Source organism: Schistocerca nitens, chromosome 2 (assembly GCF_023898315.1).
Source record: "Schistocerca nitens isolate TAMUIC-IGC-003100 chromosome 2, iqSchNite1.1, whole genome shotgun sequence".
Taxonomy (NCBI): domain Eukaryota; kingdom Metazoa; phylum Arthropoda; class Insecta; order Orthoptera; family Acrididae; genus Schistocerca; species Schistocerca nitens.
Genome location: NC_064615.1, coordinates 723,834,047 through 723,906,135, shown reverse-complemented (window position 1 = coordinate 723,906,135; position 72,089 = coordinate 723,834,047).

Genomic DNA, 72,089 nt, shown 5'->3' with positions numbered 1-72,089 from the left:
GACCACAGACACAGAGCAGGTCCCTCCCCCCTCCCCCCTTCCATTAGTCCACCACTGGCCCATGTGAAAGTTCATATTTAGTATAAGTGTGCCATATTATAGTCTTTCAGGTCAAGGTAAAGAACGGTGAAGTAAAAGCAAATAATGCTTTTACAGTACAGTTCATAGAAAACAAAGTATGTCATTAAGTACCCCTTCAGGCTTAAAAATGAGAAATATGTTCATTAAAGTGAATTAATATACACACTACATGTTATTTTATCTGTTATTGAGGGAAGGTAACTGCAGTAGACAAGCATTTTGTAGCCCTGAATTTTCACTCATATCAAAACCCAACCACAACCTTGTGATGCACAAAGTATCTGAGAAAATGGCGGTCAGAAACCTGTGGCAGACTATTAATCACACTCACAGTGTTCATGGTGATTAGAGCTGATCTCTACAGCCAAACTAAAGGCAGAAAAATATCAGTTTCAGCTATGAAAGTGAACAATAACTAATCATTTTCATCTGTTACCTGAAACTATTCACAAACTGGTTACAGGTGGCACAAACAGATTCCAAATGAAAAAAGAATGATAGGAAGAAAAAATAATAGCAAATAAATAAGTCAATATGATGACAAAAATGATGTGACAAAAAATTAAAAATAAAAAATTACAGTAAAACCAATTAACTGAAAATAATAATCTGAGTCATTTTGATACAGATTTACAAACAAAAAATGTTATATCACCTGACACAATTTGAATCCACGGCCTACTGCACCTATGGACCATAACTTGACTACTGTGGTACAGCTCCACTCTATATTATGGTGTTATATTTATTCCTCTACAGAAACTGTAGCAATGATAATGTGCTGCCTTCAAAAAGTGTGGCTTTATGCAATGTCGTATGAAGCATGTCAACTGTAGGCTGATGTCTGAGATGATGATAATTAAATACGTGATGCTAAATCGTAACTCGTGTAAAAGGATCTGGAAGTGTTTGGCTAGTGCTGTGTACGAAACTTGTGTATTTTGTACCATCGTTTTGTGTGGGTGTTGTTTTCGGGTGCGATTATCACGTCTGATAAAATCAGAAATAAAAGAGCCAGTCTCAGGTTTCAGGATTCAAACACGTCAAGAACAAATGGCAGGCAAGGAACTGGAAGTGAAATGACCTTTTCTGTGGCATTCTGGAAGTGGCGAACAGTTCGGGCATGACGTTGTGCCCTCTGATTGGAGGAACACGACTCCAATGAATGAAGTGTCATCTTTCAAGTCATTTAAATCAGACTATAAATTTTCCCTTGCTGAAGGTGTCCAGTGCCTGATTTTTTCTTGTGGCACAGGAATTCAAACAAGATTCCATAGAAACTGACAAAAGTTTTATGCGATATGCTATTTGCATTTCAGGAATTTTGTTAACTGAAGAACATCAGCAAGATTACATCAAACAACACATTTCCAGTTCTGAGCATCAAGAGATTAAGTCTCTTCAAACTAAAAATCATGACAACGTCTATTATGAAATGCATTTGAACAGTGATCTTCAAAAAACCAAAATTTGAAGGAATTCAAAATTGATTTGTGTGGAAAAGTCATAAAAGCTGGAATCCCCTCCCAGTACGGTGAACCCTCTAGCACTGAAGGGGTTCCTTCAAAAATACACAAAAATCTCAATGCCTGATGAGAGTACTTTAAAAAAGAAATACATGAAGCCTGCTTACCAAGAACCCATACAAAGATACAAGGAGAAAGTGTCTGATTGAATGAGGAAATAATTCTGGGTGAAAAGATAGACTCAATGGAATGATATTTTGAATATTTTAGTTTTTCCCTGAGTAGGGGAGAAAGTTAAACCCATGTTGTTAAAAATGTATGAGCTGCTGAAAGGCAGTGTGATTACAGTAATAGAATAAATTATGGACTTCAGTCAAAAACTGTGGCCTGGTGGCATCAAGCTTGAAAACGTTCTTCTGGTGGTTATGGACCAGGCTCCATAGAAGGTTTCAGCACTTAACCAATTGAAACCATTGTACTCTAAGTTGAAGCATGTGACAAGCTTGCTCCATGCCATTAACAGGGTTTGTGAAGACACAAGAAATGAACATAACATCAAAAATCAGTTCATCTCAGCATTGAAGAAGATTCTATTGAAAGTTCGGAGTCATGTTGTTGCCTACAAGGGAATGAGTGGCCTGCCCTTTCCTAATTCCCAGTCATTACTCAAAGGGGATCCTTCGATCTAGTGCATTGCTATATTGTGTGAGAATTTTGACAAGATTAAAGAGTTTCTACCTTCTGTGGATCCAGTCAACACAGGTGCAATTTCCAAGGTACAGCAACTTCTGCTCTTGGAGAAAGTACATAATTTGCAGACATAACTATTTTGTGTCAATAGTTACAAGCAGCTATTAAATTATTAGAAGAACAAGGTCTTGAAAAGAAAGAAAAAACAATATGATGCTTTTAGCTCTGTGAGAGAGCAGTTAGATTGCACTGCCAAAGACAAACTTAAGTGTCGTCTTTAGAAGAATATGGAATTGAGGATTTTGCCACATCTGTAGAGTTCCCATTCTGAATGAATACAAAGTTTGCCCCACTGGTTTCTGTGGGTGTTGAAAACAGCTTTAATATCTACAGAGACATTTTTGTTGTTGTGGTCTTCAGTCCAGAGACTTGTTTGACACAGCTCTCCATGCTACTCTATACTGTGCTAGCTTCTTCATCTCCAAGTACCTTCTGCAACCTACATCGTTCTGAATCTGCTTAGTGTATTCATCTCTACGATTTTTACCCTCCATGCTGCCCTCCAATACTAAATTGGTGATCCCTTGATGCCTCAGAATGCGTCCTACCAACTGATCCCTTCTTCTAGTCAAGTTGTACTAGAAATTCCTCTCCTCCCCAATTCTATTCAGTACTTCCTCATTAGTTACACGATCTACCCATCTGATCTTCAGCATTCCTCTGTAGCACCACATTTCGAAAGCTTCTATTCTCTTCTTGTCTAAACTATTTATCATCCATGTTTCACTTCCATACATGGCTACACTCCATACAAATACTTTCAGAAAAGACTTCCTGATACTTAAATCTATACTCCATGTCAACAAATTTCTCTTCTTCAGAAACACTTTCCTTGCCATTGCCAGTCTATATTTTATATCCGTTCTGCTTCGACAATCATCAGTTATTTTGGTCCCAAGACAGCAAACCTCATCTATTACTTTAAGTGTCTTATTTCCTAATCAAATTCCCACAGCATCATCTGATTTAATTCGACTACATTAGATTATCCTACTTTTGCTTTTGTTGATGTTCATCTTATATCCTCCTTTCAAGACACTGTCCATTCCATTCAACTGCTCTTCCAGGTCCTTTGCTGTCTCTGACAGAATTACAATGTCATCAGCAAACCTCAAAGTTTTTATTCCTTCTGTATGGATTTTAATTCCTACTCCAAATTTTTCTTTTGTTTCCTTTACTGCTTGCTCAATATACAGATTGAATAATGTCGGTGATAGGTTACAACCCTGTTTCACTCACTTCCCAACCACTGTTTCCCTATCAAGCCCCTCAACTCTCATAACTGCCATCTAGTTTCTGTACAAATTGCAAATAGCCTCTTACTCCTGCCACCTACAGAATTTCAAAGAGAGTATTCCAGCAAACATTGTCAGAAGCTTTCTCTAAGTCTACAAATGCTAGGTTTGCCTTTCCTTAAGCTATCTTCTAAGATAAGTCGTAGAGTCAGTATTGCCTCACATGTTCCAACATTTCTACACAATCCAAACTGATCTTCCCCAAGGTCAGCTTCTACCAGTTTTCCATTTGTCTGTAAAGATTTCATGTTGGTATTTTGCAGCCGTGACTGATTAAACTGACAGTTCCGTAATTTTCACACCTGTCGGCACCTGCTTTCTTTCGGATGGGAATTATTATATTCTTTTTGAAGTCTGAGGGTATTTCACCTGTTTCATACATCTTGCTCATCAGATGGTAGAGTTTTGTAAGGGCTGGCTCTCCCAATGCTATCAGTAGTTCTAATGGAATGTTGTCTACTCCCAGGGCCTTAGATCTTTCAGACTTCTGTCAAACTCTTCACGCAGAATCATATCTCCCATTTCATCTTCATCTACGTCTTCTTCCATTTCCATAATATTGCCCTCGTGGATATTACCCTTGTATAAACCCTTTATATACTCCTTCCACCTTTCTGCTTTCCCTTCTTTGCTTAGAACTGGGTTTCCATTTGAGCTCTATATACTCATACAAGTGGTTCTCTTTTCTCTAAACACCTCTTTAATTTTCCTGTAGGCAGTATCTATCTTATCCCTAGTGATAAATGCCTCTACATCCTTACATGTGTCCTCTAGCCATTCCTGCTTAGCCATTTTGCACTTTCTGTTGATCTCATTTTTGAGACATTTGTATTCCTTTTTGCCTCCTTCATTTACTGAATTTTTATATTTTCTCCAATTTCAATATCTCTTCTGTTACCCAAGGACTTCTACTAGCCCTTGTATTTTACCTACTTGATCCTCTGCTGCCTTCACTATTTCACCTCTCAAAGCTACCCATTCTTCATCTACTGTATTTCTTTCACCTGTTCCGTTCTCTAATTCTCTACATGAAACTCTCTACAACCCCTGGTTCTTTCAGTTTATCCATGTCCCATCTCCTTAAATTCCCACCTTTTTGCAGTTTCTTCAGTTTTAATCTACAGTTCATAACCAATAGATTGTGGTCAGAGTCCACATCTGCCCCAGGAAATGTCTTAAAATTTAAAACCTGGCACCTAAATCTCTGTCTTAGCGTTATATAATCTATCTGAAACCGTCCAGTGTCTCCAGGCCTCTTAGACAAACACAACCTTCTTTCACGATTCTTGACCCAAATGTTAGCTATGGTTAAGTTATGCTCTGTTCAAAATTCTACCAGGTAGATTCGTCTTTCATTTCTTACCCTCATTCCATATCCACCTACTACTTTTCCTTCTCTTCCTTTTCCTATAATCAAATTCCAGTCCCCGATGACTATTAAATTTTCGTCACTCTTCATTATCTGAATAATTTCTTTTATCTCATACATTTCTTCAATCTCTTCGTCATCTGCGGAGCTAGTTGGCATATAAACTTGTACTACCATGATAGGCGTCGGATTCATGTCTATCTTTGGTACAATAATGCATTCATTATGCTGTTCATAGTAGCTTATTCATTATTAAACCTACTCCTGGATTACCCCTATCTGATTTTGTATTTATAAACCTGTGTTCACCTGACTAGAAGTCTTGCTCCTCTTTCTACTGAACTTCACTAATTCCCACTATATCTAACTTTAACCTAACCATTTCCCTTTTTAAATTTTCTAACCTACCTGGCTGATTAAGGGAGCTGACATTCCATGCTCCAATCTGTAGAACACCAGTTTTATTTCTGCTGATAACGACATCCTCCTGAGTATTCCTCACCCAAAGATCCAACTGGGGGACTATTTTACCTCAGGAACATTTTATCCGAGAGGATGCCATCATTATTTAACCATGCCCTGGGGAAAAATTACGGCTGTTGTTTTCCCTTGCTTTCAGCCGTTCACAGTATCATCACAGCACGGCCGTTTTGGTTAATGTTACAAGGCCAGATCAGTCAATCATTCAGACTGTTGCCCCTGCAACTACTGAAAACGCTGCTGCCCCCTCTTCATGAATTGCATGTTTGTCTGGCTTCTCAACAGATACCCCTCTGTTGTGGTTGCACCTACGGTATGCCTATCTGTATTGCAGAGGCACGCAAGCCTCCCCACCAATGGCAAGGTCCATGGTTCATGGACATTATATCTCCTACAAGCAACAGACTTACTTTTAAAAATATAGAGATGTCTAATGCCTGGAAGCAGAACATCTTCATTTTATTTCCTTCTTCTGATGAGTATGATGTGATGAACTTGTATGCAACTCAATAAACTGGAATAGTGTGATGGAATCACTTGTAACTCAATAAACTAAAATAGTAGAAGCGAATTTGTTGAGTAAATCATCACCTTGTTGTCCTTTTGTATCTTATTTTAGTATCTTTTCCCTTCTTTTTTCATCTGAAATTTTCACCTAAAATTCCTAATCCTGATAATATGATACAAAAAATGTTCATACTGATTTGACTGAGCAGGAAAATTTGCTTGCGAATGATAAGTCTGAATCTCCAATACAGTTTCCATTCCCTTAAATTAGAATTTTGTGTAGTTATCAATAAGGTTTGTCCATATAGAAAAATGAGATGTATTAATTCGTTCAGGCTCCAGTTGAATGTGCCAAAGATACATTAACTCATCTTACACCACATTAAAATAATCTGAGAGGGCAGTGGAAAAATTAAAAATGTTATAGCTTAAAACTTTTTTCAACAGAATCTTTTTTGTTTTAATGCTTGTAATAGCATTCACAAGAGCTTTCCCTCTACAACAACACATGAAAAAAAAAAGAAAGAAAAAAAAACCTGGATAACTGAAAGTATCAGGAGCTCTAATATTAGAATGAGAAAACTGCACATGTAAGTAAAGAATGACTGTGATGCAGAGTTTGTCAAGTATGTAAACAAATACAAAAGAATATTTGGCAGAGTAGCTATACAGGAATAACAAATGGCAAACACTAAATACATATTAAATGCCTAAAAGAAATCAAAGGCTGTTTGGTAAATCGTCAAGATTGAAATGGGTGTTGGGAAAAAAAAAAAAAAAAAAAAAAAAGCTTTACAACATAATAAGAAATTGGTGGGGAAATCATTACAAACTGCAGTCATGTATGTGAAGAATTGAACAGGTATTTTATAACTTCAAACAAAACTGATGGTCTCCATCCTCCACATATAAATCCCAATATAATGCAACACAGATCAGGAGAATTCAGATATACTCATGTATCCTGCTATGAAGAGGCTCAATTATAAAACCCCTACAAAATCTTAAATTCATGGGCTGGGATGAAATTCCAAATAAAATAATAAAGGCAGGATGTGATATATTGCATCACAACTCTGTCACATAATAAGTCAATCATTTGATGAGGGCTGCTTTCCAGACATACTGAAATATGTAGAAGCTCGATCTATCCACAAAAAGGGCAGACAAGAGGAGACAGGAAATTTTTGCCCAGTATCAATACTACCATTTTTTTCAGAAACATTTGAGCGAACAGTGTACAACAAATTAGAAAAATATAACAAAAACTTAACATTATTCTTAAAAATCAATATACATTTAGGAAGAAGCAAAGCTCTATGCAAATTATTAATGAACTAATTACTAAAATAATCAAATGCCTCAATAACAAGGAGTGCATATCCATTATCTTCTGTGACTTCACTAAAGCACTTGACATGGTAAATCCTAAGTGGCTGCTCCTCAAATTAGCTTCTTATGGCTTCCATGAAAAATCTTTAAGTTATTTCTCATCCTATCCCAAAAATAGAAAACAGAAGGTAATTATACAACATAAGGGTGAGAAAGCCTGCTTTAGCTGGATGGAAATACAAGCAGGCGTACTCCAGGGGTCCATATTAGTCTCTTTCCTGTTTCTGTATTATATAAATGACATGTCAGGTAAGGTAACTTCGGATACAATTCTGTACGCAGACAACTCAACAGCAGTAGTCTACTGTAAAACCACTGAAGAGTTAGCACAGGAAACAAAACGAACTCTTCACACACTAGAAAACTATATAAATAATACTGCTATGAAACTAAACATAACAAAATCACAAATTGTATACTTCAGCACCAAACAAACTGTTGGATATATAACACAGCTAAGTTATGAAGGCAGAGAACTGATCACTGCAGAATCTGTTAACTTTCTTGGACAGATTATAAACAAAAACTTGTCATAGACTGATCATATGGATTGCTTACTGAAGTGGTTATACAGTTTTGTTTATGCAATAAAGGCTCTATATGAAGTAATTTACTTAGCTGTTAAGAAAATTATATACCATGCATATTTTATATCAGTTGTAAGGTATGACATAATTTTTTGGTGTGTTGAAAAAGCAAAATTCCTCAGGATATTTAAGTTACAGAAAAAACTTATCAGAGCTAAGTCTGAAACAAACAATAGACAATCATGAAAACCTTTATTTGCAAGCCTTGACTTATTGACAATTCCTTCTATGTTTGTATATGAAACACTTAGCTTTAAGCTAAGAAACTCACATCTTTTGGAAGGAAATTCGTTTTCATATGCTTATGAAACAAGGCATAAACAAGATTACATGTTATCTTGCCACTGACTAACGTTATTTGAAAATGCTCCCTATTACATGGTTTCAAGCTTATCAGTAAGGTCAAAATACAAGGAACCCAAAGGAGCAAATACAGAAAAATATTTTAAAAGGGAACATTACCACAGTGTGGATGATTTTACAGATGAGGTAGATAAGTAGGAGATATTAAATTTGGTTTGTTTCTCCCAAATTATGTTCTATGTGTATGCATGTGTTCCCTTTTTATGAAGGTACATGTTCTTTCTATGTCGATAATTATAAACAGAAACACACATGAAAAATACTTAAAAAGAAAAGAGTTTAAACCACTGTCAAAAATTTTAAGAAACAGGAAAAAATGTGACATGTTATCTTTTTATATTGTAATGTTCTTCTGGGTGCATGCATATGCTTTCTTTTAGTGTACCTTTTTTTTAAATGTATACCTACAGAGGCATGAAATTATTCGGAAATGAGTCACGAATGTTTCAATGTAATGATTGTATATTGCATGTCATGTGACAAAGATTCTACCCTATTCTAGTCTATAGCTTTTCTGTTCTTGTCCACCATGGTGTATGGAATATCTTGTTCTAAATGTATCTAACAAATAAAAAGTGGATAACCCATGGAAGAAAAATATTTTATTTCTATGAACTTCAAGCACACCTGTTCCCCTCTATTTTCATCATGAACCATTATGTCAAATCTTCAGATGCATGGGAATAATCTTCAAGAAGATTAATGCCATTTTGTCATCAGCATTGTTGTACTACGAGAGGGAAGAGGTAATTATCATTAATAGGAAGAGAACTTTCAAGACCAATCATTTCAAGTTAATACTACCATCATACACTATTGGCCATTACAATTGCTACACCAAGAAGAAATGCAGTTGATAAAACGGGTATTATTTGGACAAATATATTATACTAGAACTGACATGTGATTACATTTTCACGCAATTAGGGTGCATCGATCCTGAGAAATCAGTACCTAGAACAACCACTTCTGGCTGTAATAATGGCCTTGTTACGCCTGGGCATTGAGTGAAACAGAGCTTGGATGGCGTGTACAGGTACAGCTGCCCATCCAGCTTCAACACAATACCACAGTTCATCAAGAGTAGTGGCTGGCGTATTGTGACGAGCCAGTTGCTCGGCCACCACTGACCAGACGTTTTCAATTGGTGAGAGATCTGGAGAATGTGCTGGCCAGGGCAGCAGTCGAACATTTTCTGTATCCAGAAAGGATAGGACCTGCAACATGCGGTAGTGCATTATCCAGCTGAAATGTAGGGTTTTGCAGGGATCAAATGAAGGGTAGAGCCACGGGTCATAACACATCTGAAATGTAATGTCCACTGTTCAAGGTGCCGTCAATGCAAATAAGAGGTGACCGAGACATGTAACCAATGGCACCACATACCATCACGCCGGGTGATACTCCAGTATGGCGATGATGAATACACGCTTCCAATGTGCGTTCACTGCGATGTCGCCAAACACAGATGGGACCATCATGATGCTGTAAACAGAACCTGGATTCATCCAAAAAAATGACGTTTTGCCATTCGTGCACCCAGGTTCATCGTTGAGTAAACCATTGCAGGCACTCCTGTCTGTGATGCAGCATCACAGCTTCCAATAGTAGTCATAGTACCTTTTGCAACTTATGTCCCAATCTGAAGGATTCTTTTCAAAAAGGTAGATATTTATGTTAATAAATTATTTTTGATGTCGAGAAATGTGTGCGTCCAGTTAGGTCACGCTAACAAGAGTTGTATTACATGTCCAGTGATGCACTAAAGATTAAGTTGTGAAGTGATATCATCACAATTATGAAAAGGATGTTTTATACCACTATATTCAGTTGTTTAATTGTTTTGCTGCAAGTAGTAAAAATGAGTACATCAGGTAGGTCTATTGCTGGTAGTCCATATGTAGACGCAAGATGTCACCGACACAGACATAACAGCAAATGACAGCAAAGTTGAAAATGTCAGTTTCTGTGAGAACGGCCAACTGTACCCTTTAAACGCTACGCACACAGATAACAGTAATGTTGAAATCCATGATGCTACCATGATTACAGCAGACGAATTGGGTTCTCAGTTTTCACTGGGAAGCATTTTCTCTCATGGTGAGAATGAAAGGTGCAATAGTGCAGGTTTGTTAAAATATATGTTTCCTGCGACACAGACACCTGGTGGGAATATAACTGAATGAAACATAATGGGCACACCAGTACACTGAACACGTCACAATTAATGCAAGAGATAATGAGGTACTTTGATGTGAAATTCAGTATACAAGCACAACAACTGAATGATTTAAAGAATGATTTTACAAAGGGACAGAAGCAAACATCTGCCAGTCTTAAAGTTCATTTAAAAGAGCAATTTTATAACATTAGCCAGTATTTACATACTGACATGTCCAATGAATTAATGTGTAAACTCATAAATATTGGAAAGGAGTTAAAAGCAGTGTTGCTCGTTGACTTATCCAAGGATATAAATAATGTGAATCAAAGACCATTATACAAGGAACAAGAACAACTGGCAGGTGAGTTAAGAGCTTCAAGTGATGTACAAACTACAATGCATTTGGCACAATCACAAATATGTAAGAATTTGTACACCCCAATTGGTGCTGTAAATGAGTTGTAGTCAGTATGTAAAGATTTACCAGAAGAAGTACATAAACTGTCATTGCCACTAAATAATTTGAACACTCGGTTTGTGCAAAAAGAGCAGGAAAGAATTCACAAAGATGTAAAAGAATTAAAGGATAGGGCTGAAGCAGGTATGCTAGACCAAGGTTGTACACTGGCGCAAAGGTAATTCAGGAACACATAATTTACGTGGAAGTAGCCAAGGAGTTAATGAAGGAAAAAGAGAATGCGCTATTGGCTATGATAGATCAGGCATCAACTGGAGGAAAAGTTACTGAGTAACTTAATCAATGTTGCAAAAGTAATAAAAGAAAATCTTATGCCAAGCAGTCAAAGAGCCATTAGACCAACCAGGTAATCCTAGTACCTATCTGCAGTTTGTTACAAGCCCGTCAGATGAAGTAGTTAGGAGTTACAAGATGCAGCAGGTGCTGCCAACTACTGTACCTGTCATGCAGCTGTACTCAGGATATAATCGCATGTAACAAAACAATGCCACACCATCAACAGACAGTGTTGCATGTCTTTCCACATTATTAGCTGACAAAGGTTTATTACAGCATTGACACTGCCCTATTTTTTCATTGGAAGGCAAACTCAATGGTGTTTATAAGGTGCTTTCATAATGTATTCCATAGAAATTGGAAAAAGACACAGGAGATCCATTTTCTTGTAGGATACGTGCAAGACAACATCTTGCTATGGACCACAGATATGGCAGAAAGATGCCACCCTTGTGAACAGTTTGAGAGTATTTTTGGATAAACTTTGGTTTGCTGCAGTACAGGAGAATTTGTGCTATGAAGTTTTTAATCCATCACCATTCAATAGCAAACATTGGGGGCTAAGAAAATACTCTGACAAGTATTTGACTAAAACTTGATACTGGATGAACCTGATATTCCATGTAGATGTGTTAAAGATTTTGAAAAGCCATCTGCCAGCAAACATCTGTGAAAAATTAATTGGTATTCCAGAACTTGACGTAAGAGTATTTTTTTTTTATCATTACTTGATTCCACTGACCTTATTTATGAGGAAGGACCAGTGGAAACACAAAATGTCAATGCACAGGTTAATCCCCAAACATTTAGCAAACAGTTGGCAACCATACCCACCTCACAACAAGTGCCAAAGTGGTTATAGGAATCACTTTGGCAATTGGAAAGGCCAAAAATATAAACAAAGTAACAAGAACAGTAAAGGACAAAATTTTAAGCAAACAAACTATAATGATCAGAGAGGGTACAGCCAACAGGTGCACAGTGCACTGCTGACGTGGCAGTAACCGGTGTGGCAGATGGCAAGGACAAAACATAAACAGGCAATCAAGCATTCTGCCAACAGCTGATTATAGTCAACATAACAACAATTATGTTTCAAATAGTGGGCAAGGCCACTGACATTTCGAATCAAGAGCTGCACAAGACATCATTTGGAGGAACCAAACCCAGATCATACACTTAGTTGACATCACCTCAAATGAAGATGTCAATACCCCAGTCAGATAAGGAAACTTAAACAGGTCTTGACAGGCCCACATTCAATGGACTATGAAGGGGGTGTTTTATTAGATATAATCAGAGCAGAGGTATCAAAAATTATTTGTTCTAGGAAAATACCACTAACCATGACAGGGAAGGTGAGGAAATAGTTCGGGCAATAGTTAACACTCAAATATTCAACTTAACTGTACATGTGGTACTAAATACTGGCACCATGACTAACATGATATCTCAGGGACTGTTTGATGAATTGCAAAAGTGAGGCTGCATACCAACATTTCCATTTCAGAACAGCAAAATACAGACACAAATAGAAAGTACGTCTAAGGGAGTTAAACTGCAAGCATTAATCCCTGTTAACATTGATGGTTTTTCTTTACAGTGTATTTTCCTAGTGGTTGAGAAGTTGATAGTGAGTTGCCTTACTGGCATGGACACTTTTAGAACATATTAGGGACAAACTGATACAGTAAAAGGGAAATAGCATTTTGCAATAAGTGACCAACAATTCTCAATAGATTTGGTTAAAACAACCACCAATGAAAACAAACAATAGCGCACCTTAAATTCTACATACAATTATTTTATCCAGGTGTCATTCTTTTAAAATATACAAGGCATTGAACAGCTACCAGAATATGATATGCAACAAGCTAAGTGAGTCTGAGTATTTGTCTGAAGACCGAAAAGGGGAGCTTCAGGAACTAGTCAGATATGCACGTGATTTTTGGGAGACTCCCTGGAGCAATTTAAATAACCGAGACATAGTGCATATATACACAAGACGACCCAGTTCATTTGAACCTGTATATCAAAATTTTATGCTTAGTATTAAGGAAAGATTTTCAAATAATTATTTCATGTTTGTTAATTGAATAGAACATAAGTTTTGGTTATTTAAGATTTTGATTAAGTGTCCATGAGCCACATAAAGCTCTGGAAACACTTCCATTGCTGAGCACAAGACTTATTTTAATAATCCGTGCACTCTCTAAATGCACTGCGAGTACTATACCTGAGACACAGAACACATGATGTAGCGAAGACATGGAGACACTACGCACATGCACTTGGGCTCGCCTACAAGTCAACAGCTGCTCCACAAGTGCATAGCAAAGCACAGTCTGACACACTGCATAGGCGGAAGACTGATGCAGCTCAGGAAAAGAATGCCAACCGAACCATATTTCATAAACTTTACAATATAAGTTAACTACTACAGAAATAAAGAATCTACTCTACAAAGCTGAAACTAAAAGGGAGAGAAGAATTAATGCAAGGAATATTTACAGCAGACAAAATAAAAAAGTAATTATGAAAAAATATCTACACGCAATACTATTATGTATAGTATACATACATCTACAAGTGATTGTATACAAGCTAAACTAAACACTATAGGAGGCTATTTATGTACAATGAAGGAAGGAATAGATGTAAAGCTTTGAATGAGCTATGAAAAATAATGAGACTGTGTCCTGTCTACAACAACACTTTTACTTTCAGGTCCAAAAGATAAATCAAAACAACAGCAGCACTATAAACATTTGTGCTCTTGTAACACAAGATGATTGATGAATACAGCTGCATACCAATGGAAAATGAATATGTATATATTGGAAAAGTGATGTTAGTACCCATCGAGCAACTAAGTGCCTACTTGTAAGTTAATATCAAGTTCCCTTTTGGGGAATGTTGCACAAACACATCCTGTGATAAATAAGGTACACAACGGTTAGTGTTATGCATCAAAGGAAAAGAGCTGCACTGTAATATTAATAATTATAAGTATAAAAATTTGGATGTGAATGTGATAGTGGGAATGTGCGTGTATGAAGAGTGTAAGTATGTCAGACATTATAAAAGTTAAACTGAGGTCTCATACTACCAAACCATAAGGGGTCAGACCAGATATTATAAGTTGCTGATAACAGCACCAATCATTTATGTTCATGGTGCATTTAGACATGATCATGAGCCATCCAAACACTGTTTTACAGCTAAACACTGACACAGTCTTTGTAGCAACATATTTATACACATCATAATACACAAGAGCGATGTCCTGTAGTAAAAAAGGTATAAGTCACAAACACTGAAGGGCAATCATTACAGGTAGTTTCAAACAGTTGATGTTGATGACACGTATAACATATTGTTGTACAGTCAGAATTTACCAGTTGGTAGGAAACATTAAATAAGTGAGTTAAAATACAAATGAGTAAACATACAAAAAATGTACTCAATGGTTCTCTTATGTGTAAAGAAAGGACTGTAGTAACAGAGTAAAATGAATGCTTATTGCTTTCAGTATAACCATTCCTGCAGAGCAGTAAGCACTTTCTAGCAGACTTGCAAGAAGCATAGCTAAGTCTAGCTATGATGGCTTATCGTGATTTACATGCCATGAAGTTTTCTTCTCTTCAGCATCTGGAATGTCAGATGTTCACATCATAAAGGATGTATGGACAAATGTTTATGCACATCACATGGAACTTATGTACACATGTTGTCCTGTCAATATTGAAAGATGAAACTTAATTTGGGTTGACTAATGTCTTACATAAGGCAAAACGTAATGCTGAAAATATCAATGGGACAAAGAGGCTATGAAAAAATGTATATAGTAGTAATAGTTTTGAGTGGTGCTCATGTGGCAAAAAATGTAACTGCCACCTAAAAATATATGTATTTACCAAATAAGTAGTGAGTAAACCTCGCATGTCAGTGGTCCTAAAAATATAAATCCTTAGATACCCAGTTTAAGGTAATAATCATCATCATTATCAGTGTTCTGCCAAAAAGGCATGTTTTCACATGGTAGCTCTCCAGGCTGTCCAGTCTTCTGCCATCCTCTTCAGGTCTGCATAATTTTCTCTTTCCTTTATGTCATCTATCATCTTGTATCTCCTTCTTCCTCTCAGTCTCCTCCCACAAACCAATCCTTCCAAAGCATCTGCTAGCAAGCACTCCCTTCTCAGTGAATGTCCCAACTAGTTCTTTTTCCTTTCTCTTACAACCTTCAGCAAACATCTTCTCTCACCAACCCTTTCCAATACTCTTTCATTATTCACTTTTTCCATCCATCTTACTGTCTGCATTCTCCTCCACATCCATATCTCAAATTCTTCTAACCTTTTTTCATCCTCTCGTCTCAGCGTCCTTGTTTCTGCCCCATATAGTGCCACACTCCAGACAAAACATTTGCCAAGATTTTTCCTTAGACCTTTATCTAATTTTCCATGTAAGAGTCTCCTCTTTCTGTTGAATGCCTCCTTCACTATGGTAATTCGAGTTTTCACCTCCTTGTGACATCTCAAGTCTTCAGTTATTGTGCTTCCAAGATATTTAAATGCACTTACTTGCCTAATGGTAGACTGTCCTACTTTAATATTGGACAGTCTGCGTCTTGTACTGATGACCATACTCTTTGTTTTTGCTGTGTTTATTTGCATCCCATATTCCACACAAGCTTCATTCAGATCTTTCAGCAAGTTATTCACTGTCCGCTCACTTACTGCCACTAATACCATGTCATCAGCAAATTTTATACATTCTATTCCAATGCTGCTTCCTTCTGACGTTCCATTTCCAGTCCTTATCCTTACTTTCTGGTGTAAGTATAGATTCTGTATCAGTCATCTCTCTTTCCAATCTACTCCTTTCCTATTCAAAAGTCATGACTGTGAAGTCATACCAACACTTAACAAATCCAGAAAACTACTGTACCCATGTGTCAAAGAGCTTACCAAAAGAAAAATATTTCAGCCCTCAACAGAGTCGTGGGATGACATACATTTTACAAAAGTGAGGGTTTGGAATAAATTAAAAAACATTGTGAACTTACATTGACCTCAGTCAAGTGTAGATGTGGTGCTGAATGCGTGAGTTTGGTCTGATCACTGAAATATGTGAATTATGGCAGGGAACCACTGCCCTGGGGCATAAGTGATGAGCCTACACATCTCAGCATTGATAACCCAAGTATGCACACATGACACCACACAACCCTGAAGCAATATGACGAACACTTTCACTGCAAACATCGGGATAAAAAATGAAACAGTACTCCAAACTCAGACAGTCTATCTGTAGCTGCAATACCAATGAACTCATAAAATGCACATGCAGCATACACCACATGAGGTACATGTGCTTAACTATGCCAGTAGCAGGCAACGATTATACTTCAATTAGAGGAGCAAATGCACTTATTATGAACTGTTTGTAAACATAAATGTACATATTATAATGCTGACAAGTTCTGGGCAAAGAACAAATTAAAAATTTGGCTACCAATAAAGGTCTTTTGTACTCATACAGGCCAAAAAAATCACATTTTAAAATGTTTAAAAGATACAAAATTGAAGATATTAGATTGCATCACTACTGTGTACTGCTGTCCGATTATGTGAAACATGTCATTATAGTGTAGGAGGGTAGTTGCGTAGGTAATTATAAGGTTTATCTGCATAGGAAATGAGACATACTACCTTGTTTTATATGTGCCTAACAAATAAGAAATGGATAGCTGGAAGAAAAGTATTTTATTTCTACGACCTTCAAGTACACCTATTTTCCTCTATGTGAATCATGAAACATTATGTCAAATCTTCAGATGCACGGTAAAAATCTTCAAGAAGATGACTGCCACATTGTCATCGTCATTATTGTACTATGAGGGAGAAGAGGTAGTTATCATTAATAGCAGGAGAACTTCCAGAGTTAATTATTCCATGATGCTTGTGTGAAAGAAAAAACTTTATCAATCTTCTGGTACTGTTGATTACGGTGTTATCGTCTTACCTCACTCTCCAACCAAACTAATTATTTTTATACAATTTATGCTACTGAATTCATGATAACATAACTATTGTATAATAAAAATATGAATCATTTTATTTCAGGCATGGGAGTAAATGTATAATTACGCTAATGTGTGCTGGTAATTCTTTTCTCTTGTCCAATTTCCTGAGAAAGAATAGAATCAGTGACACCATAGGGAGTGGCTACAAATGGACTCACCAAGTGCACATTCATAGAGTGTGAATAAAAATTGCCTGTGAAAGTTGTTAACCAAATATTCAGATTTTATGTATTAAAGGAAACGTATTACACACTATGTATAGCTTAAATTTTATAGTCTGATGTACAATTATGTTATTGGATTTTTTGAAAGTATGTATTTATTGTTGTATTTTTCAACGACTTAGGCAGGTTCAAGAATATATTTATGTATACTACTACAAATGTAAATGTTTAATCACAATTCCGCTGGCAGTGGATTATGCAATCTGATATTTCTCAGGTCTGTCTGTATAACTCAATTGCTGGATGGGTGAGGGGGGAGCTGATCTAATAAAGCAAAGTGGTAAACTGGTACCATCCCAACTGCTATAATTGAATTCCTTTTAATATTTGAATTTTTTCATTCCATTTCTTACCCACCTTTTACACAGTCATCTATGTAATATATATTGGTGAAATATACATAAATATTTCAAATCAGTAATTAGTATGAGAGTCACTTAAATTCATAGTTTAAATTATTTTTTTGGTTATGTTGATTCCATTAGGTACATGGCTTTCAAGAGAATATTATTAATTAAAGGGGCTGGATAGCTGATGCTACAGTAACAACACATAGTGGGAAAATATTGTGAGGTATTTGACAGAATCTGAAGTGTTGACACCATTCATTTGAAAGTAATCACTCCACTCCCTCTGAGAAAACACAAAACTAATCAACTTAAGAGATAACTGGCGCTGAAAGACTATGCCACCATAATTGCTACTTTCAGTTTCGTCTCTGTGGTTGGTAGATTCTGAGCTTTAACACTGCATTTTGTTGCCATTATTTTTATGAACAAGGGGAGATACTGTGTTAATTGATTAAGCCACTAATTAAGATTTTACCTATTTATCACAATGTAAAATAAGTTTCAAGACAGCTATTACACTCGTAAGTATGGTTTTCCCTTTGTTGATGCACAAAATGTAGCTATGCATTTTTAAAATTTATTAATCTTCTGCGTATTTTACACACCACATTATCATCTTGGTATAAAATCCACTCTGAATTGAATAATCATACCTAGTAATTTTTCTAAACATTACATAGATTCCAAAATCAGCAAATATCTTTACGATAGTCTTTATATGACTGACCCCACCTCAAAATAGACAATCAGCACTCGAATGTTAATATGGTAACAGCTATGTAGATCCTGCATCTCCATAACACCTTGATAACAACTAAGTCAGTTCATATGTAATTATTCCGGGCTCAGATACAGCAATGGTTAAATCTATGTACAACTAGCCCATAAAAAGCCTCAGACAAAACAGAGTAACATCTTGTATTAGACTCCCAGGTGTGCTAGTAAACATGCAATATCTAAATGTAACTGTTCCATGAAACTATACTTACCGGATATTTTAATTATGTTGTCACTTCCTGCATGACAAAATAATGTGCACTGTTCCTTTTATTATCTTACCACTGTGTCACACCATTGTTATGTTCATCAAATATTTTGTCACTTCAATGAGGCAGTGTAATCAAGGGAATGTTTGTATGAAGAAGTTTGAGGTACCTAGCTGTGCACAACATACAAATGCGAAACTGGACCTGGTCACTGCATAATTTACAGTAGTAATAAATGTGGAAAGAGCCACATAACTGTAAGAACTGTCCTGTATATGTATTTTGCACAATCCTGGAAAACCCATTCCACATATTCCAATGAGACACTGAACTGCATGACAGTCTGAGGACAGTACAGATATGTGCCATCACACCCTCATTTGTTATTTTACTTACACCTAGTGCTTCTAGCTTGTTTAATAGTGTTTCCTGGTCAACAGTGTCAAAAGTCACAGCCAAGTCTAAGAACATGCCTGTAAAATAGTCATCCTTGTCAAGAGCTTCAAGTACCACTTTCACGAGCTCTGCAATATTCAACATTGTACTTCTTCCACTTCGAAAACCAAAGAGTGCTGCATTAAAAAAAAGTTGTATCTATTCAAGTATTAATGTTTCATTTTTTTAAAGAAGCAGACAGTTGTGAAACAGGACTGTGGTTTTCAATACTCTCCGCAATAGCTTTCTATAGTAAAAGCGTGTAATATCTCTTTATATTTGATGAATTATTCTGATACAATTCTACCCTTGAATGGCGTTTACTAATTTTCTATCTTCATACTCGCAGAATCCATGCACAAAGTAGTTTCATACAATAGCTATGCCATGAGTGCATAATTATTCTTTGAAGTACTCTCTCTGGTGGTTGGTAGAAAAAAGCTTCTGGGATTGTCTTCATGCCGATTAGCCGGAGCATTCTTTGAAGAATTATAATCTGAATATTGAGATTTATGACAAAAGATAACTGATACGAAATTGTAGGATTAAAAGGGAAATACCATACAAAAGCGCTGGCAGGTCGATAGATACACAAACAAACACATACATACACACTAAATTCAAGCTTTCGCAACCAATGGTTGCTTCGTCAAGAAAGAGGGAAGGAGAGGGAAAGATGAAAGGATGTGGGTTTTAAGGGAGAGGGTAAGGAGTCATTCCAATCCCGGGAGCGGAAAGACTTACCTTAGGGGGAAAAAAGGACAGGTATACACTCGCGCACACACACACATATCCATCCGCACATACATCTGAGAATTAATGATATTCGTCGATATATTGCGTAGTTGTTAATCAGAAGGGAACTTCCAAAAGACTGGATACGAACCTGCATTTAATAATCCAAGAGCTCCATTACTTCTTCCGAAGGTTAAACTTCATCAAAGCCAAATATCCGCTTGATCTGAGGTTTCCCAACTGATTATACAACGCTCCCAAAAATACGAGGCATTTTATTTGTACAGATTAGCAGACTACCGCATAGCACGAGCCTACAGAGAAGAAGAATCATCGCCTGATTTCATTCCAACAAGTAAAATTTCTGAATCATTTTGAGTGACTGAGTTATGACTGTGTTTTCTATTATGAATGATTGATTGCTCGAACTAATTGAGAACTACATAACTACATAATTACATAGATACGAGGAAAAATTACAAGCGCAACTTGCTTTAGATACTCTGGAAAAATACCTGAGCCAAAGGACTCATTTATTATGTTCATTAACAGGACTTGTATGCTGTATACATACATCTTCAGAACAGATGCTGAAACTCATCTACACCTGCTGACTTTTAAGTTTTCAGTTTCTGTATTGTCTTCATGACATTCTGACTTCAGAGTAGGAGTAGTAAAGCAAGCTGTAGCGAAGATCTGATGAGAGATGAGAAAGTAGGATGAACATTGTTTAAGATGAAACTAGATGGATGGTCCAAGCCACAACTATATTGGAGACTTATCTTTAAACTATGAAATCACTGTTGTAGGCGTGAGGAATCCATAAGGTCAAAGAGGTGAGGTAAGTACCTAGATCACAAACACTGTGCTTCACAGCATGTTCAGCAATTGAATATTGTATACTACTGGTCTCAAGAGTTCTGTGGCAGTTCATTCTGGTTGGATATTGGGTGTCAGTCATACCAACACAAAGGAATAAAAAGAATTCCAAGTCTATTGGAATGTGATGTGTATATTCTCCATTGTTACTCTTCCATTCTGGCTGGCTGAAGTAACATCACATTCTCCTTCATTTCCGAGCTACTAAATTCAATGTCAAATTCAGGATCTCTATTGCAGTCCTTTGTTGAAAGTACTGGCTAAGTAACAATACAGGAGAGAGGCATAAAGTGTGCATTTCGTTCTCAAGTATCCAGAGTTCTGGCAGTGGTATATGGAGTTCTAGGGACTACTTAAGGTGTTTTATTATTGTTCCACTCATATGAATAAGCATGAGGTAAGACATCCTCTTTGGAAATGTAACAGAAAGAGATGACTGTATCAAATGAAAAATTAAACCAAGAAAACCGTTAAATTATGAGAAAGAATTTTCTTTCTAATTCAAAAGGAAGTGCAAGTCACTTGGGACTCACCTGTAGTAAGGATGAGAGCAGACAAAGATGAAGGGCAGGGTATCAAAGAGAGTGAATCAGAGTTACTACACTGATAAGCAGTATGCCAGCTTCAGTCCAGAGAAGTTGATGATAGAGTGCGAAGTAGAAATAAATTAAACTCTTTAACATACTGATTTTTTTCAAATTATGTTCCAAAAACTAAATTTTTTATTAATTAAAAACATCCTATAATAAATGGCATTACATAAAGACAAATAAAGATAGCTTTTAAAGCTCAAAATAATGAGTTACCAAATTTAGAGGATCACCAATAATAAAATCCCAAGTATACTCATGCACTTGACTTCCTGAAACTTGTAGTAATTTTTTTAGTTTCCTTGTTGCTACGAAGTCTAACCATGTATTTTGCAATGGCTTCCTGTGAACATAAATGCTGGAGGAGTTGGCCGGCTGACAATGGATATATTTATCTCGTACCAGTGATGAACAATTGTCATTCAACAGACAAAGTGTCACCACTTTCAGCCTCTAATGAAGTAACATCACATTCTCCTTCATTTCCGAGCTACTAAATTCAGTATCAAATTCAGGATCTCTATTGCAGTCCTTTTTTGAAAGCATTGGCTTAGTAACAATACAGGAGAGAGGCTGAAAGTGTGCATGTTGTTCTCAAGTATCCAAAGTGAGACACAGTAAAGATGATATCTACTGGCAACCACCTCAACCAAAACATTACAGCCAGGCTACAAATGTAGGACTAATGCTCTCAAGAGGGCCAAACACTTAAATATAAGTGCTGAAGCAGATATAAGTAGGGTTTTATGTTTTTGTTACTTGAGGTTACCTAGGATTTTATGTTCCTGCCAACATAATAAAAATGAGATAACACAGAGTTTTAGGTTAAGGGGTTAAGAGTATGGGAAATAAATATTAAGAACTTGGATGGAAGAAAATGAGAAAGAATGGAAGGAGAAGAACAAAGACAAACATTAAGAGCAATAAAGAAATTATTAAATCAGAAATAATAAATAAAAGAATACAATCACTTTTCAGAACTCTGGAGCTGGGCACTTGCTCTCCAACACATCTTCACATCACAATACTGTCGTGGACACTCCACCTGCCCCTTTCACTCTTTTTATCTTTATGATATCTTTTCACATTAAACTGGATACAAATTTCATTATATTGTATACACTCTTTATTTATTAGGAATATTTTAATTATTGCTTTTACCTTTCTTCTTAATTCTACTACCCCCTTTATTTCTCATTTTTTCCTGTTCTAGTTCACAATTGCAATATTTATTCCCCTTCCACTGATCTATTTTTATTTCTCCTTCATTATCATCTTCTCTGGATTAAAACTGGCATAGCACTTACCAATCTACTATTCCTGACATCCTCCCGTCTTTGAAGTATCATCCTTCACCTTTGTTTACCCTCTTCCTCACAATATGTGGGTTCCTCTCATTCTGATGTCTGAGTGATCTGCTCTTCATTTCAACCTTCTGCAACTTGTCCCTCTCTCCTCCTCAAGGAAGAAAATAACAGTTCCAAAAGCTATGATACTGCTGTGTACTTTTATTTTTATATTTTTCTGTCAGCAGTAAAAAACATTTTGCTCTCTGAAGTACTGGCCACAAATTATGTCTCATAATTTAACAGTAGATGATGAGTGTAATTATAGAGGTTTGTGGACTGTAAAAAAACTATTTTTGGAGATGTGAGAATGATTTCTGCTAATACTTTTTTAATTTCAGGTCTTGAGTTAAAAGTAATCACAATGTTAGCATAGTAGCTGACCCTTATTTGAATTTGTAGAAAATGGGAAAGACATCATTTCAAATTAATTTATAGCTGCAACCTATTAAAGTTAGTAATTCTCTTATAGTTCTGAGAAAAAATAAATAATTGTAAAACTAGTAATATTCATACAAGTAGGTTGTCTAAATATCTAATATTGTTTGCAATGTTGAAAGTGGCATACCTGTTTTCCTGGATTATCTGTTTCATTACTGGCAAAAATTTGTCAAGCTGAACACTTCCTGATGTTTCTTGATCTTCAACTGCAACAAGAATTTCTTGTATTTCTGCTTCAGTTGGACAACATCCTGAAGAATTGCAAGTGTTATTTTAATTGCCTATCTCCACTATAGCATTATGCATATTTTTAGTACCTCTTGTCTTGAATATTAACTCATTCACATAAACACAAATGTATAATGGCTATAACAAAACATCATGAACAGGTACTTAGTAAACTAGTACTGGTATATTTATACTTGTATGATGATAGTAAGACACAAAGTATACACAACAAACTGTTTGTGTGAGAATTTTGACTGCATGGTTATGAGTCACCATTGACTTTAGTACGAAATATTGTCATACATAGTACAAATATATTAGAAATTAATGTGTTTGGTCCATATGTAATGCAGCTTGAAGTTCATCCATGGTCTGCCTTAACAAGAAATACAATGTTACTTCAGGATGCAACATGTTACAATTTCCTGAACATCCGTGCCTGTTATGAAGTTGTCCACATGTCATCTTTGCGTTTGTATGCTATATTACACTCATCTCTGCAGTAAATTTGTAATGCATAAGTAACTAACTGACAGAACATTTGCTCAGATAATGAAATATGCTATACCATCTAAAACCTGGTGAGATTTGGATTCATTTTCGTTCATAAATTATATTATCCATAACTATGGGCTTTCACAGACTTTTACAGACAAACTTTTGTCATAAATATATCTTTTTGTTTATGTATTGTATGTTTTCATTCTGTAATGCTGCACTATGAAGATTAGTCTGCTAATATATGACAGATAATTCTAATAAAACAAAACTATATCATGTATTATAATTTTACCATGTAATTTTTAATATCAGACTAAATATGTACATTACTATTAGTATTTTTTATGTGATACTAATGATAATAAATATTTCATTATAACATTAAGTTAACAGCATTAAGAATATTTTTAAATCTATAGACACTTTAGCATCAGTGATTACTTTCAAAAATCCTCGAAGAAGTTGACACACTTGACAACACTTATTAAATTAAAACTGAATTATAATATGAAAATGAAAGTTACATAAACAACATTTTGACATGGAGAACATTCTGGAGGCAACAAGAATAATTATCAAGGTTTATATTATCACTGTTTGGTGCCTTCTACATCAGACTCGTTTTGTTATTGAAAGACTTAACATCATGTAAAGCTCTATGGAAACAGTGGTACTGAGAAAGGCAATGAAACTGTTCTCAGGTTTTTATATTTGATCTGAATTTGCGTTTTCTTGTGGTATGAAACTGTGACTATGATTGTGAACTGATATGTGTAAAATGGAAATAAAACCATTTATTGGGAAAACACATGTTATTGCTTCTTGCCTGTTGCAATAACAACCCAGGACCTGAACTGTTTGGTTAATAATGAGACAGATTCCTAGATGAACTGATACCATCTTGAAGTTAACTAAACTTTTTTTCATTTTTTGTTGTATCAACTGTCAACTTCATAAAAAATGGAAATATATCACTTGTTCAGTGGTTTACATTATTTTGCAATGATGTCATGAAGAAAAACAGCTGTTTTCTGATTGCTATATTAAGGGAAGGGCATGACAAGTTAAAGATTTTTTTCTAGCATATCTGGATCATCTTGCAAGTCCTGAAAGACACTGGTACAACTCTTTAACCTTATCAGTTTAGATACTGTACATTTCATGTTTGAGATGACCCCTGACAAATAAATCCAGTCAGCTAATTTGAAAAGCCAAGGTACAGGCCCTGCTGGGTCTATCCATCTTGGGCCACACGAGCAGCTTGTAGTGAAATTGTGTGCTTATGGAATAGCATCTCACTTATGTGACTGGATTTGTGGTTTCCATTCAGAGAGGTCACAGTCTGTAGTAACTGATGGAAAGTCACTAAGTAAAACAGAAGTGATTTCTGGTGTTCCCCAAGGAAGAGTTATAGGCCCTTTGCTGTTCCTTATCTATATAAATGATTTGGGAGATAATCTGAGAAGCTGTCTTACACTGTTTGCAGATGACATTGTCATTTATCAACTAATAAAGTCATCAGAAGATCCAAACAAATTGCAAAACGATTTAGAAAATATATCTGTATGGTGCAAAAATTGACAACTGACCTTAAATGATGAAAAGTGAGGTCATTCACACGAGTGCCTCTATTAGAATAATGCTGTGCAGTATGGGATCCTTACCAGATACGATTGATGGAGTACATAGAAAAATTTCAAAGAAGGGCAGCACATTTTGTATTATCCTGAAATAGGGGAGAGAGTGTCACTGAAATGATACAGGATTTGGAAACAAAGGCATTTTTCGTTGCGGAATCTTCTCACAAAATTCCAATCACCAACTTTCTCCTCCGAATGCGAAAATATTTTGTTGACACCAACCTACATAGGGAGAAACTATCACCATGATAAAATAAGGGAAATCAGAGCTCGTACAGAAAGATATAGGTGTTCGTTCTTTCCACCCGTTATACAAGATTGGAGTAGTAGAGCAGTGTGAAGGTGGTTCAATAAACCCTCTGCCAGGCACTTAAATGGGATTTGCAGAGTATCCAGGTAGATGTAGATGTGGATGTAGGGTTGTAACAGTGTGTTAGATGTCATCTTGCATTAGCAGCAAAATGTTTCAGTGCCCCATTACGCATGTAGCACATTCCCCAACGATGGACAATGGGTGAAATTTGAGCCCAATTAGGTGGAGGGAGAACAGAAAAAGTTACATTTCAAATACATTTGTGCTAACTAGAACAAAACTTTGCACTGAAGTCAGAAGCAGTTCAAAACCATATATCCACAATTATCTCACAAATGGCCCATTTTTGGATCCAAGTTTACCAAAATGTTTTTGCTTCTATTATCTTATACATTCACCACATACATCACTTGGCCTATAGCAGAGCCCTGTCTAGGGCCCTGACACATATAACACTCCCAAGGGTTGTCTCATTACATCCTAGAGCCACACATTAAGGAACAAAAAATCCTTTAAGCACACAAATAATGTCCACTTTGCACACCTGTGTAGCTGGAAGTAAATTGTGTCCAAATGCAAAGTTTGTTTATTGACCACAACATATTTTTCCTTGTATAAAATCATTCATTTCCAAATTAATTTAAGAAATCAGCTTTAGCAATAAGATAATAGCTGACTGGCAGTAGTGACGAATAATATCAAAGTTCATTCTTGATGAAATACCTTTGTTTCATTTACCTGTTCATTTCTCTGAATTTCCAAATTGCTTTTTTCTTGGAGAGTAATGTCACTTTTCTTCTTCCATGACTGAGGAGGAAGATTGTTTTGGCCAAAATAATAATCATACTGAATCACATTAAATTTTCATCAGGTTAAATCATTACCTGTCCTGCCATCTTGATTATTCTCTATATTTCTGTAATGTACACCAAAAATCCACCCATCTGATTACTTGTGAGACAAATATAAAATAAAATTACAACTCTGTGCATACCTTAAAGCCACTGATGTAAGAATATCAACTGTATTATTACTAGAAATATTTCTTTAATTAATCTTAAGGAAGTCTCAGTGCATTTAAAAGAGATTTCCTCGGGTTGTTAAGGGATCTCTGGGAAAGATAATATAACAAATGTATACTTATGGCAGGGAGGACTACAAGAACTGATAGTAAATGAATACTTCTAAATAAATGTGATGCAGAAATATTATATTGGCACATGGCTTTGAAAGAGGGCAAGATGGGAATGTTTCAATGTGCTTCGCTATGGAAGGAAAGAGAAGTACATACAAAGTGTGAAAACAAAAAAATAAAGGATAGAAAATAAACATAACTCTATAAGGCTGGCTGAAAGAGGGTCTGTTTCTGCAATCATTCTAGTGATTTTTTATTTATTATGTCTAGTATTAAATGTGAAATTTTTATTTTAGACATGTAATCATGTGATGTATTTGTGGTAGAAGCATTAATTGTAGTGCAGTAGCAGTAGTAGTAGTAGTATCACTCCTTATCAAGTGGACTAGGCGTCCCCATATGACCATTTCCAAATCTGCCTGAAATTTTATGGGAAGGGTCCACAATGTTTTGTATGGATATTTACATAGTTTCAGCTTGATATTTCCCTGGGTTCCATTTCTGCAGCTCTTGTATATAGAGGTTCCACGCTTGCACCACCTACACACATGCTGAAGTGCAAAATTTGGGTAACTTTTATGAAAAGTTTCTTAAATTACAAGCCCCGACTTTCATATATTTAAACAACATTTTGTTCTGAATTAAGAATATATTACTGATTAGATTTTTAAATACATCTAGTGACAGCTGACAGAAAATTTATTGTGCAACTAGGAGAGCCCAATTTAGCCAGCAATAAATTCTAATTTTAAAGACATATCCAGCCAAAAATTGTAATATGACATTCAGCCATGCTGTCTTCTCGCGCTTTTTGTACAACAGCCTCTGTCCTTCTCTATCCAAATATATGCACCTGCAAATTTGATGAAAATGCTTTGAGGACCACATTTTTTGTAGTTGTGGGGGCCCATATTTCAACTGTATGTTACTTAATCTTTTTTATCTTGCTGTATCTAGCAAGAGTATCATTTAAGCTTCAGAAACTATACAGTTAAATTTTAGACCCATGCCTACTAATGAATGAAATGACCTCCAAAAGGTTTTGTAAATTCATTAATGAAATTTGTTTCACATCATTTAAGGCATTATTGAAAACATGGTTACAACATTGCCAACACATTTTTACACTCCTGTTCCAGGAATATTTGATCTTGTGATTATCTCACTCTTGCACAGTGTTCTGACTGAACTAATTTGTGTTTTGTGAAACGAACCAAGAAGTGCCTGAAGCTTGTTTTTTTTAGTGGTCGAGACTGCTCTGGCTGTCATATGCCTTACCATTTTGTGATAGTACAAGGTGTACAACTTTGCTTCCACTGTTTGCCGATAGGTGGCGACAGTGGTAAGTAGTGGTAAAAAAAACAGATTGCAGACATCAGGCAGTTAGCTTGGACCTCAGTCAACATAATCTCATTCAAACATTAGACGATTTGTGTCTGCATCATAAAGTTGTTCTTGATTGAAAATGTCAGTTTTGAGCCTAATTCTCATCATTAGGGGAGGTGTTACTGTTTTGTTTCAATATGAAGAAAACAGCGGCTGAGTCTCATCAAATGTTCTCAAGTACATATGGTAAGGATGCTATTAGTGACAGAACATGTTGTGAGTGGTTTCAACACTTCAAGAACGGTGATTTTAATGTCATAGACTGTCATAGTGGTGGAAGAGAGAATGTTTTCGAAGATTCAGAATTGGAGACATTGCTTAGTGAAGGCTAGCGTCAAACTCAAGAAGAATTGGCATGATTAGTAGGAGTGACACAGCAAGCCATTTCAAAACATCTCAAGGCTATGGGCATAATTCAGAAAGAAGGAACTTAGGTCCCGTGTGAGCTGAAACCAAGAGACGTTGAACAGCGTTTGTGTGTTTGTGAACAATTGCTTCAGAGGCAAAAACAGAAGGGATTTCTGCATCACATTGTGACCGGGGACGAATAATGGGTTCATTACGATAACCCTACATGCAAAAAATCATGGGAATAACTTGGCCATGCTTCCATGTCGACAGCCAAACCGAATATTCATGGCTCCAAGATCATGCTCTGCATTTGGTGAGACCAGCTTGGCGTCGTGTACTATGAGGTGTTAAAACCAAGTGAAACAATCACAGGTGCTCATTATTGAATGCAATTAATGTGTCTGAGCAGAGCATTAAAAGACAAATGGCCACAATACAGCAAGAGGCACAATAAAGTGATTCTGTAGCACGACAGTGCTCGACCCCATGTTGCAAAAGAGGTCAAAACATACTTGGAAAAACGGGAAGTCCTACCTCACCTGCCGTATTCTCCAGAGATTGTTCCCTCTAACTATCACCTGATTAGATCAATGGCGCGTGGCCTGGCTGACCAACACTTCTGATCTCATGAAGAAGTCACAAACTGGATCGATTCATGGATCGCTTTAAAAGATGAACAATTTTTTCGACACGGGATTTGTACACTGCCTGAAAGATGGGAGGAGAAAGTAGTGGGCATCAATGGAAAATACTTTGTATGATACATGTGTAACCAATTTGTTTCATTAAAGCCTCAAATGTTGGGGAAAAATTGGCGGAAGCAAAGTTGTACACCTTGTTGAAAGTCAGTTTAACCCAGCAAAAGAAATGACCATGTTTGATGAAGAGCTTTTAAAACTAAGATCTCATCTTATTTTACAGAAGAGGCTCAAATTCGGTTGTACCATGAGGCCATGCTGATCACAAAATTTCAGTTTCTGCAAAATACCTGGTGTAATCTATTTGGGCAAAACAAATATAAAGTTAAGAATGGTTTATACCTAATTGATATTTCTCATGTTGAAAAGTTGAAACTGCTTTCCCTTTTTGTATACAGGTACTACATTAACTAATTTTAGTTTATCTGTGTCACTTGACAAAACTCAGGACAATAAATGCAAGGCAGATATTGAAGTCTTTTAGTGGTGGGAGCTGTGTGGGTAAGGTGGGCTCACTGATGAAGTTTTCAAGTTTGGCCAGCAGCTTTATCCCAGATGTACACACACAACAACAGCCTCAAAATTAGCAAGTATGAATGTCTACTGATTTAATGGATACAGTTTACATTTGCTACACAGTGAATACTTCACTAGCATCTCTTGGAGACACACCTTTACAGCTTCAATGAATTCGCAAAGGGGAATGAATGGCTCAAATAAAGCAGCAAATTCAGAAAGCGTAAGATTCCATCATCATGGCTATAGCTGTAGCTACTGGTGTGAGCTCCACTGATGTTGTGGAAAACTTTCCCTCAGTTGATACTAGGCAGAAATCTAATCTGCATCTGGATCACATCTCCATGACTCATGTGCAGAAAGGCATACAGTATTCTGCTGCATACATTTTCAATAAGGTAACACAAGAATTAAAAAATCTGAGCAGTAATCCTCAAGTCTAAACTGAAGAATTCCCCCATGGCTCATTCCATCAGGTAGTTCCTGCAAAAAATTTAAGCATCTACATCTACATCTCTGAAAACCACTGTGAACTGCATGGCAGAGGGTACGTCCCACTGTACCAGTCATTAGGGCTTTTTCTTGTACCATTCACATTTGGACCATGGGAAAAATTATTGTTTAAATTGCTATATGTATATTGTAATTAATCTAATCTTATCCTCACAATCCCTATGGGAGCAATGTATAGGGCAATGTAGTATATTCCTAGAGTCATGAGTTAAAGTCAGTTCTAGAAACTTTCTCAGTAGATTTTCTCAGGACATTTTCTGTCTATCTTCAAGAGTCTGCCTGGTAAGTTCTTTCAACATTTCAGTGACATTCCTCTGCAGGTCATACAAACCTTTGACCATTTGTGCTCCCCTTCTACTTGTACTTTCAATATCCCCTGCTAGTCCTATTTCCTATCCTATATTCTAAGATGGGTTGCACAAGTTATTTGTAAGCAAACTAACTTGCAGACCCATTGTGTTTCCCTAGTATTCTACCAATAAACTGAAGTTCATTCTCTTCTTTGCCCACAACTGAGTCTATAAATCATTCCACTTCATGTCCCTACTAAGTGTCACATCCAAGTATTTGTGGGAGTTTACAGATTCCAGCTGTGACTCACTAATATTATAGCCATGAGATACTATGTTATTTCATTTTGTGAAGTGCATAATTTTACATTTTTGGACATTTAAAACAAGGTGCCAATCATTGCACAACTTTGAAATCTTATCAAAGTCTGACTGAATATTTGTATAACTTCATTCAGACTGTACTTTGTGGTACTTCATTGTAGACAGCTGCTTCATCGTCAAAAAGTCTGAAGTTACTATTAATATTTTGATTTGATCCATTATAAATGGTTTCTGAAAGCCTGCGACTGTAGATACAATAGGTTTGTTTATAAATAAATAAATCTTCTGCTACCAGTCACGATTTTTCTTTATTTTACTATTCGCACGACGCGTTTCGAGAAATAATTCTCATTTTCAAGTGCGTTTTTTTTTTTTATGTGTGTTAAGCCATTTCTTTTGATGTTGTCAGTGTGTGTGAGTCTGCTTCATTTTGTTGACTTTTACTGTAATACATAAGAAACGCGATTTTTAGTTGGGTATCAATTCTTTCTGTGAGGTTAGTGGCTAAAGTTTGAGAACAATTTGTACTTACAGTTTTCTAATGGTCCATTTGTGTAGAGTCTCACACACACTTAACATCACACACAACTTGTACACTTTACACATCGAAAATATCTTATATAAACAAAACAGTTACAGAGATCTTCTTAAAGGTAGTTCACAGAGATAACTTTATACGTCTTCCACAGATTATGATATGCTTTTGTACAGAGGTTATTTATCTTAACAGTTTGATTTTACAATTGTGCTTATTTATATGTTTTACTATTTTTATTTAAGTATATTATCGAAACATCTGAAGAAATTCACTGATTCACTTTCAAGTTTTTCATTTAATATTTTATCTTCATATTTTCTGTAATGTGAATATATCTCCAGTTCTTCAAGCAAATCCATTTTATGTCCCTTATTTAGTCGGTGGAGTACTTTGACATTTTGCTCTATTTTTCCAAATGGGTGTCCTGTATTATGTATGTGTGTCGCTATTGCTGATGTAGTGTGTTTGTTGTGTGTGTATGCTCTAATGTGCTCTGTGTACCTGGTGTTAATATGACGACATTTATAAGCAACCAGATGGCCTAGCAATGGGATCATGTATATCCGGTACCATAGCTGACATATACATAAATCACTTAGAACAAAAATTATTTGACAGCCAAGAACCTTGCCTAAAGAAAATAGAATTTTATAGGAGATATGTAGATGACACACTACTGTTAGTGAAAGGGGATACCAAAGACATCACAGACATTCTTAATCATTTCAATAATCTAAATGAGAAAATCAAATTTACAGTGGAACATGAGCAAAATAAAAGTATCAACTTTCTGGACCTAAATATTACAAGACACAACAACACATGCACATTCAAAATTTATAGGAAAAACACAATGACTGACACCACAATCCCTGCAACCTCATGTCACCCAAATATCCATAAACAGGCAGCATACAGGTCAATGCTGCATAGGGCAACTAAAATACCATTGAACCAAGAAAATATGCAACAAGAAATAAACACAGTGAAGAAGATTGCAGTTGCCAATGGTTACAATGCTTCCATGGTTGACACAATCTTAGACAAAGTGAAGAGAAACCCAGGTACAAACTGCACCACAGAAGAAAAAGAGAAAAACAAATATATATCTAGCATTCCATACATAGGCAATGTATCACAGAAGATTGCAAATATTTTCAAAAATCACAGAGTAAAAATTGGGTTTTCTACATCCAATAAACTACACCAAAAACTAATACATAATATAAAGTGTAATCATGATCCATATTCAGACTCTGGAATATACAAGGTAACATGCCAGGAATGCTCCAAGTTCTACGTAGGACAAACAGGCCGAAATATTAACACCAGGTACACAGAGCACATTAGAGCATACACACACAACAAACACACTACATCAGCAATAGCGACACACATACATAATACAGGACACCCATTTGGAAAAATAGAGCAAAATGTCAAAGTACTCCACCGACTAAATAAGGGACATAAAATGGATTTGCTTGAAGAACTGGAGATATATTCACATTACAGAAAATATGAAGATAAAATATTAAATGAAAAACTTGAAAGTGAATCAGTGAATTTCTTCAGATGTTTCGATAATATACTTAAATAAAAATAGTAAAACATATAAATAAGCACAATTGTAAAATCAAACTGTTAAGATAAATAACCTCTGTACAAAAGCATATCATAATCTGTGGAAGACGTATAAAGTTATCTCTGTGAACTACCTTTAAGAAGATCTCTGTAACTGTTTTGTTTATATAAGATATTTTCGATGTGTAAAGTGTACAAGTTGTGTGTGATGTTAAGTGTGTGTGAGACTCTACACAAATGGACCATTAGAAAACTGTAAGTACAAATTGTTCTCAAACTTTAGCCACTAACCTCACAGAAAGAATTGATACCCAACTAAAAATCGCGTTTCTTATGTATTACAGTAAAAGTCAACAAAATGAAGCAGACTCACACACACTGACAACATCAAAAGAAATGGCTTAACACACATAAAAAAAAAAAAAACGCACTTGAAAATGAGAATTATTTCTCGAAACGCGTCGTGCGAATAGTAAAATAAAGAAAAATCGTGACTGGTAGCAGAAGATTTATTTATTTATAAACAAAACTATTAATATTGCCCGTAAGATTAATAATATACAGCATGAACAGCAAGGGACCAAAACACACTTCCCTGGGGTACACACAAAGTTATTTCTACATCTGTTAATCATTCATTCCCAAGATAACATGTTGCATACCCCCTACAACAAAATCCTCAATCCAGTCACATATTTCGTCTGATACCCCATACAATCACACTTCTCATAATGAGTGTAGGTATGGCACTGAGTCAAATGCTTTTCAAAAATCGAAAAATACTGTATGTACCTGACTGCCTTGTTCCATGGCTTTCAGGATGTCATGCGAGAAAAGTATGAGTTAGGTTTCACATGATTAATGTTCTCAAAATCCATGCTGTTTGGCATGTAGTAGATCATTCCGTTTGAGATATCTCATTATGTTTGAGCTCAGAAAATGTTCTAAGATACTATAGCATATTCCTGTACTGATTATGTGAACATATACTCAATAGCTTGTTGTTTGCAAAGGTTTTACATAAAATTATTTTATTTTTTGTTAACTGTTATGATTTCAATTTCATATACTGACACATTACATGACTATTGAGACTTGCTCCTTAGTTTGTTCCTATAGAAATAGACATGTGAAATAAAAATATATATATAAAAAAAAACAAATTCAAATAATGTTATTTTAAGGCCTGTAGGAGGGTGGATGGTCATTCTAAAGAACTGCCTACAACATTGGACCTCAAATGTCAGCTGTGTCACTTTAGTGCCAGCTATTCTACAAAGGTGCACACGTTCATCTATCAGCTTGAAGTTTTCAGATTTGTTTTTGCTGCCAGCAGGGGGGCCAATGTACACACTTAAGAGTCCAGGTGGAGACTGTTTAAAGTGTGACTTGAATAATAATGTAATTAGTAAAATACTCAAAATGAAACAAACTCTGCTGACAAACACACTTGAGGATGTTGGAATTAATTCAAACTAAAGATATTACATTACAAGTGGATAACCATGTACAGCTCCATACTTGATGCAACAGGCACAAAACTACATACATAACACTTATAAACAGTTAGCATAACTTACATAGGACTTTATGACAACGTGCACAGTTAATCATTGCCACATAACAAACAAATGCACTTAAGAACACAGAACTATTTTCGAAGAAATAGGCAACTGAATATTATCAGAGAACATATGCACTGTGCTCCCTTCATCTCTAACTTCAAAAGTTAATAACTAAATAAGTATCTGCTGTCACAATATTCCACTTCCACCAATTTCCCCAGTAGTGAAAGCTCAACATCCTCTGCCGCAACTCGGCTGAGATGATCACCAGATGCTCATTCCTCTCCCTGTCCAAGAGAATGACATCACTAACAAACAACGAGTCTCTGAGAAATGTTTCCGGAAGCTTAACTTGTTCGCCAACCAGTGGGTGAGATAAGTTGGACAGCCATGGCTCATGTAGTAGAGGATGTGCCCCAAGGTGGGGTTCCAGTGGCTGTGATGGGGAAACTGTCCAACATATATTGACATACAAGCACCGGCACTTCTGTTGGTCAAAATCAGGGTTCAAGCCAGTGGAGAGAATCGAGCCAGTGGAGAGAAGTGAGAACACATCAGCACTGAAATGCTGCATAATTGGCTTATATTAGATGGTATAATTGTATGTACTCAGGAACGATGCCCAGCACTGGGGGCATTGGGCTGTCCACTCCCAGAGGCTGGAGCGTGCCCCGATAATGTCACCAACAGCTTGTAACATGCAATAAAAAGAACTGTGGCCCAAAAAGATAGAAATGAATTTTTTTTAATGGCAAAAACTATCGCCAATGCTCCCTTTTCAATCTTGGAGGAGTTGTACTGTGGAGAGGTCAATGTGTTTGGTGCTACATGCTATAGACTGTCCAGAGCCATCATCATTACTAGGCATCAAAACTGTCCTGATGCCATAAGGGGATGCGTTACCTGTCACAACCAAGTGGTGACTGGAGGAGAATGGCGTGAGGCAAGGGGTAGATTTCAGCATGGTCTTCAGTTAAGAGAAATCTTGCTTGCAGGTGGGATTTCAGCTGTAAGGCACACCCTTTTTACACAAATTGATTCAGAGATTGCTCAATGTGGGATAGGAACTTGGCATAATAGTTGATTCTGCTGAAAAATACCTGCAAATAATACACTTTTTTCAGTGGGCAAGGAGTCTACTGCAATGATATTCCTATCAGTAAGCCTGATTCATTCTTTGGTGAGCCAGTGCGCCAAATACTCCACATCCAGCTGAAAAAACCTGCACTTCTCTAAAGAACAATGCAGGCCTGTTTGCCACAGGGTCATAAAAAGGCTGTATAGATTTTTTATATGATCGTGCCAGGAGGATCCTGTGACAAGATCATCCATGTAATTCAGCAAGCCAGAATATGCTACATCAGCTGTTCGAGAGACATTTAGAAAATTGTGGGGGGCAAAGCAATGCCAAATGGGAGCCACTTCTCATCAATCACAACAATTTCCCATGATTCCTCATCTGACAGTAACTGGAGGTAATCATCAGAGAGGTCAAACTGTGATTCCTCCTCTGAGGGTAACTAGAGGTAATCATAAGAGAGGTTGGTCTTGGAGTAATATTCCCCTCTAGCAAGTCCAGGTGTGCATACATTTGTCTGATATATCAAAAGAACAATGGGACCTGTATCCGTCTTGAAACTGACATCTGTGATGCCTTGGCTAATAGAGGAAAACATTCCACATGGGAAAAATATATCTAAAAACAAAGATGATGTGACTTAGCCAGTGAAAGCGCTGGCAGGTCGATAGACACACAAACAAACACAAACATACACACAAAATTCAAGCTTTTGCAACCAACGGTTGCTTCATCAGGAAAGAGGGAAGGACAGGGAAAGACGAAAGGATGTGGGTTTTAAGGGAGAGGGTAAGGAGTCATTCCAATCCCGGGAGCGGAAAGACTTACCTTAGGGGGAAAAAAGGACAGGTATACACTCGCGCGCGCGCGCGCGCACACACACACACACACACACACACACACACACACACACACACACGTGTGTGTGTGTGTGCGAGTGTATACCTGTCCTTTTTCCCCCTAAGGTAAGTCTTTCCACTCCCAGGATTGGAATGACTCCTTACCCTCTCCCTTAAAACCCACATCCTTTCGTCTTTCCCTGTCCTTCCCTCTTTCCTGATGAAGCAACCGTTGGTTGCGAAAGCTTGAATTTTGTGTGTATGTTTGTGTTTGTTTGTGTGTCTATCGACCTGCCAGCGCTTTCATTGGGTAAGTCACATCATCTTTGTTTTTTTATATATATATATTGTTCCTGGTGATCTTTCAAATGCTTTTATTAAATGTATTGTGTGAAACGGAATGCAATAGGCAGAACTGTTGTAAGAACTGTGGAGCGAGAGAGGTATCAATAATTGTCAGGTCAAACAGTGAAGGAGACAGTGGCAGTTGGCCTGAAAGCATGGTGGTATGGAAGTGAGTACTGTGTGTCGTCATGGTGTGCGCTTAACATGATATTAATACCAAACTTTCTTGTGTTTGACCAGTTTGGAATTTGACTTTATGATGGATATACTAAATGGACATTGTATTACGCAAATGCTCTTGGTTTTTCCATAACGATGCCTGTGACAGTGATGAGGCACTCGTGAACAGGCAGTATTGTCGTCGGTTTAGAATTGAGCTGCATTACATGAACTGTGAATTTAATATTGCTCTTTTCTTCACTACGATATATGATGTGTGCTAAAACACTAACTGCCAATGTGGAAACTGTGAACTGTGTTGCTACGTAAATGGCTGTTTTCGCGGGAAAAGTGTTATTATGAATCTCAAAAGTTAACAGTAGATGGACTGTTTAGCTTCGCAATTGGCAAAGTATAGCAAGTGGAATGTTAATTTAAACACAATGTGGACTGTGCAAAACTATTGGGTGAGAAAGCTGCAGTTGAACCAATACAACCTTCACCTGCTGCATAAGCAGTTACTTTGTTCCAGTCTATGACAAATGGATGCTATGGCACCTATTACCACCTCCAGCCAAAACAGAATGTAGGGATAGGTGATATTTTAATGCCAAGGACACAACTGGAGGAACTTATAGGATTCATATCAGCAAACTGCTTCTACCACCGTCACCACATCACGCCGACCCTGAACAGCTAAGACCTAAAACATTCCTCTTTTCTAGAAACACAAATGTAACCAATTTAATTGCCTTATGCTTTGTAATAGACTATCTCTTAATGTTTTCCTCTATAAATAAAAGTAGTGTATTGTAAAGACTGATCACATTCACTGATTGTTGACCCCACCGCCAACAGTTGTTATTGCCATCATTTATTTGTTTTTATTCTTCAAAGTATTTGCATTAGTTGTTACATGCGTTGTATGTGTCTTAAACATTGCCTGCTTTGATGTGTATCTGCAGTAATTTAGACAGGAGAATTTATGTGTTGCACTGTGAAATGTGGCCAAACATGCAAGTTCAGGCATCTGCCATTGATTTTATTTACACCATTGGTTCAAGTTAGCGTACTGGAGGGAACTTTGAATCTGACAGTTGTCAAAGTATGTGATCCTTGTTTACATGCCACTTAATGTCATATTCCCATTCATTCAAGTTTAGATCCAAATTTATATGGGTTTAACTGTTAAGTAGATAAAATTACAGTACACTGTGTCATTATTTATCAAATTAGCTTCAGATTGTTTTACTGTTTTCCACTATCAAAGGATTTTATTATCAGGAGTTTAACAGGATTCAGAAACTTCTCATATAGAGGTGCGCTTTTGAAATTTTTGGAAGTAAAATGGGTTCATGGGATTTACACAACATTAATTTTTGTCATGCAGTTTTTCTTTAAACATTTTGTGATTACAAATTCATGGTCATAGTAAATCTCAGGGAACTGTTTTCTTCACACAGCCTAGCAAGAAATGCAAAGTATGAGAAACAATTTCCACAATAAGGGATTGCCCAGAAGGACTACTGATTGCAGCACATGAACAGTGTCCTGGTACTTGTAGATGGGATGGGAGCAGGTTACACAGTTCTGACAGACTGAGCAGAGAAGCCCCTCTTTGCCACAGTGCATGCAGGGCCTCAGCCATCCTCACTGTCTGCTCAGGAGTGAGCAGAAAAACATTGCAGGAATGAAGGGAGTGGTCCCAAAACATCAACAAGGTGTGACTGTAGGCTTGAATGCCATGGTGATGTCAGACAATGATGAATCACAATGTTGCTGCAACCTAGGATACGTCCTATGCCTCTGCAATGTAGGGGTGGAATGAGTGGTTAACCGCCACAACCTGCGGCCTCGCAAGAGTCGTTTGTTAGCAGCATGCACAATTTCAAACAACTGTGCAATGTGTAAGATGTCCTCTAATGGTGGGTCATCCAGTTTCAATGGCACTGTGCATATGTCAGGATCGATTGTAGGCTGAACCATGACATTTTTCATGCCAGTGACCCAGGAGCAGTATGATTGTCTATGCTGTTTATAGTATTGGTGAAGCTCAAGCCTGGATGCAACTACATGATATCTCTGGAAATAATAATTAGTCAACAGAGTGTGTATCTTCTTAAAAGAGAGTGTGATGTGGTGAGACAGAGATACCAATTTACGGAGCAGAAAAAACACGTCTGGCGGGCAACCCCATGACACAAATAATGATCACTGCAATGGATCATGTGCGACTTGAAATGCCGTGGAATGTTGCTACAGTTGATGTAAATACATGTCCCAGTTCTCTGTAGTGTCACTAAAGATGGATATGATGGAGGAAGGTTGAGGGTGTCACATGCATGGGGCGCTGAAGCCTGGAGCAAAGTGGCCTCAAGCACTTGAAATTTATCCACCCAAAGGTAAACCAATGTTTGTAAAAATTCTATGTGAGCTGCTGCTGGTGCATCAGCTGTTATTGTTGCTCCAGCAGGCAAACCAATTCAGCATCTATGTTACCAGACAACTTCTTTTTTCCTCAGGCTATGTCTAACAGTAGACAGATATCAGCACAAGTGTCAGAACCCACAAGAGAAGCAGGTGAAGCCACAAGATGGAAGGGCTACCTGGAGAAGAGAACACAATGCCAAGTAGTAGTCGAGCTAAACAAGGCTGACTGATGTTTCACCTTATAGTATAACATGGTTGGTGTTTGTTCAGTCCTTATATCAAGAGAAATTTTATTTAAGGTTCACGCATAAAAAATGCAAGGTGAAAAACTTTTTCTTTTGTTTAACAGACATTATTAAACATATCACAAAAAGTTTTTTCTGACTGTGGGCGCCCACCAGACATTCTGTGGCTATAGTACTTCTCCCTGTAGAGCAACCTTGTAATATACGTATGCAGTGATTGTGACTCACTTTGGGTTGTTTACTTAACGAGTATAAGCTTGTATATTGATTAGCAGCAGTATGTACTGTTGTTGACTGCCATTATGGCCTGTGTTAATCCAAAGCCTATTTTTTGACATAGATTGTGTTTGATGTTATCTTGACTTAAAGAACTGTAGTCATTTCAATGAAATAGAACAGCAAAAGTTTGAAGTACACAGAATTTTTTATTTATCCAAAAGTGACTGATCTGAGTTGTGCAAATTACATATTGCCATTGGATTTTTGGAAATTTATTTCTGGATGTTTCCTGGTGAATGTGCAAGCGTGATCTCTTCATTGGGAGCATTAATAGTCCATTGCTATTTTGTGGAAATCTAAATATCAGGCTAGGACATTCATGAGTCAAATGTGTACTGTAATTCCACTAGTACAGGCTCCAGATATTCTAAGTGTGAGAGTAAATACAAAATCAGGTTTCAGGTGATCCTATGTTATTTAGAAGAGTTGCAGCTAACCAGGGAGATTTTCACAGACCAGTACAATGACTTCTGGAAATCCTCCAAAATTTTGTGAGCTACTCAAAACCCACTGACTTGTGGTATTACCAATTAATTAAAAACAGCTAAATAACAGGAGCTGCATGCAATGAACTAAATAATAACAATAATAATAATAATAATAATAATAATAATTAAACAGAATATTTTAATAATATAATTCCTTAAATAAAAGTCAGTGGTGTGACATAATTCACACTTTAAAGAGACACAGACAAGGGCAAACCCGAAAGGGCCTATGCAGCAACAATGTGAAAAGTGGAAAACTTCACCAAATCGATGTCAACAAGCCACGACCAAAGACAGCTGTAATCCGAATGGCAACCAAAGAGAAATACCAAAGGGTAAATGAGGTTGTTATTGTATAGTTGTAATACAGTAATGGTAGTAACTAAGAATATGAAATGTGAGTACAAAACTAGCTGGGTGGCCATATTTATACCAGCATGAGAAATATTATTCGTAGGCATATTCATGTGGTGAGACAGGGGGCATGCTCACTATGTGAGTGCAGTGCCTCAGCATTATTATTCCTTCTAATGGCTATCTAGGTCATATCCTCCAGCATGCACTCAACTTCTGAGCAACTGGATACCAGATCCCTCCCATCAAAATTGGCACGTATGGGTAGAAACAATCCAGCTGGTGCTGTGAGGGTTGGAATGGAGACACAGGCATAGAGACAGTCCCTTCAAGTACCAGCTGTGAGAAGGGAGAGTGTGCGGCATCATCCATTGCAACGTCACTGGCAACAGACATGCAGGGGATTCCGATGAACCCTGCAGATGTGGAGAGGGTCACCAGCACAACTGCAGGTAGTCACAGGCAGTCGCCAGGAGCACCAGCTGTGGCATCACATTGTCACCAGAATGTGGTGCAAGAGGTGGCTGCTTGCACTTCACAATGGAGCTGGTTGTGGTGAAATTGCTTGAGCCCATTCTGTGTTTGGCCCAAATTAACCTACCGACCATAGGCCTCCACTGCTGTTGCCAGCAACTAAGCCTCAGTACTCCTGCAGGAGTAGCCCCACACAGCAGAGCCAGGTGTGTAACTCTGAGACTAACGGGAGTGGGGCTCTGAAGGTGGTAGCATCTGCGAAATGAATGGCAGAGGGTACATCCCATTTTAATTCACATATAGAGCATGAGAAGAATGATTGGTTAAAAGCCTATGCACCTGCTGTAATTATTTTAACCTTGTCTTTACAATCCCTATGGGAAAAATATCTAAGGGAGCTGTAGCATATTCATAGAATCATCATTTAAAGCTGGTACTTAAAACTTTGCTGCCATGCAGGGTAGCCGCACTGTCTGAGTTGTCTTGTCATGGTCCGTGCAGCTCCCCCCGTTGGTGGCCGGCCGGGGTGGCCGAGCGGTTTTAGGCACTACAGCCTGGAACCACGCGACCGCTATGGTCGCAGGTTCGAATCCTGCCTCGGGCATGGGTGTGTGTGATGTCCTTAGGTTAGTTAGGTTTAAGTAGTTCTAAGTTCTAGGGGACTGATGACCTCAGTAGTTAAGTCCCATAGTGCTCAGAGCCATTTGAACCATTTGAACCAACCCGTTGGTGGTTCGAGTCCTCCCTCTGGCATGGGTGTGTGTGTTGTCCACAGCATAAGTTAGTTTAAGTTATTTTAAGTAGTGTGTAAGCTTAGGGACTGATGACCTAAGCAGTTTGGTCCCATAAGATATTACCACTACAAAAAACTCTGTTAGTAGACTATCTCGGGATAGTTATACCTTTCAGAGTCTGCCAGTTGTTTCTTCAGCATCTCTGTAACAGTGTGCCATGGGTCAAACAAACCCGGGACCATTTGTGCTGCCCTTCTCCGTGTATGTTCAATATCGTCTTTTAGACATATTTAATATGGGTCCCAAGCACTTGAGAAATATTATAGAATGGATTGCACAAGTGATTTGTAAGAAATATCCTTTGTAGAAAGATTGCACTTTCCCAGTATCCTACCAATAAACCAAAATTTGCCACCTGCTTTACTGACAACTGAGCCTGTATGATCATTCCAAAATAGTTCAAATGGCTCTAAGCACTATGGGACTTAACACCTGAGGTCATCAGTCCCGTAGATTTAGAACTACTTAAACCTAAAGACATCACACACGTCCATACCCGAGGTAGGATTTGAACCTGCAACTGTAGCAGCGGCACAGTTCTGGACTGAAGTGCCTAGAACCGTTTGGCCACAGCAGCTGGCTGTGATCATTCCATTTCATATTTGTATGAGTCAGCAGATTTCAGCTGTGATTATAGGTATGAGGTACTATATCTTTTTTTTAATTTTATGAAGCACACAATTTTACATTTCTGAACATTTAAAGCAAGGCACCAGTATTTGCACCACTTTGAAATTCTATCCAGATCTGACTGAATATTTATGCAGACTCTTTTAGACAGCACTGCCTTATAGATAACTGCACCATCTGCAAAAAGTCTGAGGTTACTATTAATGCTGTCCACAAGATTATCAATGCACAATATGAACAAGAAGGGTCCCATCACATTTCCCTGGGGCACACCTGAAGCTACTTCTACATCTGACGATGACTCTCCATCCAAGATAACGTGCTGCATCCTCCCTACCAAACAGTCCTCAACCCAGTCACAAACTTCACTTGATACCCCACATGATTAAATTTTGATAATAAGCATAGGTGTGATATGAGTCAAATGCTTTTCAGAAATCAAGAAATACTACATCTACTTGATTGCCTTAATTTACAGCTTTCAGTATGTCATGTGGGAAAAGTGTAAGTTGAGTTTCACATGAACAATGTTTTCAGAATCCGTGCTGGTTGGCATGGAGAAGGTCACTCTGTTTAAGATATCTCATTATTTTTGAGCTCAGAATATGTACCAAGATTCTACAACAAATTGATGTCAAGGATATTGGACAGTAGTTTTGTGGATTACTTCTTCTATCCTTTTTGTAGATGAGTGTGACCTGTGCTTTCTTCCAACAACTGGGCACAGTTTTTTGTTGGAGGGATAAATTCAGTATATAAATTCAGGCATAAATTCAGTACAGATTATTCTATTGGACCCTGGAGCTTTGCTCAATTTCAATGATTCAGCTGTTTCTCAACACCACTGACACTAATGTTAATTTCACTTATTTTTTCAGTGGTATGAGGGTTCAATTTGGGCAATTCTCCTGGGTTTTCCTTTGTAAGGAATACTTGACAACAGAGTAAAGCTTTTTAGGTTTGGCACTGCTACCCTCAATTTCAGTTCCTGTTTCATTCCCTACATACTGCACACTAATTTTTGTGCCACCAACAGCATTTACATATGATCAGAATTTCTTTGGGTCTTGCAAAAGATTATTTGATAGTATTCTGCTATGGTAGTCATTGAAGGATTTATGCATTGCTCTCTTGACAGCCAGATACATTTCATTCAGCATGTCTCTATCTATAGTCCCATGCTTTTTTAAAAAAGCTATAAAGGAGTAGCCTCTGTTTCTTTAGAAGTTTCTTTGCAGCAGCTGTATACCCTGTGCTGAAAATTTCACATTCCCCACTGAGATATTAGACTACTGATTTTTTATCTAGTTTACTGAACATATAAATCCTTCTGCTTGCTTTAGTTGTCCTTTGTACTATGATAATCATTGTTGTCACAACCTTGTCATGACCACTGACACTAGTTTTGATGAGGACATCCTCAAAGAGGTCAAGGTCTATTTGTTGCCATTAGATCCAATATATTTCCATTATAAGTTGGGTTCTGAACCATCTGTTCGATGTAGTTTTCATAAAAGGTATTTAGTAATGTTGCACAGGATGTCTTCTCACATCCACCACTAATGCGACTCTAATTTTCCCAATTGATTGTTGGATGATTGAAGTCTCCACTGATTATTTCAGTATGAATGGAGATCTTAGGTGCAAGTGAACAAAGGTTTTCTCTAAAGTTTTCCGTTACATCAGGAGATGAGTCTTTTGGGTGATAGGAGGATCCAATAAGCATTTTATGCTCACCTCTCATACTGAATTTTTCCCAAATAATTTCACACACAGTTGCAATTTCTGAGTTTTTGTCTACTGCAACAAATACCTCACCTCCATTTCCCATTAGCCTATCCTTTCAATATATGATTAAAATTTCCCCAAAAATCCCACTGCTATTAATTTCATGTTTCAGCCAGCTTTATGTGTATAATACTATGTGAGCACTTCAAACTCCAGCAATTTGTTGCAAATGCTTTGGCAGTTAACCACTAGGATTTTAATATTCTCCCCTGTGGGAGACAGTTCTTTCAATCTTACACTGATACTTCAGGGTTTCCTACAACTATCACTAGCTGGATTGGATAGGGACTCACCTAATCTTAAAAAAAACCTTGTGTGCATCCCATACATAGTCAGCTACCTGGGTATCAGCCTCTGATGTATAGTGGACACCTCACCCATTTAAGGGAACCCTACAGTTCTCAACTTCTGGTGCATCTCCAGGAAGTCACAGCCTAGCTTGTTACAGAAGGTTCAAAGTCCCTTGTTGAGTCCTTACACATGACACAAAACTGAGGAACCACAATCAGTTCTTGCCCTCAGGTTCAGTTTCACTGAAAGATAGCACCTCAAACTTGTTGGTTAGGGAAATGGTATAACACCCTGAGTTCTCCCTGGTCCCTGTCCACCCTGTACAGGATGCCTAGATCTACCAGTAACACACCACTTGCAGTCAAGTAGATGATTAGGACAGATTGTGTACTTTCTGCACAGGAGACAGGATACACAAGAGAGGATAGTACTTGCAGTACGTTTGGTAGCAGTACCACAGGTACATGACTCTCAGGAGCTCCTCCAACACACTTCATGAACAGCATTCACAGTGGGGATGCATTTTGGCTGGTGCAATTTACTACAGGACACTGAACAAATAACTATAACTAAACCTTCTGATTATCTTTTGATCTATTGAGCTAAAAAGTACTAATTCGCTATGAAAAATGAAGCTAATAAATGATAAGAGATTTGTAACAAGGCAAGAGAAAAACCTGTGTTAAAAAATAATAGTTTCCTGAAACTTTTTGAGGCTAACAAAGTCGAAAACAAAGTTAATTTATGATATAAGTAAATAATATATACTCCTCTTTAAGGGAAAGATAGATGTAACACAATATATTAGTTACATTATCTGCTACAATAACTAAATCACAAGCACCGATTTACTAGAAATTGGATTATGCACAGGACAGTGTTAACTTCTGAAAATTGTGGGTAAATACACAGTGGAATTTGGGGTGATATATTCTTTGGAAATAACTGAGAATCACAAATACTGATTTGCTACAAAATAAGTTATCCAAAACACCTGCTCCGGTAGCTTACAAACATATTGTTTGGTAAGCATCTGAAAATTCTCTAAAATAACCAGTTTCTCATATAATTATGCCATTAAATTAGAGAAGAATTGTTTTGAAGGAGGATAAGCTTACTGTTCTCAAAAATTTTAAATGAGCACAAATAAGTTTAAGCCTACAACTGACGATACAGTACCAGTACTAGGTTATCAAAGCACTCGCAAATATTCAAAATTTCAGAATGCAATACAAACACATCGTAATACAATCAATGAAAGCTTATGGAGAAGCAATGCAAAAAGTAAAATATCTGAATCTAGACATGGTTCTTGCACATGTGGTCTCACACAAAGGATAATTCTGAAATCAGCTTTTACATATAAACAAATGGGCAAATTGCACATATTTTTTACTTAGCTGTTTTTGTGCCAATTTCAACATTGGCATGCCAAAGGAGAACACTGCAGTCTAAGTTTACCTCAGTTAAAATTTAGAAATATGCAGCACCAGCAAAGGACGTCTCCTGGTTGTTGCAGCTAACAATGACAGAGCAATGAAGCAAGGTCCACAACTGCAGTCCCTGGAGTATCTGAAGTGGGTTACGATCGTTAATCAGCATAGTGAGGACTGACATACTGGCAAAGGATACAACAGGTTTTTGCATTTGCTACTTAAAAGTCAGAATGAGACATTCCATTTCACCATTTGAGGAAGGATGGAACCAGTGGGCTGCAAGTATGTTTTATGTCATTGGCCTCACAGAAATCTCAGATGGTGGATACCATAAATTGTGGTCCATTATCTGGGATCAATGTGTGAGGTAAAGGGGGAAACCATCCATTGTATGTTGCCACTTGTGTCAATGTGGTAGCACATGCTCTTGGTTGAAACCAGAGTCCAGCTCAGAGGTGAGATGCTACAGCACATCGGCACTGGAGTGCTCCACACTGGGCTTACCCAGATGGTATAACTATATGCACTCAGAAACACTGCCCAGCACTGGAGTGTTGGGTTATTCACTCTGGGAGGCTGGAGTGTGGCCTGAATAATGCCATCTATGGCTTGTGATCTGTAATTAGAGTGAATTGTGTTCCAAAAAGTTAGACATGAAATTTCTTAATGGCTACCACTATCACCAATGTCTTCTTTCCAATCTGGGAATAGTTTCACACTGTGCAGGGGTCAATGGCTCTGACACATATACTATAGGCTGTTCGGAGCCATACCTGTTACTATAACCATGACTGTCCTTATGCCATAAGTGGATGTTTCGGCTGCCACAACCAGCTGGCAACTGGGACAGAATGTCTTGAGGCAAGGGGCACATTACAGCATGGTCTTCAAGAGAAAATCCACTCAGACACAGACACAGGGGTCCTGTTGTAGGGCACACCATTTCTACGCAGACTGATTGAGGGATTGTGAAAATATAGGCTGCACAGGGTAAGAAATTGGCTTAATAGTTGTGTTTGCCAAAAAATCTGCAAATCAGGACGTTTTTGGGCAGGGGAAGGAGTCTGTTGTGATGATACTCAACAACCTGCACTGCTCTAAACAACAACACAGGACTGTGTCTCACAAAGTAGTAAAAAGGATAAGGAGGTTTTGCAAATGATTCTGGCAGGAGGGTCCCATAATGATGAGATCACATGAGTAATTTACGCAAGCCAGAGTATGCAACTTCAGCTGTTTCAGAAATCTTTGGAAAATTGAAAAGGGACAGGGCAATGATAAATGGGCAGTGCTTGTACTTGTACAAACTAAAAGGCCCATTAATGACAATGAAGCTCTATGATTCATCATATGAGAGTAACTGGTGGTAATCACCAGCAGGATCGATCTTGAAGTAGTATTCCCATTCAGCAAGTATTGTGAGTATGTCTCCTGGCTAAGTGATAGGACAGTTTCCACCTGAGAGTAAGCTTTGATCATAGACTTGCAATCTCCATACATTTGGAGAGAACCATTGGGCTTTCTGATGATGATCAAGGGAAGGCCCACATGCTAGATTTCACCTGCATGATACGCCAGCAGCCTGGAGAGAATCTAACATCTGCTTTGCAGCAGTACTTAAGGTAACTAGAATTGGCCTGGCACAGTAAAAACTAGGTGTAGCACCCTGCTGAAGAGTGACATGCACCTGAAAATCTGAGGCACACTGCAAATTTGGCTGAAATAGTGATGCAAATGCAGTACAGAGACTGTTCTGTTCCTGGAAAGGAACTTTGCTTGATTTTACCTTGGCTTCATCAGAAACAGTCAGCCCAGACAACATAAAATCATCGAGACCAAAAATGTTGGTAGGAGAAGGGTGGTCAATGTATAATGCTTTTGTACGCCACAGTGATTGAGAACTTCCCACAAAGAGGAATAGAACAGTCCCCGTAGGCCACCAAATGCCATGAGGGAGTTGTGCATACATCCCCTGATATATCGAAGAAATAGTGGCCTGTATGTCCACATGGAGACAGACATCCTGCTGGGAAATGCAAAGCATGAGAAACAATTTCCACATGAAGGGGTCAGCCACAAGGGCTACCAACTACAGCACAAGCACAGTGTCTGGTATACCAGTGGGTGGGATGGGAGAGTGTTGCACAGCATTGACACACTGAGTGGAGACACCCCACTTTGCTATAGTGCTTGCAGGACCTAGATGCCCCGCTTTGTTATAGTGCTTGCAGGACCTCCAGCAACCCAGGCAGTCTGCTCAGGAGGGAGTGGAAAAACACTGTGAGCATTAGCAAAGCAGCCCCTTGAATGGTTGACAAGGGATGACTGGAGATTTGGGAGCCACAGAGATGTCAGAAGAACAACAAATGACAATTCTGCTGAAACCTGGGAACCATCCTATGCCTGCAATGTGCGGGTGGAATGCATAGTTGGGCATTAACTGTTGCAACCTGAGACCTCGCCATGAGTCATTTGTTAACACCCTGCACTATTTTGAACCAGTGGGCAATACACAAGATGTCCTCCAGTAATGGATTATCCAGTTTCAGTGTCACTATGCTAGCTGAACCATGACGTCACAGATCAAGGTGTCCACATACAAAGCCTTTCAACACTGACAGGCACAAGTTAAATTGCATTTGTGGCTGAGATCTTGCAAACCGGTGATCCTGGAGTGGTATTACTGTCCAGGGTGTTTATGGTATTGGTGAAACGCAATCCTGGAGACAACTATATGATATCTCTGGGAATAATAATTAATCAACAGAGTGTATATCTCCTGAAAGGAGAGCAGGTGTGGTGAGACGCACTAGTTTTCAGAACAGAAGTACCACGTCTGGTGACCCCATGACAGAAATAATGATCGCTGTAATGAATCATTTGTGACATGAAATGCTATGAAATGCAGCCTCACTCAATGTAAATATGAGTCCCAGTCCTCTGTAGCATCACTGAAAGGCAGAAACAGTGAAGGATGAATTGGGGGTGTTGACTGTGTGGACCACCGAGTCCTAGATCAAAGTGACCTCTTTCACTCGGAGTTTGTCCACCTGAAGCTGGAACCAACTTTTGTAGCAAGTCGATCTTAAGCTGCTGCTGTTGTACTGGGTGATGCTATTGCTTCAGCAGGCAAACTAATTTAGCATCCACACTACCAAACAACATACTTTTCCCTCATCACCAATGCTATATCTGCAAGTAGTCGGGTATCAGCACACACCTCAGAACCCAAGAGAGAATTGGGTGAATCTGCAAGTCAGAAGAGCAACCTGTGGAAGAGCACATGACAACCAAGTTGCAGCTGTAAAACTAAACATGGCTGACTGGTGGCAGATGAAACATACAAGGACAAGCCCAAAGCAACTCATACCACAACAAGGTAAAAAGCAGAAACATTCGCCACAGTGATGTTAACAGGCCAAGAGCAAAGACAGACACAATCCAAATCACGACCACAGAGAAATACCAAATGTCAAGTGATATAGTTATAGTACAGTGATGATAGTAACCAACAGTCACATGCAAGTATAGAGTTGACCAACTACACTCCTGGAAATGGAAAAAAGAACACATTGACACCGGTGTGTCAGACCCACCATACTTGCTCCAGACACTGCGAGAGGGCTGTACAAGCAATGATCACACGCACGGCACAGCGGACACACCAGGAACCGCGGTGTTGGCCGTCGAATGGTGCTAGCTGCGCAGCATTTGTGCACCGCCGCCGTCAGTGTCAGCCAGTTTGCCGTGGCATACGGAGCTCCATCGCAGTCTTTAACACTGGTAGCATGCCGCGACAGCGTGGACGTGAACCGTATGTGCAGTTGACGGACTTTGAGCGAGGGCGTATAGTGGGCATGCGGGAGGCCGGGTGGACGTACCGCCGAATTGCTCAACACGTGGGGCGTGAGGTCTCCACAGTACATCGATGTTGTCGCCAGTGGTCGGCGGAAGGTGCACGTGCCCGTCGACCTGGGATCGGACCGCAGCGACGCACGGATGCACGCCAAGACCGTAGGATCCTACGCAGTGCCGTAGGGGACCGCACCGCCACTTCCCAGCAAATTAGGGACACTGTTGCTCCTGGGGTATCGGCGAGGACCATTCGCAACCGTCTCCATGAAGCTGGGCTACGGTCCTGCACACCGTTAGGCCGTCTTCCACTCACGCCCCAACATCGTGCAGCCCGCCTCCAGTGGTGTCGCGACAGGCGTGAATGGAGGGACGAATGGAGACGTGTCGTCTTCAGCGATGAGAGTCGCTTCTGCCTTGGTGCCAATGATGGTCGTATGCGTGTTTGGCGCCGTGCAGGTGAGCGCCACAATCAGGACTGCATACGACCGAGGCACACAGGGCCAACACCCGGCATCATGGTGTGGGGAGCGATCTCCTACACTGGCCGTACACCACTGGTGATCGTCGAGGGGACACTGAATAGTGCACGGTACATCCAAACCGTCATCGAACCCATCGTTCTACCATTCCTAGACCGGCAAGGGAACTTGCTGTTCCAACAGGACAATGCACGTCCGCATGTATCCCGTGCCACCCAACGTGCTCTAGAAGGTGTAAGTCAACTACCCTGGCCAGCAAGATCTCCGGATCTGTCCCCCATTGAGCATGTTTGGGACTGGATGAAGCGTCGTCTCACGCGGTCTGCACGTCCAGCACGAACTCTGGTCCAACTGAGGCGCCAGGTGGAAATGGCATGGCAAGCCGTTCCACAGGACTACATCCAGCATCTCTACGATCGTCTCCATGGGAGAATAGCAGCCTGCATTGCTGCGAAAGGTGGATATACACTGTACTAGTGCCGACATTGTGCATGCTCTGTTGCCTGTGTCTATGTGCCTGTGGTTCTGTCAGTGTGATCATGTGATGTATCTGACCCCAGGAATGTGTCAATAAAGTTTCCCCTTCCTGGGACAAAGAATTCACGGTGTTCTTATTTCAATTTCCAGGAGTGTATTTGCTGGGCAGCTCCTCTATACCGGCTGCAAGGAATACTATTGGCTGGCATATTCACATGGCAAGAGGAGTTGGGAGGGGCATGCTCACTATGAGAGCACAGCACTGCAGCAATACCATGTCATCAAATGGCCATTTAGGTCTATATCTACCAGAGAGCATTTGACTTCTTTAGAGCTGGATACCAGAAGACCCATGTAATTAAGTAAATATTCAACTAGAAGATAAACAGCAGCTGTTTAATGTAATTATGGAGGTAGGACATTTATTCAAAGTATCAGCTTTCTTTCTAACTTATTTAATTTAATTTTGCTGTCAGAAGTGTGAGTAGCATTAAACAGAACAATGATAGTTTATTTCAATATAGTACACAGATTAAGTTTTTATGATCTTGTTGTCCCTTGCTAATGACTCATTCACATCCCTGAAGGTTCTCCTTGTTGACGGGCTCTACAGAACACGGTGGTTTTTGAAGCAAGTTCATGCTCAAAAAAATAAAATGAAGGCTATGTTTGACTTGAGCCACTCAACAAATAACCTTGGTTTGGAAGATGACTTGATTTTTATACACATTTGTATCTCCTTGTAAGAAGACAAAAACAGGACTTGATATTAAAAGAGAAATACTTGCATAATTGGAGCAGTACAACATTACTGCTGATAACTTACAAAATGTGTTTATTACTGCTGAAGCATAAAATATGTGATGTAGCCTACCAAGTTTTGACATCTACCGTGTGTTTAACACATTCTTTCAACTGTTTTACATGTTAGACAAGAAGTTTCTGAGAGAGCAATTTACTGGAAACGTGTAGAAAGTTAACCACACACTTAAGAAGAACTGACTCAACTAAATCCCTTAATGACATGATGAGATGGTGAAGATGCAACACATTTATATTGAAATGATCAAGTAAGTAGTAAATGGGATACAACAAAAAACAAAGTTACTGTTTCAGCATGAAGAAGTGTTTCATTTAGATGGTTGGTTGGTTGGTTGTGGGGAAGGAGACCAGACAGCGTGGTCATCGGTCTCATCGGATTAGGGAAGGATGGGGAAGGAAGTCGGCCGTGCCCTTTCAGAGGAACCATCCCGGCATTTGCCTGGAGTGATTTAGGGAAATCACGGAAAACCTAAATCAGGATGGCCGGACGCGGGATTGAACTGTCGTCCTCCCGAATCATTTAGATGGCTGGCATGGCACAGTAGCTACAGATTACTGGTGAAATTTCAACAAATTATTGAAGAACTACTGGCCAATAAGTATCTTTCTATTACTTTGTGATCACACATTATCATGAACTATTGCTATATTGCTCTAAATCTATCAGAGCTCCAGATGCATATACATCCTCACAGAGCACAGCTCACAGGACAAAGGCAAATTCATAAATAAATTCTGGCTCCAGAACAAGAAGTTCATAAGATGAGTACAACAATGTGTCACAGGGATATAAATAAAAAATTACATTTAAACCAATTAATTGAATAATAATAATCAGTTATTTCAATAAAGATTTTAAAAAAAGAAAAAACTGCTCCTGACAGGATTACGACCCACATCCTCTTGAATGTGAGGCTGTTATCATATTCATTACACCACACAACCACACTACGTAATTTGACTTTTCAATGTTATTAAGCATCACATAAAATTCTGAAATTTTTTTCATCAGTTACTTGCCCACTAGATTGAATGGCTGCAGTGTGTGATACCTGGGATCTTGACCTACATCATCGTATGTTTGGTTTCAAAAAATCGATACCACCACTAGGGACCTCTCCTTGCCACTGTAAACTTCTGCCATACCTACAAGCCCAAGCTGCCTATTTTTCAGAAAGCTGTTGATAGGAGACACCTTCAGCTCTCTGCTGAACTTACAGCCAATGGGAGCGTGGGATATAGGCCACATGTGTAGGTGCTGGAGGGTTCTCTTGTGATCCAGACCTTGAATGGAGCAGCAGATGTCTCTCTTGAGAGGCAAAGTCTCTGACTCTGCACTCCATGACTGGCCACCAGCAGAATTTGAGATGAAGCCCCACCTTACCTGCTGCCCACTTTAATTAGTCCAGTCTCCTAGCCTTGCTTACACCTGGTAACTACCTGTCCTAGGTGTGTCTCATGTATTCTTCATACTGAATTACATCCCCTTTATTTAACCAAATTTCCTGTTCTCATTTAACATCACCCTGCATGCTCACTCCAGTCCTGACCACTCAACTACCTGTACAAATTTGCTGTCAGAAACAGGTCACAACAACATCCTTCTCCTCAATTTTCTACAAATTTGGTGTTACAAACACAATCCATTGCCACCTTTTGGTCCATTTGGTAGCCATTCACTTTTGTTTCACATTCAATGTTGTGTAGCTGGTAGGCAGTACTTGCCATTGTTGTTTTGTTATGAGCTGAACCAGGGTGCCACAGCATGCCAGCTTTCCTGCCAGGTGGAGCTGCAGCAACACATTCCAATGGCACCCTGGATGAAGTTCACTGTGGCACCTGCAGCAGCAGACACACATGTGTGCTGCATGCCAACTGGCACCACGCTGGGCGCAGCTGACTGCTGGCACTCCGAAGCTGCGCCATAGCAAAGTCGTCCGCACACACAGGACATACAAAAACATGTGATGCATTTGGGCCATTCTCATGGTCTAAGTGCTGGTACAGTCCAGTTATCATGGTGTACAGCCCACAGCCAACCATACCTACCACCGCCCCATCCTTGTCCCACTGTCACCACTGTTACAGCATTCCACACATTGTGACATGATGGGTATAATAAAAGTATTGCTATGTATTAAGCCACTGTAGCAATAAGTTCTGTGGAGAATGTTGAGAGTGAATAGGGACTCTAAGACCAGGAAATTTAGTTTTAAATAAACAAGTAGTGTGATTTTTAGAGCTCATATGCTATTATTTTGACCCCTGCTACCTGTAATACGAAAATGTCATGAGTACGAAACTATTTTGCTAGAAGGTCACTGCATAAATCATAACAGACTTAAATACATTGTGACAGAGAGTTGTTCTAGAAGCTGCAGTACTAGGCTGTGATTTTATGCCTCATTAACATTGCTGATTGTATGGGTCTTCCCTCTCAATACCTAGAAGAACAGTACACTGTACAGAGTTAAATTTTGCATATTATTCAGTTATTGCCTTTTGGTAGGAGGTGTCTTTACATGGTAGAATGACTTAAATTTTAAATTTTTATGTATGGGGTTAATTCCTGTGTAGATCACACACATACTCCCACTGTAACTGTGTGTTGTAGTTGGTTTCTTATCCTCATTTTGAACTCCACTGTCGCTGAAGTATTTCATGCTTAGTTGTTAAGTGATGCAGAGAAGTTCCTATAGGTATATTTTTGAATGTTATGTGTTAAGACGTCTTCATGATACAATTTCAGTTAATCTCCAGGGTCTTGCATTTTGCATGATGTGTTTGATATGCACAGAGAGCCCAAGCATTCGCAAGAGTCCTTCAATTTTCCTTTTCCTGCCGCAGTCTATTCTGACCTAGGGATCGGAAAAACTTACTGTTTAAAACTGATAGCAGTATTTTGGTTTTAAATAACTGGTATTTTTCATTTTTTGTCTCAGTTACAGTAGGTGTTTTTTATTATTACTATATGAGTAAGAAACTGAAATATCCATTACCCATAGCAGCAATGCTAAAATTTTTTGTCCTTAAATAAATATTTTTTTAAAAAAGTAGTTATTTTTATTTGAGAAATTTTCATGGGTTCAAAATATTGTGACATTACTGAAAATGCAAAAAGCCATCTGTGCTATTTTAATAACAATGCCAACAGAAATTAGAGACAAGCACATGACATTTAGAATTGGTGCAGCATGGCTGAGATAATACAAGTAATGTTCCTGTCGCCCTGTGTCAAGGTTTTAGGTATGTGCAGTGTGTACGACGTGCCCCCATCTGGTCTATTCAGTTGTTTCTCACTGTCATTGCCAGACATCTGCTGTACTGCAAAGTGGCACCAACCCTAGTCTGGAAATATTTTATGAAGTGACACAGCACTGAAGTACACTGCTTCATTTGCTTTAAGGGGAGTTGGAACGCCCTGTCCTGACAATGTTTAAGTTAGTGACTTGGCTTCCCTGTAATTCAGGAACCACTGTAGCCATTGACATGACACTTTTACAGGACATTAAACTCTATGTTCTGAGTTTACTGACCCACAATAATTGCATTTCAGCCACTGCTTTTGGAAATACAATTTTTTAATTACATGGTTGTATAGTTTTCTTGTACATTATCCTAAATAATTTTAATTATACATAACATTATGTTCTTCTTTTAGTTCAGTAGATTCAGGATGTGTATGTTATTACTCCCTGAAAATTTGAATACACTACTCTACATGGTTTCTGAGATTTGGGGAAAAATGCAACAGAAAATATAAATTTTCAGGAACAGCTTCTCAATTAGATTAGATTAGATACAGTTTTCACTCCATGGACCCAAAAATTGAAATGATTCTTGTGGGTGTGGAAAATGTCAGAAAGTATAACATAAAAGCATAACACATTTGAATATAATACTTACTCCCTGATCATTTGTCAGGAGATAGTTGAAATAGGTTAATACAATGCAGTAAACTAGAACAACTAATATTTACTGAATTAACATGCTGTCAGAATGAAACACTGTTATGCACTGTTAATAAATTTATCATACACAAAATACCTAATCTTGACTGTTGTGACAAAGTGTTGTCAAAACTGAAATCTAACAGATAGTTTTTACTTATGTTGGCTTAACAATCTAAAGTTTCAAAAGACTGTAAATCACTTAATATATGTTTAATTTTTTAATTTTAGTCACTCAGAAGCACCCTGCACCATACTGTATATCATCCTCTTGATCTTTTTCCAAGTTTTTTTCTTCTTTCCTTCTTTCTGGATTCCTTAGTGGCCAACTGTGCTCCATACTCCATTTTATCAATGTGAAGCTTGTCCATCGGTTCAAGTTCTCTGATGCAGTTTGCTCCAGGATTAATTCCCATATGCTGTAGCACTTTCACCCTACCAATGTTGCCATCATTAAATACAGTAACAGCATCACTGACCCCTACTTTAGTGTCTTCATTCCAACAAAAACATTTTTTGGTAAGCGAGTCCATATAAGATTATTGAATGACTCATTGGGATTTTGAGTCTGACTATGCAAACACTGCTTCAGTAATTCAGGACTTGCCAGGTCTTTATAAATAGTTTTTGCGATATCCATGACTGCTGCTGGGATGAAATGTTTATGGTTGTATGAACTGTTTGAGTACTGGGCATTGTGGTAATTGCATCATGAATCAGGTCCAGGAGGGCAAAGGTGGTGTACTGGTTTTTCATCAGCTGATAGTCTGTGGAAGAAGGTAGCCCATACTACCTGCTTCATTTTCAACGAATCATCAGTGTTATTTCTAATGACCATCCCATAATTCTGCTGTAATTCATCAATCATTTTGTCTGTCAGCCTCAGAAACAATTTAGCACTTCGACATACAACGCATGTTTATACTATGCAACAATATACTGTTTTTGACAGTGCTACCAATACAAACACGTAATTTAACCTTTATAACACAGCAATCCACAGCCTTCTATATAAACAATTATTAATTTTATTAGATATTGAAGTAATGCAGGTAAACATTTTAACATTTTCAATCGGTGCGGATTATATTTCAAAAATAAAATAAAATACTTCCCATATGAGTTTATAAGTGAGGTATATATCATTTTATTTGGAAACTGCAAGTTTTATAATGAGATAAAAATCCAAAAATGTGAAAAAAAAATTCCGTTCTAACTCCCCTTAAAAGATTGAAGATTTGGCTGCCATTTCTATGAAATAATAAAAGACAAAGGAAATTATGGTAATAGCAATAAATTAAAAACTTAAAAACAATTCATTCATAGTATACAATAAGAATAGAAAGTTGCTGATCTGCTGCCTTTGTCTACATAATATGCCTTTACCTGCTTGCAGCCACTGAATATGTGCAAATTAACACAAAAACAGTGTTCATCAACCTCAGTTTACACCCTTCGGCACTGACTATCCATCATAACCAAACAGTGGTATGTGCATCTTCATATTTTTGTGGCACAATGATTGTTCCATAAAATTTCAGGTCTGCAGCTGCATAAATTTATGCAGCTGCATGCCTGAAATTTTATGGAACAAATAGTGGTATGATTTTCAATTACAACATGATTTTAAGAAGATTTTCAAAAAATTAGCACCAATAGCAGAATACTGGCGATTATTTGTAGTATTCAACCACTTCTCCCTTTTTGATAAAAGCAGTGAATGTTGGACAGACTAAGTTTCCTTTTATTTGTCTATTTAATTTAATATTTTGATTCTATGTATCCTGAAACTGAGAGAGTTAAAATTTTTCAGTCTTTGTTCTATGTTTATTACAGTGTATAATATGAATAGACAACCGAAAATTAGTTATTTCAGGAACCGGTTATTTTGTGTGGGTTTAAAAGTCAGGTTAAACTGGGGTGGAAACTGTTTGTTTCAGAGATAACTGCCATCCCTTTTATACCTTCATTTTATCTTTCCTATTGAGTCCTGATGGATGTAGTTTCCTGCCTTGCAGCCACCTTGCTGTGAACAGATGTTCAGAGCTTTAGGGGTTGCACAAACCACTTCTGCACAAAAACCACATCTAACACAGAACCGAAACACATCAGTGTGCAAGGGAATAAGCTATATCATGAACTTTGATTCCAATGAGTTCTTATTGCAAAACCTGTCACAGCACACAACCTGCATCTAGGCCTTGTGAGAAAAGTGGCAAACACTTAGATTCTGACCATCCTAGTATTGTCTATCAGGTTATTAGTGGAACTAGGTGACTTTAGGCCTCAAGTGCATAATTACACAATTAATGCTTGTGTTGCAAAAACCACTGGGACACTGTGTGACGTACCAGATTGCAGAAAGAAAGGGTTTACTTTTAGTCCTCTGCCCTTTCTTTTACCTTCTTCACACCTTTTATTTCTTCTATAGAGAGTAATGCAAATGGAACTCAGTGCATGTGGATAAATGTATGTTTGCCTTTGGAGATTATGAGACAAAGGAACATTTATAAGGTGATATACATAAAGATTACATTCTGCTGTCATCTTCTGCAGAGCAGAGATGTAAGTAGAAGTTTGAGGAAGATGTTGATATGAAGATATACGTATGTGGTTAATTTTTATGGATGGAGATGCTCCAGTTATTGATGTTATTTGTGCAGGCAGGAGGTCCTATGGCTAACGTGTTTCAAGGTAATTATGTACAGGCAAGAGTACCTGTGTCAGGTGTATTAAGCGATAGTTTTTCTGTTGTGCCAATAATGTTTTGAGGTGGAAGCTGAGCAGAACATACTGAATGCTAATGAAGTGGAGCAGGACATACTGATTGCTAATTAAGTGAAATTATGTCACTAACTGTATGAGTGAAGGCAACTTAGTGATGGTAATGGTCTGTTTTATGCTGCCACTCCTAAATGTCAGAATACAACCATTAGCCATGTTTCATTTTGCCTGACTGTGATTTTCCAGATGGTGTACCAATGTGCTTTTAGAGTCATTTAATCTGCAGCCTCTGTCACCTGTAAATGCCTGCTATAAGAGGACACTACATTGTGTGAACATGTGATCCAGCATAGACGTCACCTTGCGGGAAGCCAGTCATACATAGAAACACGATGAATGATGTTGAGTGAGTAAGCTTCTGTATGTCTAATCACGTCAGCTGTCCTCAAGTGTCTACCAAGCTTGTGATTTGTACCTATTCACCTGCCCTTGCACTACCTCAACACATGCCCACACGCAATCCATTCAGCATATAGCAAGCAGTGTATGCAGGCAGGTGTGGGAAGGAGAGCACACCTAAGCATCATGTTTCTCTAGTAGATATAAATTATGCAATCTATATAGTCTGTAATAAATTTAATAACTTTTTATGTTCACTGATATAAAAAAAAGTGTTCCATCTGCTGTTGTACACTTCTAGGTGTCGAGTTTTTTTCTTTCTTCCCCAACCCCCCCCCCCCCCCTCACCTCCCACTCCCAAAGTAACCTATGTACATCAATCAATAAAATCTTCTTCAAAAGTACAATAAAGTTCAGTGGTTAAAAGAATAGCTTTTTCAAAGAGGTGTAATATTCTTCAAATCAATAAATATCTTGTACTACACACTTTCTAAAGTAGTCTTCCTCTATGTTCAAACTGTCTCCATGCCAAATTTCATTAAAATCAATTCAGCAGTTTAATCATAAAAAGTAACAAGCAAACCGAAATTCCACATTTACAAAACTTTAACTTGCAATATCTTTTTCTTTCATGATCCAATTTTGATGAAATAAAACTTACATGCTGCCCCAAGCTATGCTCAAGTTACCTCTGAAAATTTGTCTAGTAGTTTTGGAGATCAGTATATTCAAATGGACACTCATGACAGTTTTTTTATTAGTATAGATAGCACATTCAGATTAGTTTAAGTACTTTGATTCTGTACTGTACTTTTCTGTGATGGCTGACTCTCATGTACAAATATGCACTGTAAATATCACACTAAAATTATGCTGTTTCTCTTCAAACACCAGCCGGAAACTGCACTAAAATTACTCAATTTGTCTTCTAATGCGAGCCAAATATCACGTAAAAATTAAAGCCATTTCTCTTCGAATGCATGCTGGTATGCAAATAAAACAGATGAAAATATGTTTCATAGCACTCTCTCTGCAATAACTAGAAACCATTGTTGAATGCTGGAATGGTTAGCTACACTAAAACCAAATCAGAGAAGGTACACAGTTGCCTGTTTCTGACTACACACGGTCTGATATGATATCATCCCTCTGTAAAGTAACAGAACAGGCTGACTCTTAATGAAAGCCACAATTCCTGTCCAACTGAATTATCCGAAAGCACTTCACTATGAAGTGAATGTTAATGGGAACATGTTATGATGTTATTATTTGGCTAATTGATGAAATTATGGTACTTTGAGCACAGTCATGAATTATAGTGAAATTGTTATGAAATTGTTTTTATTCACAGATGTACTCAGTGAATGTAAACACATAGTAAATCTAATGCTTCTAAAATTGGTACAGAAATACCTATTTGGTATTAGGCCTACCGTTCACATTAATGAAAAGACTTAGAAAATATGTTAGTAACAAAATCCATACTGTAAAAATAGAATTATTTAGTTTTATAAATTATGTATTATTGTAAAACTATATTTTCTGTGTTTTGGTGACATTAATTATATTCTTTCAACGTCTTTATTATTCTGGAGTGTTTGCAATGATTTATTTATCTAAATTCTGTAACTCAGTAACTCATTCTCAAAGACTGTACAACTTTTAATTTAAATCATGAAAATTTCTACGTTAAACAATGTAAACAGCTATGACCTGATTGTTAGAATCCATTTATACTTTGGTGCCTACAGCCACAGGAAGTCAGTTTTATTACAGATTTTGTGAGGCTCAGTTGTATATGAAGTCAGCGTTGTCACAAGTTTCCCCAAGTGAAATTCCCTGATATTTCCTGGGTTTCCAGACAAGTTTTAGCATTTTTCCCTGACAAATTATTGACAAAAAATGTAAGGACTTCTGTATTTATAAACCCGTAAGCAAAAATCTTAAGTACTAACATCAATGTCTTGTGTAATGAACTGCTTTCAGATGGAGAAAGCAAGCCAAATGGTATATATGTTACATTAAGACCACTGATGTTATTTTATTTCAGTAAGGTGAAACACATTTGGTGACAAATATAGGCATTTTGTTGGAGTCACAACACAGATTGAAAATACCTTCACTGCTTTCAGAAAAAAGTAGGCCTCTTGAAAGAAAGAGTTGTGTAAACCAACACTGTAGATGACTGTGAATAAAATATTGGTTCTGCTATGATCATTATTTTCAGTTATTACCCACTGTGTTATATCTGTTATTCTAAAGGTATTGTATGATCTTTCTTTCAAGGAATACATGAGTACATAGTGTACAAACTGCCAGCGACTGCCACAATTTTCTTCTTCTTATCGTCCATACTTTCTAATATATAAACTACTTTTGAAGTGCCAAAATGTACCAGAATAAATAAAAGTCTATAAAATGACGCACTGTACAATGTACTTGCAGTGAGACAGTCGCAATTCCTAAAATCCATCGCCCATGGCCTCTGGCCTGTCAAGGAGCACCACAGACCTGGGTCCATGGATAAACCATGAAAATCTGCTGCATTACGCCACACACAGACAGACCCAGCCTGCAGACAGATCGGTGAGACTAGATCCTGACAGGCAGGCACATTAGTGGGAAACTATGGGCTTCAGATCAGCAGGCCCAATCTGTTAGAGATACCCACAGAAATGGACTGCAGTTTTGGCCCATCATAGAAGTCTACTGATGTGGCCAGCCATTCACGTCACAGCCACCATGTTGATGAAATGAGACCGCGGTGATTAACCACGTAACAGATAACTCTGAGAACCAATACTAATGAGGATAGGTAGAAACTCACCGCAAAGATGATCGCTGAGCCACAGACAGGCACATAGAAAAGACAATCACAATCTCACAAATAAATTTTTGGCCATAGCCTTTGTCAGAAAACGAGAGTACACACACATTCACACAATCACTCAGACACAACTCATGCACATATGACATTGCCTCTGGACACTGCGTAAACAAGCTCTGAGAATCACATCCAAACAAACCACTCCTCATGCCATCCTGACTCCCATCAGCAAATGCTAGGCTAGCAGGAAGTAGTGGTGGCAGCACTGGCTGCAAGCTGAGAGGAGGGGTGGGAAGGGGAGATTTTTTGTTCAAATTTCCCTTACAAATTTGAAATTCCATGATATTCCCTGATTTCCAAAACTTGTGGCCACCCTGGATGTAATTCTTGTGATGCAATAAAAGTGTTGTAAAACAGATTTATAAGTTTCAGCTGCATTTTGTTGTAGACAAAGATTAACTACAACATAAAACCATATGGGAAATCCAGGCTCTAATTTTCCAATGGAGTAAGCTGCAGAGAAGAGATACACCCCAAACTTCAAATGCTGACAGTAAAAGCTAAGTACCTAGAGTTGGGTTTATAAATTAAAAGGCTATGTTACACCTGCTGGCACTATGAGTGCTTCATTTCTCACAGCACCTGGTCAGTATTTTTCATTGAAAGTATAAATTAAAAGGCTATGTTACACCTGCTGGCACTATGAGTGCTTCATTTCTCACAGCACCTGGTCAGTATTTTTCATTGAAAGTGCATGTAACCTATAGTGCAAGTGTAGAGAATGAGGAATTTTTGAGAAGCAGTTGAACCAATGACACAAAATGCTATGGCCGCTAGATGCACAGTTGGCTGGGCAAGCTTGGTGGTAGGTTGCTCACAAGCACTGTAGGGGAAATGCCATTCTAAAACAGAAGCTGATGCTCACATTTTCTGTAAATATTAAGTGGGGCCCCTCAACACCCACACTAGCATGGTGACCATTCAAAAAGATCTATGATCACCTCTGCTTTTGATAGTATCTAAAAAGAATTCTGCCAGAAATGTAACAATTTATTTTTGTCTGGCTTGTTAAGCATTTGTAATTTTCAGAGAAGCATCATGAGTGGCAAATTTTGAGGAAAACCTACACATTTCTCTGGTTACCATGTTAAAATTTGCTTATTCTGCCAAACTAAAGCAGAGCTTACACAGTCTCACATCACTAACATATTGTGTAGACACAATAACGAGAGAATGCTGAAACAGTGGTTTATTAAGTTTAATAAGTGAGGAACTGAGGGAAAGTAAGGTCAGCAGCTTATGAAAAGGCACATCCTCAGTACAAAAAAAATGTGTAATGTCTTCACTTATGTTCCAGAAACCACAACATTTCTTGTTTCAGCAGCTATCAACGGTCCTTAAAAGATATATTCTTTCATCAAAAGTCTGTAGTTAGTGGAATAACATTGTAGATATGAAGTTTTACATAATAACAATATGGCAAAATACTCTCCTTTTTGCATGCTTTCATTTGCCAAAATCTCTTTTCAATTTCTCAATCCGTTTATAAAATATGAGGGATGTTGTGGCTATTTCACTCTGGCTTTATTGCTGACCCAGGGCAACTTCAAAGGAGTGTGCTACATCAGTTCAATTTTCTCAAGCTTGGTGACAGATAGATGCCTCTACCCAAGCCTAAAGAAAAATTCAACATGTTAGCTGAATTTCATAAACAAACACATATTATGTAATATGCAAGACATGAAAAATCTTAGCAACTTCTATTTCTCATCGCAAACTTTTCCGAATTTTACGCAGTGCCTTACTTCCACACAAATATCACAAAAACTATGACCATTAATGAAATGATGGGCACATCATAATGAACCTGACATATATAAAGATATAAGTGAAACAAAATTGAAATTTTAATCGAATAGTTTCTGTAAAATCATTTGAGAAAGATTGCAGGGCATGCACCTTGATTCTGTCATCGCTGACTGGCAAAAAGGTGGAAAACACTTGTCAGCCTTCCCTTCTGAACAAACGTATGAACTTGCCCAGTGCTTTGGACAAAAACTGGTCACTGCACATTGGTCACCAATCCTGCGTGAGCTATACCATCTTTTTTAAAAAATTCCTCACAATGTTAAACTACTGAATATAAAAATTAAATATATTAGAAGATCACTACTCTTGTAAGTCTAAAGGCTATCATGATGATAAAAAAAGGTGAGTACATGAGGAAATTTAGTATGAAAGTGTTTTTGCAGACCACCCTGGCTAATTTCATTTGTGCATAAGTTTCCTAATCATACTGTAAGAACTGGTGGAGACTTAAATCATCTAACAATTAACTGGGAAAACTACAGTTTTGTTAGTGGTGGGTGTGAGAAGACAGTCCATGAAACATTACTAAATGCCTTCTCTGTAAACTACATAGAATAGACAGTTATAAACCTCACTCATGATGAAAATATATTGGATGTAATGGCACCAAAAAGATCTGACCTCTCTGAAGATGTCCAGGATGTCCACATCGTAACTGGTATCAGTAACCATAATGTGGTTGTGACAAGAATAATTACCAAAGTACAAAGGACAGCTGAACAAACAGAAAGATACATATGTCCAGTAAACTAGATTTAAAAAAAATATGTAGTGTCATATCTCGTTGAGGAACTTGAAACTTTCAGCGCAGGATATATGGTCGCTGTAAAGAAACTTCTAAGGAAACAGAGACTACTGCATAACATGTGTAAAAAAAGCATAGGACTATAGATAGAGATATTCTGAATGAAACATGTTTGGCTGTCAAGATGCAAGATGCATGATGCCTTCAATGACTACCATAGCAAAATGTCGTCAAATGATATTTTACAAAACCAAAGGAAATTCTGACCGTATTCCCTAGTGAATGAGACAAGAACTGAAATTGAGGGTAGTGACACAAAAGCTCAAAGACTTGACTCCATTTTCAAATGTCCATTTACAAAAGAAAACCCAAGAGAATTGCCCAGATTTGATCCTCATACCACTGAAAAGATAAGTGAAATCAGTTTTAGTGTCAGTGGTGTTGAGGAACAGCTGAAATCATTAAAACTGAACTAAGCTCCATGGTCCAATGAAACCCCTATCAGATTCTACACTGAATTTGCAGCTGAGTGAGCCCATCTTTTAACTATAGCTATCATAGATCCCTCAAACAAGAATCATGCCCAGTAGTTGGAAGAAAGCACAGGTCACAATCATCAACAAGAAGGATAGTAGAAGTGATACACAAAACTACCGTCCAACATCCCTGACATTGATTTGTTGTAGAATCTTAGAACATATTCTGAGCTCAAACATAATGAGGCATCTTGAATAAAAATTACCTCCTAAGTGCCAATGAGCAAGGATTCTAGAAACATGATTATATGAAAGCCAAATTGCACTTTTCTCATATGGCATACTGAAAGCTTTGGATCAAGGCAGTCAAGTAGTGCAGTATATCCTCATTTTTGGAAAGCATTTGACTCAGTACCACATCCAAGCTTATTGTCAAAAGTACAATCATATGGAGTACCAAGTGAAATTCGTGACTGAACTGAGGATTTTTTGGTAGGGAGGATACAGTATGCTATCTCGGATGGGGAGCCATCGTCAGATGTACAAGTAATTTCAAGTGTGCCCCAAGGAAGAGTGTTAGGACCATTGCTGTTCATGTTGTACATTAATGACTTTGCAAATTACATTAATAGTAACCTCAAGGCTTCTTGCAGGTGGTGCAGTTATCTGAAAGAAGCTGCATAAATATTCAGTCAAATCTTGATAAGATATCAAAGTGGTACAGAGATTGGCAACTTTCTTTAAATGTTCAGAAATGTAAAATTGTGCACTTCACAAAACAAAAAAAAGGAACTCCTATGACTACAACATCAATGAATCACTGTAGGAATCATCCAACTCATACAAATACCAGGGTGTAACACCTTGCAGGCATACGATGATGATGATGATTATTAGTGTTTTAAGGCGCACATCAGGCATACGAAATGGAATGGTCACATAGGCTCCGTTGTCAGGAAAGCAGGTGGTACACTTCAGTTTATAGGTAGAATACTGGGAAAATGCAATCAGTCTACAAAGGAGATTCCCTACAAACCACTCATGTGACTGGTTCTGGAATATTGCTCAAGTGTGTGGGACTTGGACCAAATAGGACTAAAGGGGGATGTTGAACATATACAGGGAAAGCCAGCATTAATAGACACAGGTTTCTTTGATGCATGTGAGAGTGTCACAGAGATACTGCATGAACTTGACTGGAAGATGCTTGGAGACAGGCATGAACTATCTCAAGAAAATCTATTAACAAAGTATCAAGAACTGGCTTTAAATGGTGACTCTAGGAATATATTACTATCCCCTACATATCACCCACATGGGGACCATGAGGATCAGATTAGAATAATTACTGCATGGACAGAGGCCTTCAAACAATCGTTTTTCCCATGCTCTATACGTGAATGGAATGGGAAGAAACCCTGATGAGTGGTACAATGCAACGTACCCTCAGCATTGCTCTTCATGCTGGTTTGCAAAGTAGACATAGATCACAGCTCCACCACCATATTATAACTTAACTATTCAGTTCAGGAAGGAAATTCATGTTGTAGTTAATCTTCTTCTATATAATGATGTAGCCGAAACATATACTGTAAATCTGCTTTGCAATACTTTCATTGTGTCACAAGTACACATGAGCCTTACAGAATCTGTAATAAAATTTAACTCCTTCTGACTTCTGGCATTTGGGAGAAAGTGAGATTTAAAGAGTTAGGTAGATCTACTCCAAATATAAATCTAACAACTGGAGGGCATGGGACAAGGCTCACCGATTTAGTTCAAACTATGTAGTAGAAGTGGGTAGATTGACCCTTCCAAGTACCTAGAATATTTCCCCTACAAGATAAAATGCTCTCTAAAGATTTATGCATGGGCTATGAGGGATTTTGAGGGGAAGTTCATATATCAATATGGTAGCCCAGAGGTCAAATTCACTGACTGGCTATTTGTTGTGTTAGATTCAATTCCTACAGGCACCCAGATTTTTCTCCATTTCGTTTTATTCCTTACAATTTTAAAAGATCAATCATAAAATTTAAACAGCTCAATTTAAAACTGTAAAATTAATATATTCAATTTAGTTAAGATTACTACCCTTTTAAATCAAATGGCTATATGTTACCACATTGTTGCACACTGGTAAAATTTTGCACAAGCTGCCACAGATATTTCCCTTGAAGAGGCTAGGATGTGGGCATCCTACCATATCCATTTTGGTGACAAGGAAATTGATTTGCCGATTTTGAGGTTTCTTTTGAAATGATGCAAAGTTTAATTTGCTACTTAATTTTTTCTACAATACTATGTCTTACAGCTCTGCTTTTTTGAGTGTTTCACCTCGTTTCCAAGTCAAGAATATGCAGCCTCTCTTTGTGATGTCTATTTGTTTGTCTTTTACTGTTCAATGGACAGTTATACTATGCGTTTTTATCTAATTTTTGGAGCTAATGGTCCACTGCTCTACAGATGAGCTAAATCCATTGTTGGTTTAAAAGCATTTACTTTCATTATTTTCTTTCTGGTTGTTACTAAAAGGGTTAAAAATAATGGCACATTTTAATTCTTATATTCACTGAACTGACAATTCCTTTCATTCTCTCTTTATTAAATTTTTATGACCTGCGTGCAGTAAAATCAATATGTACTCTTTTCTTATGTATGTGTTTTACATGATATCTGAAGCCCAAATTGCAGTACTCATCACACTCTGGTCCTCCTGTATTGAATTTTTTTTTTTTGCAATTTTGATGTGACTGTTATGGTTTCTATGTGGACAACAAATTTCTAAAATGGATGGACACCATTTTTGGAACCTTGCACTGCCAAAATTCAACACAGAGATGCATTCTGTCATCCTATACCTGTTTCAAACTACCGTAGTACAAGAATTGTACTAACAATCTGAACCAGGTATTCTTAAACCTTATTTCCTGTGCTGGCTTGTGTTTGGTCTATTGGTCATACAAAATTTAAGATCCTTTCAAAGTTGGTGTCACTCCTTGATGACTGTCATCAGTGCTTAACCTGCTGTCAGATAGCATCTTATTACTCTGTTTTTATGTATATTCAGCATCATACTGCTGCTACAATCTGCCAGTTGTGTGTTTGAAAACATGTTTTCTTCAAGGTCATTTTAGCAACACACATGCACTTTTCATTTATTGGCTGCACTTACCTTTCATGCCACTGTGATACCACTATTACTTCCTCCTCCCCCATCTTCACGCCACTACCCAGAGGCTCACCTCTTCACTCTCACTTCGTATCTCTAGCAGCAGCACTTCCTCTCTTCTCCCATATTATTCCATCTTCACTCTCCTCCCTCTCCATGCCATGCAGCATGTATTTCTCCACTATTTCCTGTCACGCAGGACTTGCTTTACACTGCAGAGAATATGCCGCCTCCCCACCTGACCCCATTCTCCATCTGCCTGCTAGAGAAGCTGACATTATGTTTTAATGGCGTCACACGGTTATCACCGTTCCCCACCACACTATCCACCACACACACACACACACACACACACACACACATTCTAGCTGTGACCTCTTTTGTATTAGATGAACTGATTAATGACACAATGCTTTCTTTATGTTAGGTTTTATGAATAGGGCTAGAAATTTTTTGTTTTGTTAATATAAACAATTACATTTTATTTACTCTTTACAGAATGTTGCCTGGATTTTTCTCCATGCCTATAACTTTATGTTTTGTACTTTCCTGACATATCTGGCTGGTTTCATAAAAGGCATAATAACAAGTGATGCCCTCAAGTTTTGACTAATAGCTATCTTAGCATTTCCTGATGACTGCCCTAATTATGTGTCAACTATATTCCACCAAACACCTAAGTTTTATTCCACTGTACTTAACCAACAGAAATTCTAGTTCCTATACAGAATCATTTCAGTCTTTTATCCTGGTTTACATAAACCCATGTCTGTTTTGCCTTATGAACAGACGAAGAAACTTTTGTGGTTGTTAGTGTTTTACCCTCTTCCTATGAAACGATGATTAGGGTGCAGTATTCTTATGTAAGATAACTGATGTGGAATGAGTGTAATAGTTTCTCATGTGATGGATATTCATGATTTGACACCGATCTGTTCGACCAATTACCTTTTTTTTCTTCATTTTCCTATATAACTGTGTTGTAATGAGGTGATACATGTTGATGATTTTACTTTGTGGTTCTGGGAATTCAATAAACATTCAACGATTTGTGTGTTTTCTACAATTAATGAGTAGTTTAACTTGAAAATGTATGATGTCTGGATAACCCTTAAACTAGGTGCGTTCAAGTTAGAGTTATATGATCATGATGGGATATGGGTCAGAATAGGCAGTATGAACCCAGAGAGAACTAAACAGTTAGTCACTTTCAGAATACTAAAAGAGAGCAATATTGTACAATTGAAACATGAACTGAAGGTGGTAGATTGGCCAAATACACTACACAATATAAAAAATCTTGATGAATGTTTCTCTAAGTTTTTATATATCATTAAAAATGCAGTGTATAGTCACTGTCCACTTATCACAAAAAGATGCACCCCTAACAACAGAAAAAACCTTTGCACTCTAACAAGTGGTACACTCCAGAGCTTAAGCAAATGAGGACACTGCTACTTATACCAAAAAATAATAATGATAAAAATGAGGAAGCCAGGAAACACTATGTGGCCCTTAAGAAGTTGTAAAAATATGAAATAAAATCAGCTAAATGTAAAGTAAATGATTAATATATTGCAGGCTCAAAAAATGCCTGTCAAGCAGCTTGGAATATAATAAAAAGTGAAATCAATATGAGCAAACAGGAAGCCACAGTGCCTATAGATTGCAATATCCTTAACAAATGTTTTATAAATTGTGCCAGCTCTCATTCTTCTTCTTCTTCTTTTGGTAAGAATAATTCTGATAATATTTCAGCAGCTGTAACCCTTCTTAAACAACAAGCACCAGCAACCAAGAAATTCTCTTGGTCAAAAATCACCTCTGGCCACATTATCAAATCTATAAAGAAACTTAAAAACTCAAAAACAGAGGACTATTATGGGCTTAGTAACAGTATTGTTAAACACATAGCCACTGCAATCTTAATGCCACTAACATACCCGACAGATCGCATACTTGAAGACGGAATATTCCCTGCATGTCTGAAAATGACAGTTACACTCCCAAACTATAAGAAAGCTGACAGAAAAATGCCAAACAATTATAGACCTATATCAATAGTTCCCATTATATCAAAAGTAATAGAAAACTGCATACATATCCAAATTTACAATTATTTTGAAAGTAATACATTATTGAGTAAGAACCAGTTTGGCTTTCGATCTGAACTATCGACAACCAAAGCAGTTGAATGCCTTCTTAGTAATATATATGAAGGATATGAAAACAAGAAACTCACTTGTGCTACACTGTTAGATTTAACAAAGGCCTTCGACTCAGTCACTCATGAAATAATGATACAAAGACTAGAACATTATGGTACTGTAGATAAACCATTACAATTTTTTCAATCATCAGTGAAAATCTGCTAATCTCCACGTACTTTGCTTTTTTCCATTCTCAACTGCAATATGGGGTACTTCTTTGGGGCAACTCAGTGGGTTCAAGTACCATCTTCAAGTGGCAGAAGAAAGCAGTCAGGTGCATTTTAGGACTAGCACCAAGACAAAGTTGCAAAAATCATTTTAAAGAACTAAAGATAATGACACTACCTAGTATATGCATTTATAATTGTTTAGTATATGCTGAGAGAACATAAAGAACTTTAATTTAAGATCTGAAGTGCATGTTCATAATACTCAAAATAATAGTAACATAGACCTACCACACACAAGGCTGACATTAACACAAAAGAGCCATAAACACCTTAGCTTGAAATTTTATAAACTCCCAAAGGCTGTGAGTAAACTACCAATGAAGAAGTTTAAGCAAACAATAGAAGTGTGGCTCAAATGTACGCCATATTACTCACTTGATGAGTTTCAAAACAGTGACACAAAAGAAATATGCTACATAAAACAAAAAACTGCCATATGAATTATACCTATATGTTTGTGACAGTAATGTACCAACAAAGACTTTACATGGATACAAAAGATGTACCATAAATATATCTTGATACTATTGTATAATTAACTGTTATGATTTATTATTATTATTATTACTATTGTGAATGAATAATTGTTGTATTATAAATATTACTTTAGCATGCATATCTGCTTGCCCTGCACAGGCACAATTATGTACAATAATAATTATTGTAATTTTAAAAAAGTGTATTGAACACACTGACAATGCCAATTGTATGGAAAACATACTGAAAGGCAAATAAAGATTCTGTTCTGTTCTATTCTGTTTACAGCAAATGCCATTAAGATATAAGTATACTGACTAGCAGTAGTTAGGACACCAGTTCCTTGAAAAGTTTCCAACAAGAAGTTTCCTGCAGGACAATCTGAATTCATACCATAAATTATTCGCATTACTTGCTTTTGGGATTTGAAAACTTAGCTTCATTGGATGAGTCACCCCATAGTGTGACATCACATGGCATTATGGAATAATGCACCCAATTTTAGACAACTTTCACATTACAAATAATGACTTGTTAAGTATATTCACAATTGCTTAATATGTTCTCTCCAGTTGAATTTACTACCGTACTATAATTCTAACAGTTCAACTCTTATTATGAATATCCTAGGTGAAACTCTTCTGAATTTATAAAGTAAGGTCTAAAAAATATGACAATGAATTTCTAGGTCCATTATATTTCGGGCTTGCAGCCGGATCACGTTGACATCTTGGCACGATATTTCAGCTAACAAACATGCAGCCATCTTCAGGTGAGTACGAGACTGAAGATTACTGGTGCGCGTCATTCTATATATACCAAAAATTGGCGCGGCGGCACCTGCGCAGTGGAGAAGGCTAACACCGCGACCCCTATCTAATTT